We start from the raw sequence: 72,089 nt of genomic DNA on the forward strand, positions 1-72,089 counted from the left end.
TTGCAATAAAAACAACAGGTTATTAATTTCATTAATATACGCCATTCCATATATTATTATTTTTTATCGTTAATTATTATCTTATATATAGATATAATAGATATTCATAATATTTATTTTTATATACCCATAACATAATATGGGTACATTTGTTATACATTTTAAGGTCACATATAATAAGATTGCATTATAGAAAAAAAAATTTCCAATATTGAATAGTTAATATAAAGTTGGATATTGATCATTATTTATTTTACCAAATTTTAAATTGTATAGTTTCCGAAATAAAAAATAATAAAACAGCCAATTTAGTATGGCACAGTAGTAATATACGCATTTCAATATAAGTTAATTTAAGTATTGAAATATATGCTTTAAGAAATAAATTAGACATTTGCAGTTCAAATTTTAATGAAATTGGATACTTAACTAAGAATAACAATTTTAGTTATTTTGTTGCAATTCAAAAAAAAAAGTTGGGATTGAAATTTGTCGTATTATATTTAACTATTCACAATGGCATTTTAAAAATATTTAGATTAATTTTAAGTTATTACTTATTTATAGTTTATACTTACTAATGTCTTACTAAAGGTAAAATAAATTACTATAATAGCAATATCTTTAAATATATGATAATAACTTAATAATAATATAGGCTGACTATCTCCACTCAAAATCGTTTTTTATGTGGAATAATTTATCATTGAATTCAAATTTAACATAAACTCATTACAGTGACCTACTCAATGACAATATACAATACATTCAACTCCTACTATACATCAAAGTGATTACTTTCTTAATCACATTTTTAGAATTTTTAATATATTTGTATATATTTATTTTTTATGGAAACATATTATCGGTTGTATAGTTTATCCGAGCAATGTATCGATAATTTAACGACGCGCATGTTTCTGTATGAAGTGACTATGTATAAAATAGGTATATAAGAAGTGCGAAGTGTGCATGTATAGATAGTTAAAATTATGTTAAAATAACGAAAATTATTTTTTTTAGCCATGGTGCGTTGTTAAGTCGTTGTCGTGCGAGAAAAAGTTTCTATCGTACGGTTACGAATATAATCAGTTTATTAAACATGGTACACATATATAGCGTCAGAGGGCTGACTGAAGGGAATGGCCGCGAGTGATTCGGTTTCAGTTGCCAGAAGCATCCCCAAGTGGTCGGTTTAGATTGTCTGGCTTTGTACTTCGTCTTCGTTCTCGTTCTGTTGTAAACGAACCGCAAATAATACGATCACACATTTTTAAACCATGATTTATTTAAAATCAATTACTATGCAATATCTACATGTTTGGTGGACATAAAAACAATTTTTCTTTCAAAATTGAATAAAGAATTTTTCTATAATTACTGTGAAAAAATAAATCGGATACGGATATGTGGCTTACATTAAGACAGATCATTATGATTGTTGTTCTCTTCAACGTCTCAAGAGCAAATTGGTGGTATGTTTTATTAAAATATATTAAGTTTATATTAAACATAATAATATGTATATATATAATATGTACGCACATGCATTTTTTGTTTTCTGAAACAAACATTTAAAAACTGTATACATATTTTATTTGAATTTAAAATCGCGGTTAAATTAAATGCTATATTTTTTTTTTATATAACAATTTAAAGTATGTCAAACAAATATATTTTAAACCAGTAAATGGACTTCGATGCAAAATCAAAAATAGAAATATTAGAAACGATTTAATAATAAAAAAATAATAATAATACACGTAAACTTATATTTTATAGAAATTTAAATTTAAGTTTGTGTATAAAGAAATAGACAATATTTCTTATTTTTTTTTTTTTAATTATTACCGAACTAAAAATCATAAATGCGATGAACTGAGGAGAAATAAATACAAATTAATATTGCTATCAAAAATGCAAATATAATAAGTAGGTAGTTTATCTATTTAGTTTAAGTTTATTTATTTAATTAATTTAAATATCACAAAAATTAAAATTAGTATTAATTACATTTTATTACTACATAATTACTTAAAAGAAAATTAATGGTTTATAATTATAAATATTGTGAATTGTTTGATTGAATAAATTTTTACCGTAAATAGACCACAGCTATCCTAACTTTTTATTGTCTTTTCATACTGGAAAAATTTGATAAACTTAAGAGTGTATATTTTATTATACTGATGCATATTTAGAATTTTCTTATTTTACTTAAAAAAAATTCACATTTAAATCTTGATATTTGTATAATTTATAACAAATTTAGATTAATCTATATATAATTTAAATGTCCATTTTAACACCAATCTATTGAATTTTAATCATTTTTGATTTAAAGTATTATAAAGTATCTATATGGATACAATTTTTTATCAGTATTTGAATAATCACAATTATATTTATTTTTAAATTTGAATTCAACAAACTATAGAAATATTTAATTTTTTTAATCTATGAATATTTTCAAATATTTTAATTTTTATTCTTCGTGTACCCAAGTAATATGTAGTAGCTAGTATTTTCAATTAAAATTATCTGAATTTTTACATCCAGAAATATAAGATTATCTAGTGAAGTATTAATTTATGAGAGTTTATGATTACACTTAATTCCGTTTAAACTAAAGGTCTTACAAATATTTCAGTTAATTCACTTTAATTGAAATGTTTGTAAATATTATATTTTACTACTTTTATTCTATCGGACGTAAACGAAAAATCATTTATGTAAAATTAATAAAAATCCTAAAAATTGAACAGTAAATAAGACTGGTTAAATAAAAACCAGTCTAATATTCAAAACCAGTAAACATTCTGTGGACATCTCTAAGCCATATGGTTTAGTACGGTTCATAAAATTTACCAATGAATACATTTTTAATTTTCTGGATGAATAACCAAACCGATACACAAAAAGTTAGGTGATGCGTTTTATCCTTCATTGGCTATTAAAGGAAATGGCTTTCTTTAATCCCTTTTATAAAAAATAAAAATAAATAAGCGGCGGTAGTTATGTTTTTTGTAAGTACCAATTATTTTTACTTTGTATAAGATAAGAGTGTTAAAATCATATTATATGCCTCCAGTTATATTTTATACGCACACATGATATTTTTTGTCTAGTTTATTTATACTTTAGAGTTTAGTTGTAACACAAGCCCGGTCCTATACCATATTTAAACAAAATAATCATGCACTTGTAAAATTCGTTGTTAATAAAATTAATACATCGATTAAAATATTTTATTTGAATTTCTATAATTATTTATAATTAAACTGCTAATATATTATATAATACTATTTAATAATATCGATATAATAATATAATTGAGGTAGGGGCAATGTACAATAGTAGTTTGAAATTTAAAATATATTTGTATTTAATAGACGCGTATTATACCTACTGTGTTTTATTAAATGCGTATACTCGAACTTAACATACAAACGCATAGTTTTATAACAGCTATATTATTAAGAACTATTTTAGACAGTAGCATATAGAACTTAAAAGACATATAACTTTTAAACATTTAAATGTTTTATTAATCATACGCACTAAGAAAAGTTCTGTTATATAAATTTTCCTTTAAATTAATAATATGTGATTATAACGTAACTACGTAATTATGCGAGTATACTTCTAATTTGTAAAAAGTAAATATAATTTTGGCATAAAAATGCAAATAAAATTAAAATATGAATTAAAATTACTCTATGATTAAAATAAAAATTTTAATAATTTAATAATATTTAAAATAAAAAGTTGGCTGGGTTATTGACGATATATTTAGTATGGTTAACGTGTATACTGTATACTGTGTGAAGAGAACCATAAATTATACTATACAGATGAAATTATAGTAATAAACTTATCAAAAATGAGTAATATATAGGTAATAATTATAATTTGACACTTTTGACATTGTGTATCAATAATTATCGTGTGGATTAGGTATAGAGAAACTAGATTTAATTCAATTTTAAAACTATAAAAGTATTTTGTTTAGGTATGGAAGGTACCTATAATGATTATACTAAAATAGTAAAATATAGTTAATATAATATTAATTATTATTATTTATTATAATTAAAAGATTTGAACATTCGAAGTAATATTGTGTTAATCACATTACTAATATTATATTACCATTAGGAGGTACCCAATTATCTACATTTTATAATTGTGCATAAATTACTTATTGATTTATTAAAATTAAAAAAAAAAATTTTAAATGACGATACGCTTATTCTTTGTTGAAACAAGAAAATTTACGTTTATACCTACGTTGTATAAAAAACACTACGATTGAATCTAGATATCTGCGTAAATGTTTATATCTATATTGTTGCGCAAAGAGACGTGCAGCCGCGCGAGTTACCGCCACCGGACGTCACGCGGGGTTTTTACGGATTTGCCGTTTATAAACGAAAGTTTCGGGCCGCGCGTGTTTCGGGATAAAGAGGGGAGGCCAGTGGTAATAAAGTCGTTTTTATGTGTCGATCATAAAGTACAAAAGCCGTTTACGAGTGAGAGGGACGCATTTTTCTGGGGGTGCCGTTTTCTGTTTTCAATAAAGATACGAACGGCTGTGGCGGCGGTGTGGGGAGGGGGTCTCGTGGCAGTGTACGGACGCGCATAATATGCAGCTGCACGGTCTTGTATTCGTTTTTTTTTCGCGTTCCGGGGTTCGATGTCGGAGGCGGTGGCAGTGGGAGTTAGGAAGGGGGGGATATAAAATTTATAGGTTGCGAAAACTATAAAATGAGACGATTTCCAGAGTTTTGCCGGTGAAATTAAGTTTCCCCGTCGTCCCCTTTTTTTGTGCTGCCTCTTGCCCCGCCATGGCCGTTTAAATTTTATATCATCCACATACTATAGATATATATATATACACACACACACACAAATAATAATAAAATAATAATAATAATAATAATAGTCATTATCGCACTAGCTGCCGCCGTCCACCGGGCGCATTCAAACAGCACACGCGCATAATAATACTATATATATATAAATATTATATGCGCGGGGATCATATCTATTGCACAAGCACAATATAATGTTTACGATGCGAACGTGTTTCACGCAGGAACCAATAAATTTTGAAATAAATCCTGTCGAGAACTAATACATTTTGGTAAATAGGCAACTAGATTTACGAAAAATTTGTATAATATAGCTATATATTATACATTATAAAAACATATACTTTTACTTTTATACATAACTATGAAAGATTAATGTTTTCTTTTATCATAATATTATATAAACATACTTAATAAATTTTATTAGCAATTTAAAAGCAAAAAACATATAAACTATGTTAAACTGTAAAAATTGTTTTATATATAGGTACATAAGTACTTTTAAATCATGATGCCTACATTTGTAGACATATTATATATAACCTACACTGAACTTTATTATAACGTTTAAACCACTAAGATCTAAACATAAAGAAAAATTACTATTTACTTAAAGTCGATAAATATTTAATGAAACTTTAAATCAACATTACTAAGTAGCCTTTCTTTTGTTCAGTACCTTTTAATGAAGGTTGTAAAAAGTCCTTCCATTATAAACCTTTTATATAGACTTAAAAATACGTAGGTACATCTTTGTCGAGTTAATCCTGAATACTATATTACAAACTCTATACTAAGTATTTAATGTGGTCTTGGCGTTTACTTAGGACATCTTTCTAGTTATATAAATACTGAATTAACTACAAAATACAGCACGAAAAATTGTACAGAATAATTAATAAATATAAATAATAGTTTATATTAAGTCCTGAAACGGGTATTATCCCTCCCCCATCAGTCACGATATATATTATGTAACTATATATAATAAATACATGAAAAATATTAATTATATATTTTTATGTACTAAAGTCAGAACACTTTTAATACTAAGACAAAAAAAAACAAGGAGATTTAGAAAATATATAAATAATTCCCAATTACTAAAAACTATGAATAAAAAATAAATGTAATGACAGAAACGTAACAAAAAATGTATCTTGTCATCCTCAGGGCGAGTATAAATACAAGACAAAACCTTATTATGATATTTTACTCGGTTTCTATTTCCTAGTAAGTATAATTGTTATACCACGACTCACGAGTCGTAATCTATGTTCCATATACTTATAATACTTAACAGAACCAATCATAAAACCATTTTTAATTAATTTTATTAGGGTTATTATTTGTTAGTTGTTTCTTTTTCATTCAGTATCTTAAAGAATTTAAAATATATAAATTGAGTTTATATTGTAATTTGTAATATATTATTATTGTAAATTTGCATGCATTAAAATGAAGACTAATACAACTATGAATTTGGTTAAAATAAAATTCCGGACATAATTTAATGTCTTGTTTATTATCTACTAAAATGGCTGAAAAAACAATATCAGTACCTAATAGTGTAATGTGATTAAAACAAAATTTAGATATTTCGAATCAATATAAAATATAAATATAAATAAATAAATAAATGTAAAGGTATACAATATATTATGAAAGTTTTAAACTAAATTGCAAGAATAGGAACTTATTAAACCTTTAAATAATTATGACTTATTTTGAAAAATCCAGAAAAAAGAATTCAATGCTTTTTTGAGTATTGCAGTATTGTATACTAATACGTTTGTGTCTGGAAATGATCAGTCACAAACATCATTATAACATTATATAGCTAGGTTATTTTAATAATAACTAATAAAGCTACAAGTATTAACCAATGTTTTATTATGTAATAGTATGGCTACACTTAATTATTATTTTTTAACTACTTATCAACTTTACAATTTAAAAGTTATAGCTTACAAAAAAATTACGGATACTGCCTTAAATATGAAAGTTTTCGTCTACAATGCTACATAAGAATGGGAAAAAAATATATTCTCTATTGTATAGCTTATGTTTGGTAAGAAAAATTGAATTCAACTTTAAAATGTATCACATGTAAGTATCAACGTTTCATATTAATCAAGGAATCGTAAAAAAAAACATTTCCGGTTTTCATATTTACTTATACATAATATACTATAAGCTTTGTATGGCTTTTATATTATTGACTTCTGTTTAATGTGTGTATATGTTCTTTTACGATCACAAATACCGCCACATGTTTATGATATAGAATCCGAGTAAACAGTGAATTCTTTTACGTTCTTCAATATTTATTTTGTATATAACTGATTTAGATCTTTACTGGTAAAATTAACAAATCTTGTACAGTTTTAAATTGTTTAAAGGGAGCTTAATTAAATAAGTTGTATATTACTTCAATTTCTAAATAAAATATTCTTCAATCAGAAATGAAAAATGACGTAATTTTGTTTTATAAATATTATTATTATTATTGTTATATTTATAATTTATATTTTATAAAATTATTATTATTATTATTATTTTTAACAATTATTTGTATAATCGCAATGTATCTACTACTAACAAGAAAAATACCTACTCAACAATTTAGAATTTTATGTACAAGTAAATACAAAATATCTAGGTATTTAATAAGTCCATTTTGCATTTATTATACGTCATTTATTTTATATTATTATAAAGTAATATAGAAAATTTGTCAATATTTATATTGTATATTTTTATTAATATATACAGAATGTACGTAAATTGTAAATAGACAATTGTAATGTAATTTAGGTATGATATATATTAATTTATATATATATATATTTAACTATAACTATTGATAATATGTAGTATTTCGTATTTAATATTATAATGATATTGCGATTAAATATAATAATTGAGAATAAAATTGTATAGTTAAAATAAAAAACTAATTTTAGTTCTAAATTATATTGCTGAAATTAGTTGTGATTATATCTATGATCTATTTATTAGGTAATTAAATCCGTATTTATAAAATTGCCATTTTAAATTACCATATAAATAGATTTATTTGGTTTATTGTAAACAATTAGAAAACTGTTAAAAAATTATATGCAAATTAATTGAATAATTAAAAAAGATTCTTTTAACTCACAATGTGTTTAAAGAAAATCATATAAATTTAATCATTTTTTATTATAACTATTTATATAAATTAATGTTTACAAAATGCATAGTGCGTGAACATATACATTTACAATGTATATATTTATTTGTTTATTTAAGTTATTATACTATTAAAATAATTTATCTGTAGCAAACATACATTTTAGGATAAATAGTTCAGTATGTTTAAATTTTGTTTTATTAAAAACATTCTGTATTGTATTTTAACATTTATCAGTATTAGATAATAAATCTTTATATTTATTCTAAAGTTTTTTTACATTGTCCGTACAAAAATGTTTGCAAATAAATTGTCAATTATACGTTTTTTACCTTTTAATGCTGATATACTTGTGTACTATATGTGTGTATTCAAATAAATTAGTAAAATAAAAATGGTACTAATTTAAAAAAAATATATAAGTTGCTCAGATATCCGGTTAATTGTCTGTACTATAATATGTAGGTATATAATATGCAATGCACACCAATGTTATTTGGGTGAAGCAAGGTGGAAGAAACTACAAAACCCATGTACCGCGAGCCTTAAATAGGTTTCGAAAACTCTCATGTTACCTTCCAGCTGTCATGTCATATTACAATCATCCTATTTTTTTTTTATGAGTATGTTGATGAAAATGAGAGCATTATGGATGAATTATGGTTTGACCGTAGGAATTTAGACAAGTACAATGGCATAAAAAAAAATTACAAAACTACTAAATATATTTTTATTATTATATATAATGTTTTATGTATATTGTATATTATAAAACTAACTCTATAGTCTATACTCTAACATTCTATTACTACTTAGACGCAGTTTTATTTGAATTAAATACGAAAAACTATGAACAATTTTATAAATTATAATAACCTACTTGAGTATAAATACCAATATAATGGCGAGATACAACTAATTTAATTAATGTTCACGTTGATTTTTGATTTATACAATTTTATTTTTTTTCCATATAAAATAATCAATTAACAAAAATTTAGAATATTTGGGTTGATACTAAGTGGAAGTCCTTATGATTTCAGTGCAGAAAAGAGATATATTGTGAATTTGTGACATTAAATTAGTATGAAATAATGTCTTCCAAATGTTTTGAAATTTTTCTTTTGTTTAAAAATCACTTTTTACTATAACAATTATCAATTTTCCAGTGTTATTATAAAAATCTTTTGGATTCTGTCATTCTGAGCGGAGCGGGAAATATATTTTTAATATTCTTTACTTAAAAAAGTGTTTTAAAAAAAAAATAGTAAGAATTATCGTAGCATACAACTTATGCTAATCATCACTTTACTCTGCAGGGTTCAAAATATTTATAGTCTTACTAAATTAATAAATACTTAATAGCTAATAGTTCATAAATTAAGTATATTCAAATTAGTATCTATACATATGCATTGGATTTATTTATCTGAGCTGATATCTGTATTAAATACCTATATTAAACCTACCGTCATAAATTATACCTACTCTGTAAAGATGAGGTAAAATTCACAGATTTTGGATTTTATTTCTCAGTTGAATGTCATCGGGGGGCCAAAATGGCCGGTGATTGACAGATAAAGGAAACCAAAAAGGCGGAGCCTTGTCTTCTGAATTCAAGGGGTTACTAGGCAACCATAACATAACAATATGTGCCTGTTCTAGAATAACAATATGCAGGTCTAATAAGGACGTACATGCGTTATGTACGAATAATAACCCTTGTTGAAAGAACGCTACTAGAGGTACTTGGAAATCTAGCGTAGGGGTGATTTCACTGATTTTAGGGGACTAATTAGTATAAGGTTTATTAGACGGCTTATGTCATTCAAACTTGAGTTTTTACAAGTGGCAAATTAATATGTTTATCCCTTTTTAAATATATCCAACAGAATGAAAAGAATTACCTGCAGGGTACCTACATTATGCGTGTAAGAACGCGAAAAAATGCATGTTTTCAACACGAATATAATTATTTTTTTAAATAAATATTAATATGTAAATAGATTCGCAATATATATATTTTCAAACAACCAATCCACTTTTCGTTTAAAAGTTATTATATTATTTATTTATATAATCATGTGCCACATGAATAATTATAAAATAATAATATGTTTGTAATTTCCTTACAAAATAACTACCAGGACGCTGAAATAAGAATTTTTATTTTTTGGACTAAAACTAAAATTATTTTAAATGAATATAATATATTATTCATATAGTTGTTTTATTAGATATTAATTATAAGTTATACTTCACTATATATACATCATATTAATCCTACTAATTCATAAGTTGTTATTAATAATTATACTACATAGTGTCGTTCATAATTAATGTAGAATACATATCTTATAAATTATAGCTAATACTCATCATAAAAAATACTAAATACTGCAGATATATAATACACCTATATTATAATAGATCGTCTTATTAGTTGCCTTGGGCATAAAAAAAATGTAATAAAATTTCAATAGAAAAGTTGTCAGTTATGTTTTATATACCTACACTTTGTGATTTTTTGCCGCCAGTTCAGTGGCCCTGTTTCGGCTTAATAATTACTAGGTTACTTTAATAATTTGACTCAGATAGATCACGCCCCCTGCGTTTAGGTGTTTTTTTGTTTTAAAGTATTAAATTAAATAGCGACGGCTAAATAAAAGTATTTATTGTCAGTAATTATAACACCCATAAGTTATTTCGAATGTTATTCGATAGAATTAAAAGAAAAAAAAACCATTTGGTTATATGATCATTTTTTTTTCATGTTTAAATATTCAAGGAAAAAATATTATAGAATGGAATAACATTAAAGATTAAGTTGTATAGCTGTTTTTTTATAGGTATACACAAGTTGTTTTACTCAACATCTTTTAATTGTAAAATATAGTCTAAACCTGATTTATAACATGTAATACATTTATACGGTCTGTCGGTCTAAATAAATTCATATTTATTGTATTGTGAATATTGAATAGTGAATAGATATAGGTAAATAAATTGGTAAAATATTTTTAGAAAAATTAAAAATTACATTTTGATTTTTAGTAAGAAGAAGAATTTATTGATATTCGTAAGGTGTTTTTTTTTTATGTATTTCGTACATGTATATATTTTGCAACAATCTGAAAGTGTTATCTTAATGTAGTATAACATTTACTAGAATTTTACTCTCGTTTATTTGTATTATATATATATTTATTAAAAATATATGTTAATTATATAACTTTGAAAACATATCTTTATGGTAAAAGGCAATAATAATATATATGTACGTAAGACATTATGTATTTAAAATATTATTTACATTTTTCTAACACAATTCTTATAGGTATTTGGGACTGCAAAATTACCCACCAAGAGAGTTTAACCCATTGCTTAGTCATAAAGAAAATTGTTACCGATATCCATTTTTGAAAAGTAGACAACAACAACTCTGTGATCTCGGAGAAAAAATTATGAGTGTAAGTAAGTGTTCTACACAAGAAAAAAAGAATTTGAAAAATAGTTATTTTATATATTTTGCATGTAGGTTGTGAGCAGTGGAACAAAAATGGCTATTGAAGAATGCCAACATCAATTTAGTACACAGAGGTGGAATTGTACAACATATACAAATAATACGTCTGTGTTTGGCAACGTATTGTCATATAGTAAGTTCAACTGAATCCATAAAAATATGTTAAAACAACAATTATTTGTTTGTACCCTTTTTTAACATACAATGCTAATGTTTACCATAACAAACATTTAGAAAGTAGAGAAAAAGCATACGTGAACGCTATAACATCGGCCGGAGTAGCATATGCGATTACAAAAGCATGCTCAAGAGGTGAACTGAACGAATGTAGTTGTGACAATAAAATTCAAAGAAAACAAGCTAAAAAGAATTGGCAATGGGGAGGATGTTCAGAGGTTATTATACCGAGCTTTATCATGAACAATAGATGAATTGAAAATTAAACTTTTATTTTTATAGGATATACGTTTCGGTGAAAAGTTTAGTCGTGATTTTGTCGATTCCATAGAAGACGTCGATAGTGTTCAAGGGCTAATGAACGTACATAATAATGAAGCTGGTCGAAGGGTAAATAAAAATTATGAAATATTTTTTTACTTTATAGTTGAAATTCTCAAATATACATTTTAAATGTTTTTTTCTGTAAGGTTTATTTTAGTTTTTGCATATAATATTACCTATTGCAGTTTTTTATAAAATTCTTATTGTGCAATATAATAGTATACAGAGTGTCCCACGGAGATCTGACAAATGAAATAATAAAATCACCTTTGTTCTAATCAATATTTTTATAAAATTTCTTTTAAATATAATTCATAGGCACTTGCATTACATTTTTAGTATACATTTTTTATTTTTTAATACCGAAAATAAAAAACTTAAAAATTGATTAAAAAAATTTCCAAAATATTCAAAATAGCCAATTTTTAAATCTGAATAAAAAAAAATTTAGGTGGTAAAAAACATATATTTAAGTCAAATGGCTGTTTTTTACAATTTTTTTAAATATCAATATTCTCGTTAGGTAAATTACGATTTAGTTTCTGTTAGAAATATTAAAATTTCAAAAAATATAATTTTTTTTAAAAATATTATATATGAACATTTTTAAATAGGTGCATATTAAAATCTAACTATTTTTTTTTATTGTTTTACATAAACTAAATCGTGATTTATTTAACGAGAATATTGATATTACAATTTTTTTTAAAAAATCAGCCACTCGATTTTAATAAATGTTTTTACCATCTAAATTTTAAAAAAAAGTAGATTCACAAATTGGCCATTTTGAATATTTTGGAAAATTGTTTATCAATTTTTTAGTTTTTTATTTTCAGTATTAAAAAATAAAAAATGTATACTAAAAATGTAGCACCAGTGTATGAATTATATTTAAAAGATTTTTTTTTTAAATATTTATTTAGAACAAAAGTTATTTCATTTGTCAGATCTCTGTGGGACACCCCGTATATAAAGGTGAAAATATATTCAAATATTTAATTTAAATATATAAATACCTATAGTTACATGTATGTATAATAGGTAACTATTGGTAAATATCTACTACCAGAATATTTTTATAGCAACAACCATTAACGGAAGAACACCTATGTTATTCGTAAATAATTTAATATATGTCATTACATTTACTGATTATACGTAAAAACCAAATATAAATGTACAGATTGTAAAAGAGAAAAATAAACGTTTTTCTATAGAACAAACAAAGATTATTATGTTAAAATATTATTAAATAATTTTAAAAAACTAATTGTATACTAAAAATATAATATTATTTATAAACAATTTTTAATAAAAAAGTTTTGCTACTTAATCAAGTATGATGATTTTATTGCTAAATTGTAAATTGATCTACAATTTTAGATTCTGAGTGGAGCGATGAATAAATTGATTTTACAATGATGTATGTTTTATTTTTTTTTTTTTTCTGTGTAGACGATAAGAAATTGATAAAATGCTTTGATTATCAAAAATGGAAGTGATTTCTGGTAGCAAATTGAATTTAGTTTGTACTTAAAAGAGTTTAAAATAAAAAATCTTTAGTGCTGATTTTTATAATCGGGAAAAACCAACAAAAAAATCAAGGAAAAACAAGAACTTTTTTGTAAATCTAATTTTTGACAAAATTAATTTTGTTTTTTTAGTTACTCAACAATGAACAATAAATATTCTTAAAATTTTCACCAAATGTTAATAATATCAATTTAATTACGATAAAGCGTTCAAAATATTAAGTATGACTCTTTTTGAGCTATTTATAGGCATGAGAAATTTTCAACATTTTTTTGTAAATGCCGATTAAAAATTATTTGCTGGTTAGAAATGTTTAAAGTTTAATACAATGCTTCTCATAAATTCTTAATTTCTCAATGAAAAAACATCGAAAATCTATAGTCATAATATTTTTTATAAGCATTTCAAGTTAAAATTTTTACAAAATTTGTCAAAATATCAGAAATATTCAAATTATTTTGTAGTTAAAATTCATAGAAATTTATTGTTTTTATATCTTTTGCAGTATAATTTGAAAATTGAGTACAAGGTATTTTTAAAATTTAACACGCCCATAATAGTGACACAATCAACATCTAATGTACAGCTGAACGATTCCCACTCACCTAAGTTTTATTTACATTGAAATTTTTATAGTATTATTTTATATTTAAATATTTAATATTATGTTCAACATAAAATTACTAACTTATAATTAAATATTAAAACAATATTATCAACTATTCTTATTATTTATAAAAACCTTCATAACTTCATCACACGTATTCAAATCACATGTGTAAGATACTAAGATGGGTTTTTAATTCCAAATTTCCAAATTTCCAAATTATCTATTAAAAAATACTAATGTTATTTTTATGAACATTTAAATTATGGATTTTTTTTCTTAGTTTAAGAGTAAATATTTACATACACCCTTACATAAACAACAACAAATAAAACAATACAATTTGAATGTTATAATAATTAATTATTAAAACTTTATTTAATTTTCTAGATTATTCGCTCTAGTATGCAAAAAGTATGCAAATGTCATGGTATGTCGGGTTCATGTAGTGTACGTATCTGTTGGATGAAACTTTCATCATTTCGGGATATTGGGGATTCATTGATGGTAAGATATGAAGGTGCTTCACATGTTCGACTTGGTGAAAAGAAAAGAAAGAAAATTAAAAAACTACGACCAATCAGAATAGACAGAAAAACACCAAATAAAACGGAACTCGTATACTTAGATACATCTCCAGATTATTGTGAACGTAATGAATCGTGAGTAATTTTTATTTTAAACGTACAAAAATACAGCCAGTACAGACAGTACAGTTATATTAATTAAATATTGTTTTAATATAGATTGAGCATAATGGGTACTTACGATCGAGTATGTCAAGGATTAGATGGCTGTAGACATCTATGTTGTCATAGAGGATTTCAAATTAGATTAAGGGACGTAGAAGAGAAGTGTAAATGTAAATTTATTTGGTGTTGTAATGTTGCTTGCGAAATTTGTAGGTACAAAAAGGAAGAATATATTTGCAATTAATCACATTTTGTATAATATTGAGAGTTCACGAATAGCTCTAATAACTATGATATTTATTATTTGGTTTGTCCTAAAAAAAAAAAATTAAACAAATAACGATTCTAGTATTCTCATCACTAATTAGGTACTTTGTATTATTTTCTACAAAACGCATAATGAATTTATTTGAGTTTGAAGCCGAAAAAAAATGTCACCGACTTGTTCGAGTCTCAGCTGGACAATATAGAACCTTTATTGGTGTGTTTTTAAAATACAAATTACTATTACATAATAAGTTTAGTCAGTAGAAATTAGGTTTAATAGTTACCTACCTATTAAGAAAATGACTGATGTGTATGAGTGATGAGAATTCTAGGACTCATCGATTGACAACTATATAGATAACTTGATAACGTTTTTAAATGTACCTATCATTTATTTGTCTACTTATTTAAATTGTCTTAAATACATTCACTGTCTAATATGGCATACCTAAAATAACATATTATGGCAATGAGATATTTTGTATTATGATAATAATCTTTATTTTAATAATTTATTTAATATTGAGTGCGCACGTTTACTTCCCACTTCTGTCCTATAGTTTTCTGTTATAATTTATTCAATATTATATTTAGTCATATTAATTATTAATACGCACACGTGTATTTATTAGTTGTTTTCTAGAGTTTACTTTTTTTTATCATAGTATATCAGTTAAGTTTTTTTTTTTTTTTTATATATATTATAAGAAAAATAAATAATCTATTTTATTATTTTTTAATTATTAAATTAATATAATATTTTTGTCATAATTTAAAAAATCTAAAAAGTACATTTTATTCATGAGTTAATTATAATATAGAATTTTAATTTTCAATGATGACATGACATTGTATGTAAGACATGTAACTATAGTAATAAATTAGTTTGAGACATTTATTGTATTGTTTTTGATAATTTTTTACTGAACGAATAGCATATTTAAATACAATGTATAGAATACAATTATATGTGACGGTATATGAGATAGTTATTATATTAAGACACACAATTAAATGTGAGGTTAAAAGTTTCAAATTATTTCCATCTGAAGTTCATTATATAACTATTGTTAAAATGTAGATGTGGGGGAAAGGGAAAATGCTAAAATCATGTACCTAGGCCGTAATTTTTAAATTATGAGGTATAATTGTATAATACAATACATAATATGAACTATTGACTATAGGTCAAACATTTTATTTTTTTTTTATCATTAAACATTACCCAAAAATACCACTTCAATAAAAAAATTCCTATTAAAAATGACTATACAAAATCAGAAGAATTAATAACTAAACCATATTATTATTAAGTATAAAGACAATGTAAGTTCTAATTTTTCTTACCAAATTTTTTCTATATTGTTAAACTGAAAATGTGATTTTCCAAAACAAATGACTATCTATTAAAGATTTAGTGAAACCTATCAACTATCAATGTATTAAAATATCCTGATATTTTTAAACGTTGTATATTATTGTATCTATTCAATATTTCTGTGACATCATCTGAAAACATAGGTAAGCTTAAATTAATATAATATACGTAACTTAACTTCACAGGAATAATTAACAAATATTTCTATTTTAAGAAGGTATTGAAAAATTCCATACATCAAAAATATGTAAGTATATTGATAGTGATATAAATGCATAATATCATAAACAACTGCGTTTTGCTAACTTAAAAGTAATTACAAAACAATTGTACCAACTTATTTTAATATTATTGCCCATTAAATCAGGAATTTTTCTAAAAATTATCCAAAAATTAAATATAGCCAAAAATATATATTTGACTCCAATAATGCCTGTACAAAAATATTTTTTTATTTCAGGCCAAATATTTTAATTGATTTTTTTTATGTATAGATAATCATTTAGAACATTTAGAATGAGATATGAATTAGTTCGATAGTTTCCAGAATGGTTTTGACTTTCTTATACACCTAGGACCTCTGTTTACATAAGTAAAAATATTTAAATTATTTAACAAATATTATAAACAAAATAAGTGCTTAATTATTGAAATGATTACAAATTTAAATCATATATTCATATTCAGTAGGTAATGCAACTAAATATTTATAGGCGAGAGCACGGGCGTAACTTGGGCAATTTTAATGGTGGGGGGCAAATTTTATCTTATGTCGATATATCATATACTTAAAAGTTAAAGATACTTAAAGTCTAGAGACTAAATATACTTAATCAGTGGAAACTGAAAAGCATAACATAATAATATAATTATCTAAGCTAAATTTTTATTGTAGCATGTAAAATTAAATTACATGATGGAAAAAGCTTGATAAGATGATAGTTTATTTAATAAAAACATTCTGAATTTCTATATTCTACCTATTACTTTATTTTCACATATTTATTTCCGAAGATCATAAGTCATAACGTTATAATTGTTATAAATATTATATATAATATACATATACCTAATGTTATAATGTATAGTTATTACTTATTATATATATATCATAATAAATGTAAATATGATGTAAAACTAAACAATTAATTATGATTAGGTAATGATTATACATTTATACCCACCTACTAATAACAATTGAAATCATCTACCTCTTTCTGTTGAATCTGCATCATACTGATCAATAATAGTACTAATAATAAATATAATATTAATAGTATTCATTTTAAAAGTTTTTTTTAATATGTAAATAGCCATGTTGCTAAGTTTTTCTTGGCCAATGGTCTTTCTTGTAAATGTTTTGAGGCGACAAAGAAATTAAAACAAACGTTCACTCGAAGCAGAAGCAGAACTAGAATAGAAAGAAAATTAGACCAGGCGTCTATATGGACGAGGGGATAAGCATATTTTATGTAGACCAGTCATAACATAGTTTTTAAATAATTAGTTGGGAGTAGAACATTTAATCTAATTGGTATTTTATGAAATCAAAAATAAAAAAATCTTAAAAATCAGGAAAAACAAAAAAAAATAAGCAAAGCGGGAAATTTTACGCCAGACCAGTATTTAACAAAATTAAATATTAATTCTTTATTTTGTTATAATCTAAAAACGAATATCCGTAGAAACTTTAAATCTTCACCGTGTGATGTTCATATATTATTACCATGGTATTGATAGTTTTGAAATTAACAATTTTTGAGTTATTTATATATATATTTAATAAAAATATGGGAAATTTTCGACTTTTTTAGTTTTTTTAATTTTAAATGTCAATAAAACTATTTTGCTCGATCAATAAAATTAAAAATTTAAAAATTTAATACGAGATTCCACATAAGTTGTTCCTTTACTGTATGAAAATATTAAAAATACATAAGTACAAGTTTTTTTATATGCATTGGAAGTTCAAATGTTTAAAAATTTGTTAAATCACTAACATTTACCAATTACAAATATCTTGTAATAAAACATTTATAAAATTTTCAATTTTTATAGCTAAGATTTGAAAATGTATTCTTCATAAGTACTTCATACTGGAGTCAAAATATTTAAAAAAATATACAAGCACAATTATTTTTTATAGACATTTTAGTTCTAACTTAGACAAATTTAGATAAATTAATATAATGAATAACAATATTAATTATTTTGTTTTAATTCAAATACATTATTCGCGAGATTTAAAACTTTTAAGCATACTATAAATTTTAATATATGTAATGAAGTTTTTATATAATATTATATAAATTAATTGTAAATTGTAATATATTATTTAATGGCTATTTTTACCAAGAATCTAAATATACTAATTTTCGGTAAGGTGGTTTTACTGGTATTAACTCAAAAGCACGAATAAGATAAATCTTAATTCATGTTCAAAAGTTAATACACGATGTAATATTGTAGTCACGTAGAAGATCTTCTCTACATCGTGGTTAATAATATCAATATGGTATAAATATACATATATTATTATAATAATTAAATATTAATACAAGTAATATAATAATTAATAAATGCAATGTTTTCAGCAAAAATTATATCAATTAACCACATTATTAATAGTAAAATAAATTACGTTAATGTCCACATTACTTTCTTAACTTCATTGGCTTTATATTATTATATACTTTAGACAAAATTAAATTTTTTTTTTTTTTAAATAAAAATTACTCTTCTCAAAATATATGAATACAAAATCCAAATACACCGTTCAAAATGTTGAAATGGTAAAAATAAATTAAAAATTATGTAAGTTTATTACATAAAAAAACAAAATAAATATTTGATACAAATTTGCGCTATATGTGGCCGCATAGTTCGCTACAGTGCCTTAAATCCACCCTTGTGTACGGTATACCACAAGAAACAAGACACGACTGTTTTACAAATCTGTATTAACTGTAAAGTATACAACGTCAGTCATACCCGCACGTGTTGTCTCACTCTTACGAACGTAAGATATAGCAAATTTGTGTTCATCAAATTCAATCGTATGCTGTTTTTTATGCTCGTAACTCGCTTAAAAATTAAAATATCAATAAAAGCTTGTGAGACGCCCTAGATAATATCATTATCTTTAAGTTTGATAATAGGTAAATTGACTCTAATATTAAATCTAACAGCACAAAATTGAATCTGTTGAATACAGATTTGGCAAATCTTACGTTCGTAAGTATGTATTTATAAAATGTAAAATACTATAGTACCTGCAGATCCATAGGTGCCTCGAACAGTGCCTATCGATTTTGTATTTTATACAGCTATATAGTCCATCAGGTTTATCCGGTAAAATACATCGTCCGTTGTTATGTGTTCATATAAAAAACGTCATGAGATTGTAATTTTAAGATTGAAATACGTTGAAATAATATTGTAAATTTGTAATTATTAGGCATACATATAATATGTAATATTATAATTAGTAGGCATAAGCTTTATTAGTTATTACTATTAATTTTTTCTGTGCACTGTGCTTACCTATACTTTGTATTAGATGTTATGATCATAGTTAATTTGTGAGAACATTTGGTAACTGATGAGCCATCTAGATTATTATTGAATCCATAACTCATAACTACAGACCTGTAGATGGCGCTGTAATATAAATTTATTGTCGCAAAATTGATAAGAATGATCAACAAACTTTTTAATATCTTATCATACAATATTATAATATACATAATATTACAATATTACATAGCCTTCATAGGTACGTTAATTGGTAATTAGATTCAATTTTCATTCATATTTCATACGTTAGAACGTATAAAAACAGAAAATCAACCATAGTCGATATATTTCCGAGAGTAGTCATTAAAATTTGAAATTATTAAGTCTTCACTGTCCTCTTACAAGCGACTTCAGCGATAGCCGATAAGTAACGACTTTTTTTGTAAACGAATGTTAAATAACTTCTGTGTTGTAATAAGTAATAATTAGTACCAAAAAATATCCAAATATAAAAAAAAAACTAATTGTGTTCCAGTTTTATTATTGTATCATGTGATACGTTTTTTTATCATTTGAAGTTTATAGTTTTCAAATCTTAACATGGGCGTTACAATGTTAGTATCTTAGATGTTTAATTTTTGTATTTTGAAATTAAGAATAACTGCTAGAATGTGTTTGTATCTATTTGGAAATTTTTTAGTATACAACAGTTTCCAATGAAAGAAAATCGCACAGGCGCTCAGATAATTGAATTTCTTACAAAAAGAGTAAATGCCCTTGGTGCCAAACAATGTGGTACATTTCTTGTTGACTGCGAGACATATGCCTCTATACCTCAATTAGGTGAGTTTTAACAAAATAATATTAATTTTGGTAAAAATTAATTAAGACAAAATTTATGTCTAGGTGTTCAACGAACATTACATGTATTTCATAATTCGGAACAGCCAGCATCAGTGTTTGCAATTCTCGATAATGGTACTGGAAAAACTGTTCCTGTAGTTGCAGATGCCTTATTTGATTTGCTGTTGTTGAAGATGTCGTCTGTGTATCCCTCTAAAAAATCTAAAGTTGAGATTAGAGGTCCAAGATTTGAGCTAAATGATTTTGTTATTAAAATTGGTGCGATAAATATTAATCACAATGTTAAAGGCATTATTGTGGAGGTAATAAATAATATATTTTGTTTCATAACTCATAACTAATAAGTTATTATAATAATAATATTAAAAAATGATTTAATTTCATGCAATATTTAATAAATTTGTATAAATAAATTTAGTGTTTATTTAGGTTTTATTGTAAATATGTAGATTTTATATCTATAATATAATTAAAATAAAATTTAAGTCTTATAATTAATTTTTAAATGGTTTTATGTGTAATATTTGCTATGTTTTAATTTATTAGTATTTAATTTTTATTTCAGGCAGAATATAGGCCTTGTGTTGTATTTGGTTTATGTTGGGATATGTTACGAGAATTTCTTCAAGGATTTTTAGGATCTTGTGTATCAAATATCCCTCCACATTATTTTCAAGTAAGTAAAATACTACCTATTTTCAATGTTATGTAAATTTATTGTAAGCAAAATATAGTTAATATTTATTATAAATAACCAATTTGTATACAATTGAGTTCCATTTTAAAATAATTTTCTTAATTTCAATAGTTTAGTTTATTTTAGTAATAACTCAATCTAGGAGATAGAGCATTATAAAACACAAATTATAAATTGTACCTTATTAATTATTCAAAATAATGTAATACTTCTTACCTTCTGAATGAATAGTTTGATAATTACTTTGCCTTATCTATCAATCATTTACGACCAAAAACAACACAAGAATATAAATATTACCAAATTGAGATGAAGGGTTAAAATTAGATACTGCTTCTACTTTAATAAAAACAAGTTATAAATGTTATATATTATACGGTTTATACTTATAGGCTATAAATAATGTTAAATGTTAGTTATTATTTTTTAATTATATAAATATTAAAAAACGGAACTTATAATCTATATAATTTGATTTTGAAATAAACTACCAAATTTAAAGAATGATCCCACTAATTACAATATTATGAATATAATTTAATATTTATATATTTTAAAGTAAACATGTCTTAAAATTTGAATTTATCAGTTTTTATTATTATTAGCTATTGCTATATATATTATTATTTAATGAATGTTTCAGAATCGTATGAACGATATTTTTCAACCATTGGACACCATTCAACAGTATTTAGATCATATAACTATATATAGAAAAGCCACTGGAATTTTACAACAGTTTAATACTACTAATACTTGAATATAAATATACCAATGAAATATTCTTTTTTTGTGTTCACAAAAGCCAAAATGTTTTAAATATATTTTTATTATCAATAATTAAAAATTATGTTTTTGCTACTTAATATCAATATTATAATGGAAAAATAATGTAATACAATACATACATTTTTGAATAGGCTTAATTATATTTATTTGACTCATTGACATAATTATGCAATATGCATATTAGATAAAATACAAATTTAAATAAATATAAGATTAAATTTAATTTCAAATCATGTAACTAAAATGTTATGATCTGTGGTACAATTGTATAATATAATTAGACTTAAAATTAATTAGAATTATTCAGTTATGAATACATAATTAATTAGGAATATAATAAACATATTAAATGTATAAATTAATATAACAGGTGTAATTGGCACGCACATGCAATTAATATTATTATAAAACTTAAATTAAAATATTAACAAAAAGCTTGATGACATAATGAATTATTGAATGTATTATTTATCTAAAATATTTTTTTTTTATATTAGCATAAGATATTTTAGGAAAATTGAATCTGATAGATAAAAATAAAAATACAATGAATAAAACAAAATAACAATTCACTGGTTGAAAAAAAATTGTTTTACTATTCAATAATAACTTGTGGCTTCATACAACTCAACATCACCTTTATCACTAGTTGAATTTTATTTTTATAAATTCACATGTCAGATCAAACTTGTCAGCCTTTTATGGGTCATAATAAAAAATAAATATTTTATTCGAATATATTTTGATCATTTTTTATAAATGAACACTATAATCAAAGTATACACAATAAAATATACTTTAATGCAATATTATTAAAAAAAAATTTAATATACAAATAATACATTTATCTATGAATATTACAATTTTCTAAAAGCTTATTGATACCTTTCTTATGATTCATATCATTTTTGACTAATAACATAAATTGTAAACACAATATCATAATTTATCACATTAAATTATAAATAAATTAATTATTATTATTAAGTTTAATAATATTCTACAGTAAAACAATTGAAACTATTCAATTTAATATTACTAAAATATTCTGAACCACAAGGAAGCCAAATGTTTAAAATTATTAATTTAGGCATTTATATTAAAATTGTTATTAATTAGAAAATAAATAAATATTTATTTTACAAATGTATACAATAAAATGAAAAAATAAATGAATTCAGTCAAAAAAACTAAAAATATGTAGTAGTGTAAAAAATAATTTTATAATTTAAAGCTAAAACTTATTTTACTGTAATTTAATTTGAAATCTATTTATATAATTAATGAAGTAAACAACAGTGAAAATATTTAAAAAAAATGCATGGTAAAAATGTAAATTAGAAAAATGAGTTGTTTCTTTGTCAAAGAAAATCAATTTCAATAATTGTTTGTGAACATCAAATAGTTTTAATAATTATAAATGTATATAAGAAAAAAATAAAATCAAGATGACTAAAAAAACAATAATATATCACATTTATTATATAGCAGTAAGCAACCAATATTTCTTTAGTTAAAATTTTTATCAATAAAAATAAAAAATTGTATTTTTTTAAGTATCAAAACAAACAAATAACAAAAAAGACTGATGATACATTTGTAATATGGAGAGAAAATAATTAAACTTGTAAAAATAATATAATACTTTTGATAATACATTTTAAAAATAAATAAAATAATATTTGTAATACTTTTTCAAATTTAGGCCGAGTTATTTGATAAGCTCTTAAATCTTAATAAGTAAATTGCACATAAAACTGTTTGTTAAGCGCGCTATAAATGTAAATTAACAATATTATTCTCATTTATCCCAAAATTATATTTAGTGTTATAATGGCAAAGGAACTAGAGATAGGTGATATCAAAGAATTGATTCTCTTTTATTTGATACTCGATACATTTTTTAGATTTATAAAATAATATTAATATTTAATTTCTAAGTATTAAGTAATAATTTAAATTAAAAATTTTATAGAAGGAATTAAAGTCTTAACAATAATTTGAACATATGTCTATTTCTTAGTTAAATTATTTTAGATCAATCATAAGTGCAATTTTAGGTTTACATAAAAAAAAAAAAACATTTATTTAATGATAAAATATCAAATTTGGTACTGTTTGGCTCAATCAATGCATCAAATAAAAGTATTTCGCATCACTAAAAGTAACTCATTAAACAAGTTATTTCTGAAGAAATGAGACATGCAATTAAATTGTATTAAATTGCATAATTTAACTAGGGATTGGAAGTTGTAGGAGTTACATTATTTTATATACATGCCTGCATTAGAGCAGATCAAGTAGGAAGTCCATTCTATATGACATATTAAAAACAAAAAATTTAAAAATATATTTCTTTATTTATATGCATATTAATATTCTTTGTTTTCAAAAGATTTATTTGAATTAACATAAAGTGAATTTATTTACAATTACAAAACTTTATGATAATGCTATATTTTTGTTAAGGTATCAGGTTTGTTATTAATATTTTGCTATGAAAACATATCCTTATTTTTGTTATTTCTACGTTTCATTAATACCAAAGAAGTTTTTAGTATGCAATATATATAAATAAACTATCAATTAATAAATTACCTTCTTTTTAAATTTTGCGTATTTGACATACTTTGTTTGCATACTTATTAATTTACCTCCTATAACTTCCAAACACTAATTATTACTTTGTAAGTATACTAGTTTCATTAATTTATTTTAAAATAATACAAAATTATATATAATTTATTTCTAAATCTTATTCAATCACAAATCACAAATATACAAGAAATTAAAAATTGAATAGTTATAAATATGCAAAATTTGCAAAAGATATTATGTACATTTGTTAACTAGATAAACTTGCCTTTTTCTTAAACTTATACTTTTCATTGATTTTCTTATGAATAAAATAATATAAATAAAAACAATATAATTATGTGATTTAAAAAATGAATAAAATTTTAAATTATGATTTCTACAACCAATTGTCATTTTATTATTCACAAATCATTATACCTTAGGTTTGTATAGCAGTTGTCATTTCCCTATGTATTGCAGCCAATTCTTGTATGCGTACAAATAGGCTATTGTTAAGTGTATCTATAACACGCCGTTGTGATTCTTGTGCTGCTAAAGCTGTTTCCAATTGTGCTTGTGCTAGACTAACTGCAGCTTGAAGTTCAGCATTTTCTTGGCTAAGAACCTAAAAAGGATACAAAATTATAGAATTTAACAATCACTTTTTTTTTTTTTCATTATTTATGTAATTTAATTTTTTTTAATACCTTGCATTTTTCTTCAAGTGGCATTCTATTCATAGTCATCTTTTGGATTTCTTCATTTTTAGTCTTCAACTCACTATCAAGGTTTTCAACTTTCAAGCGTAAATTAGTTAATTCATTCCTTAATTCTGAAGCAACTTCTGATCCTCCTATTGATAATCAGTAAAACATTGTTAAACTTTCAAAATATTATAATAAAATTATTAATTTTTCAGCATCGATTTACCTTTGGCTACTTCAGCATCAAGATATCTAGTTTTCAATCTTTGATTTTCCTCTTTATAAGATTGCAACTGACGTTTCCACTCATCTACATTTGCTGTGCTCTCTTGCAATGCATTGGTTAATCTTAAGTTATTGTTCTTTAGTGTCTGAAGTTCAATTTCCCATTTTTTTGCATTTGCTGAACTGTTCAATAAAAAATAAATAAATATATATTATATTATTTATTATAATTTATTACATTATATATAATAAATTTTGAAAAGAAAATATTTTTTAAATTTTAAATTAGTAATGGTAATTTTACCTATGAGTTAAAGCTAATTTTAATCTTTCATTTTCATATTTTAATTGAGATTCAGGTAACATTATATTTCCACCACTCATACGTCCATCATTGCTTCCTTGGTGTTTTGGACTTTCTGCAGCCTAAATATAAAATACAAATTATATAGTGTAAAATAATTTTATAAAATGTTTAGTATTAATATTCATTACATGATTAGCATTGGAAATCATAGTTTTAGACATTTGGTTAATCATTTGTTCAGTTGAATTAGTATCTTCTGGAGTAGTATTTGGATCAGTTGGTGTCATGTTGGGAGGTTCAATAATACTTTGACCATCAGATGACTGACTAATACGTGTAGTAACAGGACTAGCATTAGCACTTGTAATTGGTGTTGTTGAACTCATAAACGCTTGTTGGATCTGTTGTGGTCCACTTACTGCCGATTGTCTTGTTTTTTCTTTTACTTCTTCAAACTTGTGTATAAACTAATAAAATATTTAGTGTATATTTATTAATTATAGTCGATAAATGAGACACAAATATAAAGATAATGATTTTTTTTTTTAATAAATACTTTATTTAATTCTTGTTCGGAAGAAAACCCAAGACCATACACAGTATTAGCCCTATTGTCAGTCCATTGACCAAATTTTTGTGATGTTTTAGTGAAGGACATATTTGGAGTTATTGTACTGTTTATGACAGCCTAAAATATGTCAACATTAAGAAATATGTTAATAATGGTTTACTTTTAATTTTGTAAATATTAATACATACTTTGCTTCCTTCTACACTAATGATGCGATACAATGCTCGGTGGGAGTCGAAAAAAAATGAAACATTGACAGCCACTGTGGATGCCGATATCCATGATTTTTTTGTCTTGGGATCTATGTGGAATACATGGGCCTTGCATGTAAATATTGGCTGCTCTCTATTGTACAAATTTCAATTCCGTAATAAAACAATGATACACAAACAAATATGATAAAACATATAAATAATAAATACTTACCCCATGGTATCCTTTCCTAGAGTCATAGCCATGAACGAAAAGTGTTGTTTGGAATTCGGAAACCGTGTCAACCGGTTTGGCAGCCGAAGTCAACGAACAACCGTAAAATTTAGGTTTACTAATTGTCGCACTTTTAACGTCTACAAAATTAATTGCGTTGTCTGTACGGTACTGCAATAATTCCGAAATTAAAAAAATGTATAACTGAAGGAACACGACCCGGGACTGGGACGTTTTGCGGGCCGAATATTTGTTTATCAATCAATCTCGACGAATACGCTTTTCTGATAAGAAAACAAATTAACAAGAAAATGCGCGTGCGCATCGTGGACCAACGCCCATTTGCGCGTGCGGTGGTATCTATTTTCTATGGTCTCGTTTATCTCCATAGAAAACCAACATATTATTATTTACTATTTAGCACAGATAACTAGACTGCAAACTGGTGATAACAGACGACGCTAAAAAAGGTAGATATCTTAAATCGTGGGATGTAGCAATAAGTTCATAGACTATAGAGTAATATAATATATATTACTGTATGTCTGTATGTAGCAGTTGTATTTTTATAATATAGTTGTCCGAAAAATGAGAAAAGAAACTCTATATAGACTTGATAAGACCACAGACCTCTATACTACAAAATAAATAATGTAAGCAGTTAGATGTTTAGATGTTTCATTTACAATTAGCGATTGTTCCAGTTTGACACAAGTGGGTTATGCGGGAGAAGATATTGAAAGTATAATTGGGAAACTCTTACAGGCCGCTAATTATGATACTAAAAAAGCTCAAACTGGAATTGTTTTCTTGGACGAAATTGATAAAATTGGTGCCCGATATTAATCAATTGAAGGATGTTGGAGGGGAAGGAGTCCAATTGGGGATGTTGAAAATGTTAGAAGCTACTGTTACTTGTTATTAATGTACCAGGAAAAAATACCAAAAAATTAAAAAAACGAAACGGTACAAGTCGATACTACTAATATCTTATTCGTTGGTTCTGGTGCATTTATTGGACTTGATAGAATTATGAGCCGAAGGACAAACCAAATAACTATTTGTCTAGGATTTGGAGCAGAAATTAATAGTGCATTGGCGAATAGTAGAGATGCTGCTAAAGCCGATTTTGTTGCTTCAACAGTCATAACTTATAATATATGCTGATGTTGAAAAGGAAAATTTTTAACGAGACGAATTATTAAAAAAAGTTGAACCAAGAGATTTAATTCAATTTGGATTGATACCAATTTATAGCAAAGTTTCCAGTTTAGGTCCTATTTCATTTATTAAATTTAAACTTGCTTGTACGAATTCTTACTGAACCAGAAAATAGTACAGTCAATCAATTCAAATTACTATTCAGCTTAGATAAGGTAGAATTAACATTTATAGATGAAGCACTTAAAGCAATTGCATCACAAGCCCTAGAAAAAAAAATAGGTGTTCGAGGGTTACGATTCAATGTTTGAAATACCTAGATCTTTGATCTAATGTATTTAGAAATTAGAATACATTTTAATGAAGATGCAGTCAATAAAAAAAATAAACCATGTTATATTATAAGAGACCATCGTCCGGTTAATGAAGAAGAAGCTAAAATGGACCCAAAAGCAAAAGTTGAATGAATAAACATGGTTTTCAAAATTTTCATATGATCAAAGAATATATATTTACATTTATTAAAAAGTAATTAAAATTTAATTAAAAAGTGTTATAACATAAATTGGAAAGTTAGAACTCGATAAATTGTTTAATGATTCAGAAGTTTGTTTAAAAATTTAAAATGCACCATATAATAAATATATATTAATATTTTTGCAATTATTAAATAATGGTTTTGTGTTGTGTTAATTTAAACAATTATTTAATAGATTTTAAATATTAAAAGAGTTCAGTGATGTAAAATATTTGCATGCAACTATGATATAAACTTCAAAAGTTTTCATTTATTATAATTTTAGTTTAAATAAATTATTCTTGTAGTAAAGTATATTAAGCATTTGTACTGTTAACTAATTTTTTTTATCGTATTTGATTTGTGTAATTGTTTTTTAAATTTGTACTATGGATTATACTAATGAATCGAATATGATACAGACCTACAGTAGGTCAGTAGGTATTGCAATTATTGTATTACGTAGATAGATTTTTATGATGTGCTTCTTGTAATATATAGTATAGGTAATATCATTGATTATAGAATAGAATATTCTATAATCAATGGTAATATGTATATGGTATATATATATTAAGTTTGACTAGTTTGAGTTGGCAATAAAAAAAACTTTTGTAGTTTTGTATTTCATTAACAGTTAGTGCCAGATAGATTAGGACGGCGGCGGAGACACGAATAAGGAAAACCCTGGATTCGACGTATATTATTTATAATATTATATTATATATAGTAATACTCACTGGTCACTGCTCGCATGTATTGTCATACTCGGGTACGTAACGATCGCCCCCTCCCCACAAAGATTGTATTGAATAACTAATAACTAATAATTAATAAAAAAAAACATTTTCTAATCCTCAACTTTTCTGAAAAGGTTAACCCCCCCCCCCCCAAAAAAAAAAAAAATATAAGCACCTATTTACGTACTCGATGGTACTGACGCAACTATAGCGATCTAGTTTATTATTTATCATATAAGTGCTTTTAAGAGGACACCCACACCACGCCCGCACGTGTTGTCTCCCACTTACAAATATACATGGCAAATTTTCATACAATAGAACTATACTTGTATGTGTTTATAACTTAAATATTAGAGTAAAATGACCTATTAGCGAATTATGGGCATTTTTAAATATCCCTCACCAAAAGTTGCTTAAAAATTACAAGCCGTCGAGAGAATACGTACAATGTTCTTACCTGATAATGGGCCATTACATTCTACTATTTAAGCTAAACACACAAAATTGGTTCTGCTGAATGAAAATTGGCCATGTTATACGTTTGTTAGACGGAGACAATTTTGACAACATATACAGGTGTGATGTCTGCGGGGCGCATATTATACAATTCTGCACATCCAATATAACCGTTTATATGATTGATCTATATTCTATACATCTGGAGCGGAAATTTAAATTATTAGCGACTTATTATTAACTTAATATGGTTTAGGACGTTTAGGTACTCGTAATATGATTACACACAATTTGATATTTGATTAGTGATTACATTTCATAGCACAAGAGCATAGTTAAATGGTGATCCTTCCCACTCCCTAGAGTCTTATTTTACTAATATTTTGCAATATTTATAATTTAATATTAATCCCATTCAATGGCGTAGCCAAGGAGAGAGGGCTAAAAGAACTATAGCCCCCCTCTCCATTGGCTGTGTTTTTTATATTGTTTTGAAATATTTAAATTTAAATATGGAAATTGTCTTACAAATTTTAATTATTTAAAATAGTAAATACGTCAACAGCAAATCAATGTGACAATGTTAATATATTATCAGTATTTTTGTTTTGTTGTTGTTTTTGATTTTCAATAAATATAGTTAAAAGTAAATAGCCCCCCCCCCCCTCATGAACCCATAAAAAATTCCAGGCTACGCCTCTGATCCAATTATAATATTATAAATAATAGTGTTCATAATAGAGTTTAAGATTGTTTTTTTTGTCATATATAGAATTTACAGTTTTTGAGCCAAAAAAAAATTGAACAGATAATTCATAGAGTATATAGTTTTTAATCTTTCTTTGTCGAGATCTATGTAAATATCAAATGTATATTAAGAAAAGCATTTGTTAGAGTTAGATAAGTCTTCGAGTCTTCGTGAGTCTCTGCACAAGCATGCTAAGTGCGGTCTATTATTTTGTTCAAATAAATAAATTAATATTAAAGGTACTATAATAATGTCATTTGTCATGGAGTAGATGGTAGATCACTTACGTAGTTACATATATATACAAATATATTCTTGACTCATACGTGTAGTCTGTATAACACTATGTGAATATAATATGTGATACTATACGCTACACCCCGTCATAAACACCTAAAACCTACGGTCTGTAATAACTATTATTGTTCATGTAACTCTATTTGTACAATGTACAAACAAATCTTCTTTTAAGTATAAATAAATATTATTATTTTATTATTTCGTTAATTAAGTAACATAATTTAAGTATTATATCCCTTGCCGACAAGATTCCTTGACAATATAAAAATAAAAAAACAATATTTTTTTGTATAATCCGAGAAATTGTTTTAACATTTTTTACATATAAAAAAAACGTGGCTAATTGACTCACGCAGAAAAATACATTTTAAATTTCAAAATAATTAAATGTATGGAAAAATTCAAGTGGCTCAGTGACGCAAAATTTAGTACAAAAAAAGAACAAAATGTTTTAAGAAAAATTTTGCCAGTAGCTGATACAAATGATACATTTTGATACAAAAGTTGCCAAAAGTAGCTTATTACAAAAAACAAAATTTAGGTATATAAATTAGAAAAAAATTGCTTAAGTATATAGATTTAAGAAAAATAACAAAAAAAAAAACAATAAAAAAAAGTGAGCAAGTGGGTATCGCTTTGCTGTATAGTAGATGGAGAGTAGGTCACTAGTCACTAGTTAAATTTGAATGCAATGACAGGTATCATTGTATACGATAAACGATTCTGAACGGAGATGATTAAATTTGTTAGTCAATGATAATTAGTAGAATATATTATATTATTACCTATATTTAAATTGTAATATATCGTTATTTTACTTGATTTCAAAAACAATTTTCATTTCATATACGCTCATAAAATTTTTTCTATATTGACGCTGGAATTTTTTTTTAGTTACTTGAAGGAAAACTTATGGATATCTTTGTTTTGGGTTTTTAAACTTAGGTATAAATAACATAAATGTTATGAATTTTCAACTTCAAAATTCCTTGCAAATTTTCGCGATTTTGATATATTTCGTATACATTTGAACTTTAAATGCTTATAAACAAAAATTGTGACTAACGATTTTTGATTTTTTTTTACTACGATAAGTACAGCTTATAATAAACCTTGTATTAAATTTTAAAGATTTTTTGGATAGCCAAATTTTTTTTATCGGCATTTTAAGAAAAAAAACTTAAAAAAGTCGAAAATTTCAATTGTCTATAAGTAGCTTAAAAAAGGCCAAAATATTTTGAAAATTTAATCGGAAATAGATAACTATTTTATAAACATTTGGTGAAAATTTCAAGTATTTAAAATGATTCGTTTTTGAGTTACAGCAAAATTAAAAAATTGATTTTGTCGAAAAGTAGTTATGCGTAATAAACAAAAATTGTGACTAGAGATTTTTGATTTTTTTACTACGATAATTACAACTCATAATAAACCTTGTATTACATTTTAAAAAATGTTTAAAAATTTTGGATTGCAAAAAAAAAACAAAAAAATCGAAAATCGAAAATTCCAAATGTTTAAAGCATTAAAGCTTTAAAAAAGGTCAAAATATTTTGAAAATTTAATCGTAAATAGATAACACTTTGATTTTCGCTCCAAAGGTAATGTATAGACCAATCATAGGATCTGGATTCATTCATGGGTTTTATTTCATGTGTAGACTGGTAATAATGTAATATGCGTCGTGAGCAGGTTATAGAGTATTGGGGCGGGTGAAGTGTAAATGTTTATCTTGTTATTTTCATTATCACGACTGATTATCACCACCGATTGAAAACAATAATGTTATCACGATACTTGTACTAATATTCTGATTTCTAACTTAACATTAAGGAATAATGATGAATTTTGCTGTGATTGATGTCTGCCGACTTGCCGTCATAGCCAGTAGTAGTGATGACTGAAGAGTGTTGTCGGCGTTGAACTTTGTGTCATGTATCATTGGAAACGTCATCTGACAGTGCTGCTTGCTATTTGTGTTAAATTATCGCCACTCGTATAAATATTATGTTTTATATGTTGCTTGTGATTGACCAGTTTTGTAAGGATTGAAATTGGTTTTTATTTATGTTTTAAAGTAGAATAGGTACCAAAGTTACCAACAAAATCATTTACCATCGCCCAAATTAGTTTTTTTACTGAATCTAGTTATTTCATTTGTATTAAACCATTAAGCATTTGCACATTTATTGGATTTTAATTACCTAGGTATGACATATAAACTTCAAAATTAGTTTTCTAATAGTCATGTTATGATATAATATGTTCTTCACAATTTTTTTTTTTAGTGAGATTTATAAATATTTTTCTTTTAGGATATGATATGGAGAAAACTCAAGAAACTGACACAACCACACTGATTTCTGATATAAATGATATTACTATACATGATAAAGTAATTAGTAAATCTGTTACTGAAAATGAACCTGTACCAAGTACTTCAGAACAGGGAAGTTCTTATGAGATTTTATTTGATCAACTTAAAGAAAAAAATAAACATATATTTGTTTTAAGTACAGCTGGTAAACCTATATACACACGGTAAATATAATATTATTAGTAAGCAAGAATAGAACAAATGCAGTTTTCTGAGCAGCTTTTCATTTGGTAGTTCAGTGTATTAATAAAACATGAATAAATATATATATATTTATTGTAAATGTTTGGTTTCAATGAATTGCATTTGTATCACAAAAATTAAATTTTTAATAATTTTACTGATATACTTTTTATGTATTGTATAGATTTGGAAATGAGAACCAAATGGCCTCCCTTTTTGGTTTAATGATAGCATTAGTGTCAGTGACTCAAGATTCAAATGACACGTTACAGTCGATTTGTTGCGGTCAGACACGAATAGTGTTTTTAAATAAAGATCCTCTTATACTGGTCGGTGTTTCCCAATCTTCTGAGCCTTATGACCAAATTAAAAAACAACTAACGTAATTTATAATATAATTTAAATAAATTTAAAATTAAATGTTGGATTAATATGTGCTTTGTTCTTTTTGCTTATAGATATGTGTATAACAATATAATTAGTACTTTGACTTTAACCCAATTAAAAAAAATTTTCCACAATAGAACTAATTTTGATTTGCGGCGATTAATGAGCGGATCTGAAAGATTAATAGACAAACTTATAACGTTCACTGAGAATGATCCAGGATTTTTATTAGATTCTATTAGTTGTCTACAAATGCCATCTAGTAGCAGAGATAAAATAACACAAACCATATTGACACAATGTAGTAAAATAAAAGTACAAAAATAATGATATTATATTTTAAATAATTTTATTCAATATTAATAAATGTTTAATATTTTTAGAATTTAGTATTTGGTTTATTGATTGCTCAAAAACATGTTATATCAATTGTACGTATGAAAAAATACTCGCTGCATGTATCTGATATTCACTTGATACTAAACCTAATTAATTCAACAGAATCATTTAAAACAGCAGAAAGTTGGACACCCATTTGTTTACCAACATTTGATTCTAGGTAAAGTATTCCTTAAATATGTTTTAAAAACTTTAAGCCAAAATCTCATGATTTTAATTGTGTTCATAACTTTTTCAGTGGTTACATGCACGCTCATATATCATATCTGGCAGAAGATTGTCAAGCATGTTTAGTTTTGTTAACAATTGATCATAATCTTTTTTTTACACTTTCCGACGCCAAAAGAAAAATCACAGAAGTTAGTTTTATTTACTTAATTTTTCAATACTTCCCTTGTTCCTTTTATAGTAATTTATAACTGTTAGACTGTATCAAAGAATTTCTTTCACATAATAAATAAATATATTATATTTTTTAACAGAAAATGCGTTGCAATGATTGTCTCCATGCAATTAATGAGGCAATTATTCGCCAACCTGTCAGCTTAGCACGGGCAAATATTACAGGATTGCGGCATCTTTTGTACAAAAACAAAAACCGCTCACAACACTGGTGCCCTCCATTTACATCTCCATATAATACCAACGCATTACAACAAAACCTCATGTCTGCATATTGTTCATTAATCAGCCAAATTAATTTCCCAGGGCGTACATTAAAAGTGATTTTTCAACAATTAACAGCTGAAACTATGCTCGCTTGGGTATGCAAATTATGAATAATATGCTTATATTATGTAAAAAAATTATATTAGATTTTAAATTTTAAGAGTAATTTAACATTGTTCTAGGCAACTGAAGATGTTGAATTATATATGAGTTTTGAACCATTAGTTTCTAAAGAATGTGCAACAAATGCAGTAACTAAATTAACACAATGGATGAAAAAAGAAGAGGATTCATTGTTTATATTTAATATTCCCATGTTCTAATATTAGTCATTGCATGAAATTGAATACAGAATTTGTGATAATATTAATATATTAATAAATTATAGGTACCTATCTTAAATTATTCTTAAGAATTTTAAATAATAATTATACTTTTTCAACTTTTTAAGTTCCTCTATATCATTGTTCTTTATTTTAGTTGGAAAATATGTTTATGTGTAAAATTAAAAATAAAGAATTTAATATTATACTATTATTGTATTACATTTTTCAGTTAGACTTTTTCAATATTATTTGTAATTGTATAAACTCAAATTATTTCAACTGTGAAAATATTAATTTGAAATTAATAATTATCATTGATTAAAATATTATCAAAAAGTAAGATCCAAGATAATAATTGTATATAGTTGTAAAATATTCGAATATCATGGTTTATTTTTTATTATTTATTATTCTATTTTGTTATACTATGTAGTATGTACTATGATGCTATTTATACAAAAAAAAATTTAATTGTTTTTTATTTATCCATTTTTTTTATTAATCTCTCCCTTTTTTCTATAACAATTGATAGTGTTATCACTAGTTAGAAATTTTCATAATTTAAAATGTTATTTTCAAAATATTTTGATAATTTATTGTTAGTAAAATATAATATGTAATATATTATATATAAATCATAATTGAGAATATGGATATGGAATGTGAGTAACTATAATTATAATTATTATCATAAAAGATCGCATAATGAGTCGGAACCAACAAATTTATTCAACCTATGTTGTGATTGGTGGAGGTATAGCTGGTATAAGTTGTGTTGAAGCTTTGAAATTATATACAACAGAGCCAGTACTTATAATTTCAGAATCACCAATTGTTAAAGTAGTCACTGATATTAAATTTCACACTAAAATTGCTGCAGGATTTAAAGTCGAAGATAGGAATCTCCAATGCATTGATAATACAGAATACATAATAGATAAAGTAATAGCAATCAACTCAATAGAGCATATAATTTATACTGTAAATCATCAGGAAATCAAATATAAAAAATTGTGCTTATGTACAGGTGCTACTCCAAAATTGTTGGATGACAAAGATTATGTTATTGGATTGCGTGATACACATTCCGTGGAGTATTTTCAATCAATTATTGGTGCTGCTAATAGAGTATTAATTGTTGGTAATGGAGGTATTGCAACTGATTTGGTTTATAAGTTAAATGGTATCGAAATTATTTGGGTTATTAGAGATGAACACATTAGTTCACATTTTCTGGATGCCGGAGCAGCAGAATTTTTTAGTAACTACCTTAACACTCAGCAATCAAGCGACAAAGTAATAAAAAGATTTAGATATTGCGGAGAACGTACCTCTGGAGCTGCTTTAGGTCCTGACTGGCACTGTGGAGCAATGTTTGGAAACCATGTTGGTAAAAATGTAATTATTGAATATAAGACTGAAATCAAAAATATTTCTAAAAAGGATTTAGTTAGGATAGAATTAACAAACGGTAAAGTGTATGAATGTGATTTTGTCATATCTGCTACTGGAGTCATGCCAAATAGTAATTTTAATATAAGAGATGGTAGAAGTGTTGACATTGCTAGTGATGGTGGTATTAAAGTAGATTGGAAAATGGAAACAAATCTGCCTGATATATTTGCAGCCGGTGATGTATGTACTGTAGATTGGAATTCTGAACATTGGTTTCAAATGAGACTATGGACTCAAGCAAGACAAATGGGAATGTATGCTGCCAAATGCATGCATTCTATACATATTAAAGAAACATTATTGCAAGACTTTTGTTTTGAATTATTTACACATGTAACATCATTTTTTGGATTCAAAGTTATTTTATTAGGTTTATATAATGCACAAGGATTGGACAAGCAAGATTGTGAGCTATTGGTTCGTGTAACTAATGGTCAAGAATATATTAAATTAGTATTAAAAAACGGAAGAGTTGTTGGAGCAATGCTTATTGGAGATACTGATCTTGAAGAAATGTGTGAAAATTTAATATTGAACCAAATTGATGTAACTAATTTAATGGAAGATTTGTTAGATCCTAATATTGACATAGAAGATTATTTTGATTGAATTAAAATTATTTATTTGTTAAAAAAAAATATACATGTATACAAATAAAAATGTTGTTTTACTTTCTATAAGGTGATCTAGATCTATGTCTTTTTGTTCGATCTCGATCATGACTTCTACTCCTTCTATGTCGGTCTCTATCTCTTCTATCATTCCTATCACGATCTCTTCGATCTCTATCTCTATTCCTCTTTTCACGCTCTCTGTCTCTTCTTTTTTCTTTTGTCGGAGAGTGTTTACTCCTATTTTCCTTTTCCCTTCTTTTCTCTGTAGGTTCTTCTTCATCTGATGATTCAACACCTTCTTCAATGTCCTCTTCAAGTATGGACACTTTGGGTTCTAATTCATTGTTTTCTTCCAGCACATGTCTGCTTTGTATACGTGGTAATATAACATCACAAACACGTTCATCTCGTAGCAGTGAGTCAATAAATTCATCAATATGTATAAGCTCAAACTGGCCATCTCGATTTTGTCTTCTTAATTTACGACTGTCAGCCAACAATGGTTCCAAATATTTATAACAATCTACTGACGAGCCTGTCAAGCGCATATAAAACGCTCCTAGCGCCCGGACATATTTAAATTCTTCATTTTTTATGAACTCCACAATGATATCTTTTTCAGGTTGTATTTGCAACATCTTTAATGTCAAGCACAAGAAAGGAGTGGGTTTTATATTACCGCCAAATACTCCTCCTATAAATCGCATTGACATTGCCTTGTCTACCAGCAACTCGGCAGACAGAGCAAAGCATTCTTCTTTCCAGAATTTGTTGTCGTAAATACGAGACCGGATGATCTTTTCAATCAAATACTGAGGATTTGTCCCATGAATAGTTTTTGCATCTTTTACCGTACGATTGGCCATCCTTTGTTAAGTAGTTATTACTACTTACTTATTTAATAATTTAAATAATAATAATTGACACGTAATAATATGTCAACAACAAAAATTTGAAAAAACTAAACATTAACTTACAAGGTATCAGCAAAAAAAAATCTAATAAAATTAATCTATTCTGTGGTATCAGTGTCAAACGATGATTTCGAATTTGAGACGGCTCACTCGGATTAATGCCTTAATGAAAACTGTCCCGTGTCCAATGGTGAGTAGTTCAGTACTATTAAATTATAGTGACTACTACTGAGTACTGATTATTTACTATTTTTTTCAGTAAGTAGTAAGTACCGGCCATAGTTAAAAGATTAAATTAATAACCAAATATCAACCGGACGATATACACTAAACAGTATAATTGACAATACGACACTACGACAAGTCGACATTTCGACCATAAAATATATTTTGTATAAATAGAGGTAAAAACACTAAAAACGACAAAACGCCGAGATTACAAAATTACAAACAGATCAAAATACAGTGTTGCCATGACTCATAGACCACAGTACATAATAGTTCCACCCAGCAACTATGTTCTTTAGAGAATTGAAAATTATTTTTTTAACACAATATTCTGTATTCCCAATATTTTCAGATTCCCGTGTAAAATGTGTACATAGTACACGAGGATGGATCATGGAATTCACCACGACAGATAATCTTATTTTTTATGAAATTTACGATCACACTTGGCGCGTAGTTTCCGGTAGAAAATTAGATCTACATGTGGTATTTTCGGGGATGAAAAGTAAACAATTTTCAGTACTTTTTTTAATAATCGGAAATTATTCAAATTATTTAGTTAACTTAGGATCTAGATATTATGTAATTAGTTCATGGTATAAAATTATGAAAAATACATAAACACGTTTATTTTTGTATGCATTTGAATTTTAAAGTTGAAATGTTTATAGCTTAGATTTGAAATTGTATACAATATTCCTCATAAATAATTAATACTGAATCAAAAAATAAACTAATACAATTATTTTTTATAAACATTTTAAGTTTAAATTTAGACACAATTGGATGTTTTAACAATGTTAATTGTTTTGTTATGGTTAAAAAAAACATTATTTGTGGGGACTTAATTTCTACATATATTATGAACTTTTATATACCCAATGACATTTTAAAATACATACGTAGATTAACTTTCTGATATTATCTATTTATAGTTTTATACTACAATCTATTCTTATTGTTTTATGGTAAGGTGATATTCACTCAAAAGTTAATAAAGATAATAATATAATATGGTATAAAAATATATTATTATAATAGTTAAATAGTCATAATATAATAATGCTAATTTGTTAAAAAGGCTTAAATAAACTTAGTGATAAAAGCTGACAGACCCCTATATTCAGAATCATATTTCATTGATTTAAAATATTAAAAAATGTTTTTTAACACAAATATTTAAATATTTGATCCATTAATAATTGATAATCTTTAATATTTTTACAATAAGAAATCTCAATACAATACAAAAAATATGCTTTGATAAGGACAAAAAGCAGTACCAATCATTTATAGGAAATATTTAACAAACATTTTATTAGTTTAATTTAATAGGTATTAAAAACAAAAAATTTAGCTTTAAATTATTTAAATGTTAGGTAAAAGTAATTAAAATAAATTAGCACAACTGTTATTTATTTATTTTCAGCTTGAGCTTGTTGTAATTTCATCTCTAGTACTTCAGTAACAACATTCTGTAGCTTCTGTTTTTCCATACCAATCTGTTGGATGCCTTCCATTCGTTCCACAAGGAAGTTGACACGTCTTTTAAAGTATTGAATTGCGTCTTTAATCTCGAGCTTCAAAAAATATCCAGCACCTATGCACACTGTCACATGCTCAGGATTGGCTAATTGTCCAGCAGCATACATGGATTTGGTCAAAGGAATCATCATAGATGTACCATCAGATCGTCCTTTGGCACTTTCGAGCGCCTCTTGTGAACTAATGTACCTTTTTTGTGCCATCTTCAAAGATTGTAACGAGTCTTGTATTAAACTCACTTCTTTGTATACCTGTTCCTTCATTTTTGCTAATTGCTGCACGTTCAAATTTTTTAGATCGATCATTTTACCTGCCATGGCTTAAGAGGTAAGACTTGAAAACGTATTTAGAATTATTAAACGATTAAATTATTTAAACCGTCAGTAAGTACTCTATACTCAGTAGCCACTAAAGTAGTATAGTATGGTGATGGTCAGATGGTCTAAAACTAATCTTTAAAATTTGTAATCAGTACTCAAGTGTCAGGCGTCAAAAAATGATAAGAACACCGACCGAAAGAGTCGGGACAATTTAAAGATATTATATAATAAAATTATATTTTTGGTTAAAGGGTAACACTGTCTAATTAAATGATAATTATTATATTATTAATTATATGATAATAAATTGTATAATTTTAAATCTACAAAAACCGCAATTTAGAGAAGATATTATATTATATTATTATTATATAATTTGCTATTATATTACCTTCTCTACATAAGCGCAATTGGTGGGGGGGGGCTAAGCCTCCTCAAATCAATCATAGCCCCCCCCCAAAAAAAAAAGAATAGTTTCAATATTCCTTAATGGCTTAATCCTTTCCACCTTTATATATATATATAAAATATATCTCACGGAACATACACACAGTACATACCTACATGCAAATCATAATAGCCCCCCAAAATTTAAACGAAATACGAATTATTATCTATAATCTATATTATATTCCCAATGGGCAATGACCTAATAACAATAAATATAAAATAAATTATGAATTTCGGTGTAATTTATGTGCATTTTTATAACTCCTACAGTCAATCAAATTGATGACCTACTTAGAAAGTTTACAAGTTAGTTACTAATTAGGTACTAACTTATTACAAAAATATGGATTTTTTGATTAGGTTTACCTCACTAGAAAAAATACATGAAGGTATGTAGCTCTGTCAGAGGTTCTTGCATGTCTTTTCATAAATCTGTTAATGTTTTTAAATGTCTATAGTCTTTATAGTTTATATAATCTTACATTTTACATATTTTGCAATAATAATTTGTACCCACTATGGGCATTGGGCACTATGGTACAATAAAACTATACCAAATATAAAGCCTCATGATTAGTTACCTAAAGAGTAGAACTAACTCTTCGATGGGATCGATGACCTTAATATTATTAATTTATAAAAAATTAACATCTATAAATTGGTTATCGGTCAAAATATCCATCACGGACAAAATATCCAAATGTATCCGTTTTCCCGAAAATAAGTACATTATACTTTCATTTCTAATAAAATTAGCTCAAATACTCAAATAATATAAAATAATGTAAATAATGTAAAGTTAAAATTGAAAATAATTTTCAAGAATTTTGACAAAACAAATAAAATTCTATAAGTTGAGCTTTTAATTGTTGTTAATATATATATAATATTAACAAAGTTCGCCAAGTTCAGCTCATAGATCGATGCCCTGTATACATACACGCACCTATGATAAAGGTAAAATGTAATAACTAATAATATATAATAAATACATAGGCGCAACTAGGGGGGTCTTGGCTAAGCCCACCCAGTTTTGTCTGTGGCCCACCTAGTTGTATATGTCTACAATACTAGTGATGTAGGGGCAAAGCCCCCACGGGTTGCTAATATCAATTCTGCCTACCCAGAAATAGAGCTTTAGTTGCGCCTATGAATAAATAATAATAATTGTAGGTATTTCAACCTGGAAATTTCACAAGATGCCATAGTGCCATACCATAATATTACGTATCTTATCGTTTACAATGTTTACATTATCGACAAGACGACAAGTGTGAGTGACTATAGTGAATTTATCGGATTATAATTTATTAGATTTTGTTATATTGTACTTACTACCAAGTACCAGTGCGGCCATACGGACTATATAAGCTGTGGCTCAGACGCTCAGTGATTAATAGGCTAAGTACTAAATTACTACCTATATTTATAGTGTCTGGCTTTCAAACTTAAATAGTATAATTATTTTTTTAGCAAATTATTTAATATTTTATTTTATTGTGTATATTTATAAAAACCAATTATTTTACATTTTTTTTTTTATATTAGATATTTGACTATTTGACTAATATGTGTGCACTGGGATATTTCAAATTCAAACCCTAAACAAAGTATATTAAAAAAATGACCCACTATAAGTGATTAAGAGGTGGTGAATTAAATAGTTTAACCAATAGCAAATTTTGTATAGATTACATTAAAATGGTTAGATTAACGAATATTTAAGTAATTATTGGATTTGGATAGTTTTCAAAATCTGAAAAATATTGAAAATAGCATGATAATATTCGCTTCATCAATAATATTATGCTTTAGTAAATTTTATGTAATCATGGTTTGGGTTTTAAAAGATTACTAATTCCTATTTTGTGATATATTTGAGGTTACGTTTTTATTTTTATTTTTTATTAGAAAAAATAATTTCCCAAACTTTCAAAATTATTTACTGTGTAAGTTATTGCCAAATAAATAACTAACAACATTATGCAATTTTTATTATCCAAATAAAAATATTATTAAATTAGGTACATTTTAAAATAAGTATTTGAATATTTATACTCAAATACTTTATTTCACTGTACCTACATAATATGATATATACAAATTACAAACTATTCAAAATATTACAAATTTACAGTTTACAAATCAAACATAGTATTTACAAATTTATTTCACAGTTTCAAGTAAAAGAAGCTTTTCTTTGTCCAGATGTATGAGTGTATGACTGTCTTAAACTTTTTTGAAAATAATTAAATAAAAAAATATGTTTCTTAACTTTTTTACTAAAACATTAAAATAAATAAAAATATGAAATATTTGTAGTTCTTGTCCATGTGAATCTTATAAAAACCAGAATTATGATATCTTCATTATTTCAGGAGATATCGCAATGGGTAATCATCACGGGACACTATTTCAAATCTGTATAAAATATATTAATATTTGAAACAAAATTACCTATATATTATTTTTATTTTAGAAATCAATCACGTGGAATAGTAAAATCATAGGCGTAAATTGGGGGGGGGAACCTAATTACTATTAGAGAAAATTATAAAATGCAAAACGTAATTCTTAATCAGGATATCCGAAAGGTATGTGTTATGTGAACATGTATGGATTTTGTATTGCAAATTAAATTTGTAATAAAATTAAAATAATTGAGCTTTATACGTTATAATATATAACGTATGTAACGTTATATAATAAAATGTTATGTATTATACGACGTTAAGTAAATAATTTTGAAGATTTTATATACATCTTATATAATAAATGTTAGTATATTACAATAAAATTGTAAAATTTATATGTATGGGTATGTGAGCGAAACCCTCCGCGGGTCTATTCTATGTTTATAATTTTAGCCCCCCCCTTTTAACAAGGCAAATTTACGACTACGAGTAAAATATAATATTATAATGAATGATGCTATTTATTGATATGTATATACTTACATTTAAATTTTCCTTAGTCTGACAAAATTCAATGTAATATACCAGTTATACCACCAATCACTGAAGCACGTAGTATACTATACTGTTACTGTATAGTCATTATTCAGAACTTACTATAGGTGTAGTAATTATACTATAGTTAGTCGTGAAAATCTGTAATACTGTTTGATAAAATCCTATGATTTATTAGTATGACAAATTTCTACTGCTTAAAGTTATTTTTTTTTTAATTATAAATTTTTAAAATTACTATTATAAATTATACAATACAAGTTCAGATGACATTCATTGGGTTCATGGACAAATTAAAAAAAAAAAACTAAAGAATGTTTTTTCAAAGTATGATGTACAAAATTATTGAGGAAGGTCATAATTAACGTTCGTTCTAGTTTTTGAAGCATATTGAAAAATGATAGGCTTAATATTATATTATTATATATTAATATTATATACGTATTAATATATATATTATATTTATGTTCAAAATTTCATATTTTGGCGCCATTTGTAAAAGAATTGCACATTCGTTTTTGTTTAGGTAACCTCAAAACATTTACTACATCTTTGGATTAAGACGTATTGCGCATGCGCTTGTGGCTCGTCGGCAATTTTCCTATTCGCCATTAAGTCTCGATATCTACCTTTTTCAAACCACGTTGGAATCATTGAACGCTTCCCCATTTCTATTTCATTGAAAATAGTTAAGCAGATATTCGGATTGTTTGGCTTTATTTAATTTTCTAACTTTTCCGTCATGGCTGTTGGCAAAAACAAGGGGCTGTCCAAAGGTGGCAAGAAAGGCTTAAAGAAGAAGATGTAAGTACACGGATTTTCGATTACCGTAACCATACATACGTGTTATAAATGATCATATTATCCCAAAATGTTTGACTCAGATTGTTTTTTAATGTATTCTGTTTCGTTTTTTTCAGCATCGACCCGTTCACGCGTAAGGATTGGTACAATGTACGTGCCCCGTGCATGTTCACTAACCGCGATGTTGGAAAAACACTTGTCAATCGTACACAGGGAACAAGTAAGTGTTGATAACTTTTCTATCAACTCCGTTGATTTTATTAAAACGACACTGTGTTTTATATAAACACGCTAAGGCATTGGTGTACGTTTTTTAAGTTTGAGAAAGAAAAACTTAATTTGTCGACTGATTAAATATTATATGTAACCAGTTTTCAATTTTAAAACATTCATCAATAACTTCATACATTATAGTATATTCTTTTTGAATAGTAGAATTGATGGTTTATTAACTTTTAAAATCGTTAAAATTAAATATTTATTGGTATTTAATATATATACTTGATTAAGTACTGTTCTATTACTGTCACTGGATGCCTAACCTAACGTGTCGATACATCCTACTTTCGAGCTTTGAGTAAAAGTATTCTGATCACACATTATGGATGCTCCTTCATTCAAATCTTTATTTTTTTTTATTTTGTTGTGTAAAGATTGTAAATATCATTTACTTAATGGAATAAAACAATTTAATATTAATATATATATATACCTATATAACTTTTTGGTCAAGTATTTTATCGCCAACTTTATTCTGAAAATCAATTATTACCGAGATTATTATGTATTCGAAATACTAATTACATTTTATTATAGACTGTTGGATAGCATAAATTCATATCTTTAAAGAAACTCATGACTATCAACTCATCTTTTTTTTTTTTAATAATTTTTAGCTGTCATATGATAGACTGTCTTTTTCCTATAACCTCCAAATGAATGATTTAATCAATCATCTATATGGCTGATGGTACTAAGTGTTAATACTTACAATACCTAATTTATTGTTTTAATTAGCAAAGTATACATTTTAAATTTTTATGTAGTTTATTCTAATGTTTATAATTCTGTTATAAAAATGTAGTTAAGCCCTTGAATGTTTATTTTACTTTGCATAGACGTAATTTATTTTTCATAACTTTTTTTGTCTTCCATATACTAAATAAATATTTTAGTAGCTAAGTAAAATACAAATCATACTAATAAAATACTTAATTTCTCAAAAATTAATTTTATCGAAATTCTAATAAGTTAATACATTATGTATAACAATATTACTTAAGCATATTTAAATATTTTTTGTTGTACATAATAAGTGATTTTAAGAGAACGTTGCACACACGTGTTGTCTCCATCTTACACGTACGACATAGTACATTTTTGTTTACCAGTTTCAATAGCATACTTTTAGTTTAATATTTATCAAAGCTAAAAGCAAGCTATTGAAACTGGTAAACAAAAATGTACGAAGTCATACGTGTGTAAAACACAAACAACTCATGTGGGTGCAACGTCCTCTTAAAAAAGCATAATTTTATTTTTTATTATTGTTTAATAATAAATCTTATTCTAAATTTTTTAGAAATTGCATCTGAAGGTCTAAAACACCGTGTGTTTGAAGTTTCGCTTGCCGATTTACAAGAAGATGATGGAGCTGAAAGGAGTTTCCGTAAATTCAAATTGATTGCTGAAGATGTTAAGGGTAGAAATGTTCTGACCAACTTCCACGGAATGGACCTTACCACTGATAAATTGCGATCAATGGTAAAGAAATGGCAAACTCTGATTGAAGCTAATGTTGATGTTAAGACCACTGATGGATACTTATTACGTGTATTTTGTATTGGATTTACATCAAAAGATCAATCATCCACAAGGAAAACATGTTATGCTCAACATACTCAGGTAAAAACTTTTAAGTTAACTTATTTTTGTTTTTATACTCTGTTCACTGAGAGTATGCAACTGGGTGGTAATCAAAACTTTTTTATTGTTACATATTCCCATACACTTCACATTTTACACCATAAAATTAACCTCCAGTCACTATGTGATGAGAGAATTTATCTCTAAGAGTGTGATACTGATTCATTTGGATATGTGAACGAACTGCATTATTTTAATGGGCAGAGTATATAAAATAAATTTAATTGAAAAGTGATGGAAAAATTTTTTAAATACAGTATTATTTCAAATTATTTGCTGCTATACATACATTTAGTCATGGACATATGTAAGGGGGGTTGGGTGTTCAAACACCCTCCTCCTCACCGAAATTAAATAAAACAATTGTATTGTTTAATACATACAAATAAATTATTCATAATTTTTTAATATTAATATAGATTTAGATAAAGCCCCCTCCGAAAATATTTCCTACCTACACCCATGCATTCAGTTTAAACTTTTATATATTAATTTATATTATATGTATATTACATATATTTATTATTTCAGGTCAGAGCTATTAGAAAGAAGATGGTAGAAACTATTACTGAAGAAATAGTGAAATCTGACTTAAAAGAAGTAGTGAATAAGCTCCGACCTGACTCAATCGCTAAGGAAATTGAAAAGAAATGCCAAAGCATCTATCCATTACACGATGTTTTTATTCGCAAGGTACTTTCTTCATTTAACTTATTAATAAAATATATTTTCATGTTATGAATATTAATGATATTTATGTTAATATTTATTTTAGGTTAAAGTTTTGAAGAAACCACGTATGGATATTGGTAAATTGATGGAATTCCACAGTGATGAAGGTGTGACTACAGTTGTTGATGAAGAAACGGGTGTCCAAGTAGACAGGCCTGAAGGTTATGAGCCACCAGTCCAAGAATCTGTTTAAACCATGGATTTTTATAAATAAACAATTGAGTTCTATTTTATTGCTTTGTTTATTTTATTTTGTAGAACCTTTTGTTCTTTGTCAAATATCCATGCAGTTTAAAACTGGAAAATAAGTAGGAGCTAAATGAAAAAGGTGTACTTGTTGATTGTCTTCTATATGTCAAGCAAAAAACAAAATATATTTGGACGAAGAAAACCAGTTGAATGAAAACTCCTCAGTAGATGAGTTTTGATTTTTCATTTATTGGATGATAGCTGTTAATTTAGTGTAGTTCTTTCTTAACTAGCAGTTGATCATATATTTTTTTTATTTTTGATCTTATTAGTTAATATAGGTTTGTGTACTTGGATGTATTGATTTTACATTATTTTTGTGTATGTGAGTGTTAACATATTGAGTTAGTAGTTGAAAAAATGCTGTGATTTTCAATACAAAGAATTCTGATAGAAAATTCAATTTAGTTATTGGTACTTATATGTATCAATGATAGAAATTTCCACTATTTTTTATAAATAACTGAAAAAAAAACTACTAAGGAAAATTATTATTGGACAAGTTAATTAATTTAAAATCAACGATGTGTAACTTATAAATAGTTATAATCATTGTATAGAATAATTTTCAAAATGTTTGACATAATTTAAACAGATTTTTCTTTTTTATGTGCCTTATCAATGCTTGAAAAATATTAGAAGGCTTCTCATTAGTTCTTCGTTTACTGGTCAATAAATATAGAAAATACAAATCAATATTTATTTTTTATTCATGTTGAAGTTTAGAATTTTATCAAAATTTGTATATCAAGGAATGTTATCAAATTATTTTCTTAGAATTTGGAAATTTAATACAATTTTTGTATGTTCCTAGTGTAAGTTTTTTAATATCTATGATTAAACAAAAGTTTATAGGAAAATAGCTTTAATTTTTTATGAGCATTTAAAATTCAAATATTTACATAAGATTCGTCTGTAAAATAATAACTTTTTCTCATCGAGCGATTTTGATTGCGTTGATTTGGTTGTAATTTGAGAACAAATTATAATTAGATAATTGATATGTTCGTCAAAATTGTTTATATAATGGTTTCTATACACGCTAAATCTTTTGATTCTTTTGGAGTTCTTTATATATATTTTAAATTTAACCCTCACAGAGACGCCACAATGACTAGGTATATAGCAGAATAAGTTTCCCGATTTTTACAAAAATAATTGATATTTTTTGAACCAACTAAATTCTAAATTTCTGACATTCAAATTCTGTATATAAAATGTATTGTGTTACATTTCATTATCTTTTCGATGTATTTTAATTATAATTGGTTGACAACCAAGAGAAAATGATTACAATTTTTGAAACCAAGAAACAAATAATTTTGTTAATTAAATAAAAACTTCATATACTGAATGACAGTTTATCAGTTGTGACCACAGAAAAATATGTGACTTAAAATACCTACATAGATAGATTTTCCAATGTTTTTATTTATAATTTATCATCCATTCATCCAGCTTACTACTATTTAATATATTCTGTATTATATTCCTATATATTTTAAACTTAATTTAATTTTTATTTACATTTTTTGAAACTATTAAAATAAAAATACAGAAGTATAAATTAAGTGGACTGTATTATATTGTGTTATAGCGAACAAGACATACAGTAAATTTCAGGTTTTACTTAGCCACCTACCTATATTTTATATTTCAAGTTTAGTGAAAAAATTTATAGAGGGATTTGTTTAATGTTTTAAATTTTTAATACATAAATTGTATCGATAAATTTAGTTACCCAGTATTTTTAGTACACACTACATACTATACATAAAAACTACAAATATAAATACATTATAATTAATTTTAATTGTATACCATAAAAATGGTAGATACCTACAACCTACATATATCAATCGACTGATATTTTCATACTTATAATTGATAATAAAGACATTACAGACATAATATTAAATAATTTATATAAAGTTTCCGCAGTTTTTGAAATTCTTCAGAATATGTGTATTTTTACTGTGTTCCTCTGAATGGTCCCCATAATGTGGCCGGTAATGATTTTAATTTTTAAATAGCCTGTGAAAATGCTGGCATCAGCCATCAAGAATAAAAAAATAAACTGAAATGATGCCCCTGACCATTCACAATAAGTAATAATGTCACAAATTACAGATGATCTTTCTTTTTATGCTTATTATATAAATATTATAAATGGTACCTATAGACAATAAGTAGGTTCTACTTACATTTTCGAAAAATTTTATTTTTAACATATTTTCAAGTTCATAATCGTGTAACTTTCATACGAAGTACAATCATATATTGGTAGAGAACTACCAAATCAATAATGACCAATATATCCGAAGGGTTGAATTGTTGCTTCACAGAGTTTTGTGGACATAAGTATCTGAGATCTGACTAAGTATTTGGGAGTTAATCAAGAAAATTAAAATGGAAACTGCTGCGAATGAAGAAAAAATGGCTTCAGAGTTCAGATACTGTAGTAGTTTCAGGTGACAACTACAGAAGCTATGGCAATTGGCAAACTTGTACTAGGTATTTAAATTCATTTAAATATCATCGATGTACAAAAATACAAGTGTGCTAAGTTACGGTATAAGAATTATAGGTATCTATGAATTAAGATTTTTTAATCATATAAATAATGGACTATTAATAGACTTTTAGACCATATTGCTATTAATGCTATTATTATTTTTAAATATTTTATATTTTCTACTATTTAGTTTTTTTTATTTATTAATTATGTATTGACTATAATGTTTTCCTTTTTAACAAATGACTACTGTGAAAGTAGGCGATTAAACAATATTTAGAAATAAACCAATAATTTAACCATTAATTATATACCATAAATATTTTGTAATAAATTGGTTATATTAAATTAATAAACGTTTAGGCCAATTTAAAATAAAAAAAAATTATTTGGTGAAAATGTTTACCAATTGTTTTTGGTTTACCACCAAAATTTAGGTATACAGGGTAATTATTTTATTACGAACCACTCATTATTTCAAAAAGTATTCACGTTTTTGGAAAAATTTTTTTTACATAATTTGAAGTTGTTAAAAAATAACGTTTTTATTAAAAAATTATATTTTTAAATATTTTTTATCCTTATATTTTTTAAGTTTTTACTTTTTTGAATGACAACATAGTTTTAATTTCATATTCCAAAGCAGAATTTTTTTTGATTATTTTGATACATAAAAATCTAATTTAGGGCGAGTAGTTTATGAGTTACACTTATTTAAAGTTTAGACAAGTGGAGTAGTGGATAAACATTTTGCGGAGTTACCCCGTACCACTCCACTCCGCGCATCAAAATTTTAAATACTTATAAGTTATAACTCAAAAACATACTTTTTGAAATAATGAGTGGTTCATGACAAAAAAAAATCACCCTGTATTGTCGATAAAAAAATGAATAAGAAAAAATTTTTAATATTATCACATACTATAGAATAAGCATTTATTTAAATAAATAGTTTTATTTAAATCATTGATATTATTATAAAATTTTTCAAAATATTGTTTTTTATTTAAATAAGTATAATTATATAAAAAATTGTAATTAAGTAATATGATCTGATTTTATTTTTTTTTAATCCTTAAATATTGTTTGTTTTCAACCTAATTATAGTTGAATAACAAATAAGTCTACCAAAATAAATGGATATTTCACCCCTACCTACGATAACGTCACACTTAAAAATACAATTTTGTATACTTAGGTGATCATTGAAATTGTAATTTTGTCATACTCGCCACTCGGTAAGAGTGTGGTAAGACCCAAATTTTGATGTACCTACTTGAAAGTGTTGTGTATATCTTAGATCTAGAAACCAGAAATACAACAACTTAAATGTGTAAAACAGTTTTTATTCGCTCTTTTTACTGTATTGAGTATTGACTGTTGTATTCACTATTCTTCGTTCTATTATTTTAACAATGTATATCTAAGTATGCTACTTAATTTATTTTAATTATTGACTAAAATTGATCCATTTTATATGGTGTTACTGATTATAGTGATTACTATTTACTAATCATAATAATAAATATCATACTAAATCATCACTTGCCTTCTTCTTATTATTTTATAATTTCGTCAATTAGGTAGGTACAAAAACAATCTACATTTATTTACAGGCAAAGAAACAATGATATTCCGCATGAAAATATTTTAATATTTAATAATTTTTTTTAACTCCCCACCTTATAATCGTGATCCGTTTATTATAAATTTTATTTACTGTTTATTATCGTAACAGATAGGTTATAATTATAACCGTTGTAGGTAGCGTAAACTATTATGTTAGTTGATTTGTATCCTATAAAATACTATATATAATATATTATATTTATTATATTGTAATTTGTAGGTATGGTTCCTATATAGTGGTATACCTATGGTGATTGTTGTTAAGGTTATTATTTATTTGTTATAATTTGATTTCACATTTCCGTAGTCCGCGATAAAAACTTTTTAGTTAAAATAATTGATGGTAGGAAAAAATGTCTCGGGGGAGAAAAAAGTACAAATTAGAATATTTTAAATAAAACAATTAAAACTTATATAATCACTCTGTATAATATGTTAGTTCGGTGTAAAAAACCAAAAAAAAATGATAAAATCTACTATTCACTTCATATTATACACTTATAGTTTATACCTAATATACGTTAGGTTGCTGTGGAAAGCCGTAGATAAATTGATGATAAAGTTAATAAAAACGATAATTTTTGGTTTTTAGTTTTTACCTATATGAGATCGGCAGTAGATTATACACACATATTTACATATATAGATTATAGGCGGTTAGAGTGTGATATTATAAAGTAAAATAAGGTGATCTCTTGTATAGTATAATATTAATATAATATAAAGCAGTAGGTCACTTGAAGATATTTTAAAAGCTATAGCTCAAAATATTAAGTTAAACTAGTTAAAGCTTAAAGTTGTATTTAAAATATTTCAATTTGTACTTTTTTTCCCGAGACTTTTTTTCTGTTCCCCAAAATAATTGTTAACTACTAACAACCTTAACTAAAATATTAAACTATGGAGATTTCAGTCAGTATAGTAAGTACTGTATTACTTTGCAGTTTTGCATAGTATCATACTATTATGACGAAGTGTCGAAGTATTTTGGGGGTACTGGTTTTTGGGATACCTATATCTTAATAATTATCTGTTTTTTACAATAAGTTATGAGTGATTTTATTGACGTTTAATTGTAATTATAGGCACGCGCACATGGGACAGGGTTGCTGGATGTCATAAGCACCTTTGAGATTTTTTAATTGGAAAATTAAAATCCTAGAGCAAAGAGTAAGGAGTTCATTTTAAAACTGATTTTACTAAAATAAAAAGTTAATTTTTCTAAAATAATTGGTAGATTTTAAAATTTTTAAAATGTAGTTAAAAAACGTATTATGATATAACAGCTAGATGTTAAACAAAATTAAAAATCATTAATAAAAATTGAGACTATCTTAGAAATATATATATTAAATTCAAGGGTAAATATTAATAAGAATAAGGCCTAGAAAATAGAAATAATGTAAGCACCACCTGATATTCAAGTCTGCGCACTTCTGCCACTTCTATATGACTATATGTCTATATAATTTGATTATAATTTAAATATGAATGTTTCACATTGTGGTTTATATTTTATTCTATTATAGTGTGTTACTAAAGTGCAAAATAATATTATTATATTATTATAGTTTGCAATGTTTGCACTTTTACAAGTAAATAATTATTTATTGTGTCAACATTTGATTTATTGAATAGTTGAATTATTCACGGTTTTGGTCAGTGAAACAGTGAAATAAAAATACCACTGCTTTTAAATCAAAATTTATCTTAATATTTATAAAGTTACGAAAATATTTTAATATTGAATTAAGTCTATAGTATAGACTACCTATATTATCTATATGTCTTATTAATCTCTGAGTACTGACCATTGTACTTTTACAGTTTACATTGGCTCATTGGCATATATAACAATACAAGGGGCTACCTATCTAAATCTAATATTTATATAGTATAAACAAATAGTAAATATTTAATATTCATCACTCTTGTAAGTCATTTAATGTCATAATATTATATAATATAATATCTATAAAATGTATATTTCTGATTTCAAATCTATAATATTTAATATATTATAAAATTATAATTAAGAACGTAAATCTACTATAATGATTATTAACTACGCTCGTATAAAGGTAATACTATGCAAGAAAATATCCCATTTAATTATTTTAGTTGTACCTCTAAGTTTTAAATGTATATTAGAGATTAAAACAAATATATATAAGGCAAACATCATATTCATACCTACAAAATGTTGTAATGCTTATTGCTTGTTACTTGTTAGAAAAAAAAGTTACAATAGTATAGTTATGTACACTTATTCAACAAAATGTATTATTAATTAAAAACATTTTAAGTTATTAAAGTATATAAGTATATTCCATATGACCACACATAGGCGCAATTAGAGTAAAAAATTTGAGGGGCTTCAGCCCCTCCCATATATTTTTCAATCACTGCCTCTCAGAAATATCCTCTCTGGGAGAATATTTTATTTATTGATAATGATAAACAACTATGGCGCGCTATAATAAGCACGGTCTATACTCTAGACGTAATAGACGTATCTAAGACCGTGATCATAATATTGTTACTAAAAATAAATAACAAAAATGTATTTTATTCATTTTTTCAGTAGTAATCACATATATTTTTTTTATTTATCAATATAATAATATAAAGTTCTGCATGGTTTTTGAGGGGGCTTAGCCCCTCCAGCCCCCCTAATTGCGTCTATGTGATCATATTACTTCTGTATAATTGTATCGACGAAAAAAAATATACAATAACCATTTAGGTGTATTTATATTGAAACTAGGAAGAAATCCATATTAATATATTGTGTGTGCTGAGTGCTGACCGCCGAGTCGTATAGTGAGGTACATCTGTGCTTCTGGTTCTGGCCATTTAACATATTTCCGTTCTTGTAAATTTTTAATCCTTCTATCACACACAAACACACATGAAATTTTTTACTTGGTTTCAAATAAGATGTAGATGTTTGAATGATAATTATTTAATTATTGTTTTTTAAATGTGTCAACGACCTAATGTTTTGATTTTATTTGAATTTAAATTTGATCAACAAAATATAAAAACTAACAAAAGGTAGTACTTTTTAAATAAAGGTTATTTCTCAAATGCCTACTAATTACTTTCATTTAGGTAATTAATTTTTATATATATATATATATGTATATATATATATATATATATATATATTATATAGTTATTTTAAACCTATAAGGCTATAAATTATAATTTATATTAATACAAATTAATTAATTTAATTTTGTATAGTGACAATAATAAACAGTTCACCGTAGAATTTATTCTAGAACTTCCTTTCGTGAACTTATAAAATAAAAATGATTAAATATTAAAATATGATTAATATTAATATATTAACGGAAACAGAATTATGAATACTATGTTTAACTTTAACATGTTTCTTACATATATAATAATAAAAATACAAATCAATTTTCATAAATCGTAAATAGGTAGGTATATTACTTTCCACATTGTAATATTATAACATTATATATATTTTATATCATAAGTATTTTGTAATATTTGTATAGGCGCAATTTGGGGGAGGGGGGTGTGCTTAGCAAGTTTTTGTGTAAATAGGCCTCTGCCACTCTTACTCTATTATTTTGAATGCATTTGTAGAAACTTTATTTTTTTTAAGTTTTATAAATGTAAAATTACTAAATTAATTTTTACCATAAACATTGCATTTAAAAATGCCATTGTATGTACAAAACGTAAAAAAATAAGTTAAGTTATAAGTACACACGAAAAATACAAATGATAAAATTACAAAAATCGTAATTCTTTGTTTAAATATATCAAATGTCATAACACTCATAAATATTAATCTAACATGTCATTAAACTTTTTTTTTTATTATAGGTACAAAACTTTATGAGAAATATTCTATTTAATATTAATAATAATTATTGTACAAAATATAATTTTCAAATTTTTGCAATTATAACGAATCTTGTCAAAATTATAACTTCAAAAACTTATAAAAATATACTATGGTTGTAATTTCAATATTTTAAAAATTAATATAAAACAATATCGACATTTATAGAAAACCTAGAAAAAAATCGAAAATATTACATTTTTATACAGTGTCAAAAGTGTATAACTCAAAAAGCGTCAAAATATTTTGAAAATTTTATCACATACAAAAAATGCTAATATTAACGTTTGGTGAAAATTTCAAGTATTTATAGTATCTATGATTATTTTTTACCGTATATTTTTAGACAAAAATTTCAGTTTTCCTCGATTTTTTTTTGTATTTCCTGAATAATTCCTTGACAAAATAAATTTTAATATTGATCTCTTAAAATTACAAACTACATAGATGCAATTTCCTATCAATTAACTAAAAAAACTAAAATTTTTTATGTTTATTATCACTTTTTGTGTACACTGTAAACACAAAAAAAAATACACACATTACATAATAATTACAAAAATTAATTTTTAGCATTTTGATACAATAAAAACTGCTTTGCGCGGGACAACTCTACGAGGCCAATATTTATAGGAGGTTTACGAAATTTTCAAAATAAATAAAAGAAAACTTTATCTGTGTCGTAGCGTTTATATTTTTGTGATATCAATACTCATTCATTATTTATAAATTATAAGCAAATGAAAAAACCAAAATTAATGAATCTTTCTGAATGAATAATTTGGATTGTGTTTAAGTTATCAAAAAAGTAAAAAACGCTACGACATTGATAAAGTTCTCTTTTATTTATTCTGAAAATTTGGTAAATCTACTATGAATATTGTCTTCGTAGAGTTGTCCCGCTTTAAACCATTTTTACGATCAAATTATGGCTGGTGTAGCGTCTCACCAGTCTCAAACCAAATCATTCATGCTTATTGCAGTTCAAAAGAAACGCATCCAAGTAATTGGCCTTTTATTAAACCATTACAATATCTAAACAGTTACAGTGAATTTAATAAAAACATAAATAATTTATACACAAAAAAAAAAATTAGACGATAAGCAAATTCTTCTGTCAACATTTTTATATTAATTGATCTTTATATTATATGCAATCATTATAATCTTAGCTATAACATTGTACTAAATTAAACGAATGTTTACTTAACTATTATTTAAGAAATTTGTTTTTGTATTGTTTTTTTTTTAAAATTGTGTTGTAATAGTTTAAGTGTAAAATGCGTAGCACAAAGATACTATCGTAGTGACGTAGTCCGTTGGTAAATTGATACATCATGATACCTATATGGCTATATGCCTATAAAACACAAAAGTATCATGAAAACCACATTATATATTTAAATATCAATTATAAAATCATTTATGTTTCATTTTCATTAATTATTAAAAAATGAAATAAAATATTATTATCATTTATAATTATTTATTTTCTATTGGCGTAAACAGCATTGGTTCGAAGTCGTTAGGCGGAATGCGTGAGAGCCCGACCTCCGACGCCGCCGTCGGTGGTAAAACGGTCTGAATTCCGAGCGAGACAGCGAGTGCGTTGTGTCTGGAAATCGTTATAAAGAACAAAAAAACCAAAGTGATAAAATGCAATTGCATCCAATTTCTTTTATTTTATGGGGACAGACGTGTAAATTTAATATTATCATAAGCATAATTAACGTATTATATATCGTACGCCAATAATAAAAACCACAATAGACACGACAGTTTAATAATATTATACTAATAATTGATTTGCGATATCGTTGTCACTGTATATCACAATATCACATATTATTTATAATCATCGTATAATTATCCCAACGGTTTTCGGGTGACACTCGTCTCGCACGACGGTTAACTAACATACAAAGACTGAATGACGGTTTATAATACGCGTATAATCGTGTATTTGTATATCTGTGTATACATTTATTTTACACTACATTACACATATTCGTAGGTCGCTGTAGGATTATAAACGACGAGACATGAGCGCCATGAGCTTGATGAGGCGGTGGTAGCGGTGGGCGGCGGAGGCTTTGCGTTATATTATACTCATATACATATGTGTTCAATGACTATAATAATAATGTTATATTATTCAAAACCAGCAAGGTTTAATAACCCTCCAAAGGAGACGCCATGTTTTTTGGTCTAAGCAGTGTGGCCGTTATGACAAACGACGCATTACCGTACGCCGCCGCCGCCGCCGCCGCCTAACTGAATCTATCCCGTCCCTCACGTTATAATATTATGTCTATAGGTTCGGCGTCATAGCAGGTACTAGATATATGCTATATTATGGGAAACTAACGATAGTTTTTGTTCCAAGTTTTTCCTTTTTTTTGAATATCTCACGGGTATTTAAGTATTTTTGAAACGGGCAATTATTTTAACTTCAGTTCTAGAAGACGACAACGACGACGACGAATCCAATTCCAAACGTTTCGGATTCGGAAGGCAATCACGATTCGGCGGGGAATAATAACGTGCATGTGAGTTCAAATATATGTGTTGAGGTGGACAATATACGTAGAAAAAAAAAGAGACTATAATTCAAATACCGTCCATGGAGTAGAAAAACATGTAATTTTCTAAATCCCATATTTTATAATACGACGATGTGTTTGTTCACTAGTAAAATTCTGTATTTTTATTTAATATTCAATTTCCCAGTAATTTAACAAATACACTAGCTGCTCGTAATTATCCGTTACGTTCAGTTTCGCTCATGTTTTGTCTTTTGTATAGCTCGAGTAGCCAATTTTGCACCCACTTGCTGTAGTATGCATTAGTATTTTTCAAAGGAAGTATGGCTAACGATAATTTGGAAGATTTGAAAAACGGCAAACGACCAGCACCGCCTGCAAATGCTGAAAGTCCGGAATCTAAAAACGAACTCATACAAGAAAACGGTAAGCATTGTGTGATAGATGTCCGAAAACGTCGATACATTTAAACAGTCAGATATATATTTTTGAATAAATTGACGAAAGCGTCTTTAAAATTTGAACGAGTTTGATTATAATTCGATTTTTAACAGTCAATAAAACACAAATGCATGTGTTAATCTCAAAAATTACCTCATGTATTTAGCTAATATTCATACTATAATAACATATGTCTTGGTCTAGACGTCTAATTGTTGTTATATGTACTTTGTTTCCTGTTAAAGTAGTGTTCTGAAAAGGTCAAGGCGCCACAAAATTATTGAGTCCTGCTTCATGTTTCTCTACTTTTTATTGTTGTTTTTAATAGTTATTGTATTTAAAATGTTTTGATTTTTATTATTTTTTATTAGCTGAAAAAATCAGAGTGGGACGTGATTACCAGGCTGTCATTCCAAAACTATTGGTACTTCCAAGTACGTTTTGTTATGAACTTTATCGATAAGAATTGATTAATGATTTTACTATTTACAGAAAATAGACGTGAACGACTGAACAAAAAAGCACTATTAGTTTGGTCTCCAACTGAAACTATTTCAGAAATTAAATGTATAAACTTTAAACTATTTATTTCTTAAATTTTTATTTTTAAAAATCATTTATTATATATTTTTTTATAGTAAATGAATACATTTTATTATCAAAAGAAAAATATGGTTACAATAGTGAACAAGCGTTGGGCATGCTATACTGGCATCACCACGACATGGAAAAAGCTCTTAGTGATCTATCAAATTTTGCACCTTTACCAGATGATTGGTCGACTGATGATAAGGTTACGTTTGAATCAGCGTTTAATAGTATTGGAAAAAATTTTTTACGCATTAAACAAATGGTAATTAAAATATTTAAATATATTTTTACATTTTTCAAATGTTACTTAATTGTTGTTTAAGATGCCTGATAAACCAATAGCATCGTTAGTCAAATATTATTATCTATGGAAAAATAAGAGAAAGAAGAGCAGTGTTATAGATCGACAAGCTAAAAGATTAGCAAATGTCCGTACAAATGAGAATCAAAACGGGAGTAGAGAAGGATCAAGTTCAGCAGAGTCTGAACCTGATGACAAGGTAAAAAAAAAAAATAATTTTTAATCTACAAAGACCATACCATACGAAGCAATTTTAAACATGTATTTGTAGGATGAGACACTATACTAAAAAAAATACCTTATCATATTACTATTGAACTGAATACAACATAAAATAAAAATAAGTAAGTGATTCATTGCAATATACATATTTTATTGGTATAGGGTAAACAATTAATATATACAAAATAAAATATATTTATTATATATAATTGTTAGACTTTGTTGTTATTTAATTCATGTGATTATCAAATATTTAATTTAATTGTAAAAATAAATAGTTTGATAGGATATTGCAAAATGTCCTTATCACAAACTTCAGTCTCGCACATCTTATAATATGTATAGTATAACATTTACATTTAGGCATGATGTACAAAATAACAAATTACTATAATCATTTTATTTTATATAATTTATTCTATAAAAATGGCATAGTTATGTAAATATATTAAAACTAAGCATGCTTAATGAGGTATATGGAAAACACTCCTTTGAATTCTGGAAAAAAATAGCGGCAGTGTCAGCATAGTTTACTTAGTCTTGTGTTAGAAACAGGTTTTACTTCATCAACAGGCTTACGCGACTAGTAAGTCGACTTGACTTAACATGATGCAAAAACATGGTGGATGGGTATCAATCATTGGACGTATGTCAATAGTAAACTTGATAGTATAAGTTTTAAAAAATATTAAAAATATTAGTAAAAAAATTATCATGAGATAATGCCACAATGATGTTAACTATTCTAGACTAATATAAATAGTCCTGTTATGAATTTCTTTATACTTTGTTTTAACTAAGCTTAATTATAATTACTTATATTATCAAATTGAAAGAGTATTTTATTGCCATAATTCAATTATTTTTTAATACTTACATTTTTAAAGCAAAATAATCTATACATCAAGTCTACAAAATATTAATTCTAATACTTGCTTTTAATTTAAAGTATTGAAAATAACACTGTACAATCCCATATTAAATTATATTATCCTCTTTCAAATGTATAAGTGATTTTACTTATAATTTCAATTTAAAATCCACAGACAATAATTTATGGTTCATTTTTTATATTATGTCAGATTGTAAATGTCACTGTAGTGTCTCTTTTATTAAATTTTTTTTATGTTATCATAAGTAATTTTTTTTTTTTAGAAGGACCCTGGGGAAGGAAGTTCGAAACAGATTTGTTCAGTTTGTGGAGTTTTGGTTACTATGCTTTATACTACCACAAAAGGACCAATGTGTGGTACATGCCAATCACATTTCAAGTATGAAATTAAACATGAATAGTATAAATGAATACATATATTAAATAAATTAATTAATATTGACAAAAAATATATTATTTCTAAATTATGGTGTATTTTATGATAAATGTAATTAATATTATAATAATTAAAATTTTTTTACTCTTACAGTAGGACTAATGGTGGTATTAGACCAACATTAGGACCGCCACGTCCAAATAATCGCCATTTGAATGTTGCTCGTAATAAACGTTTACCACCACGAGGCATGTATGTTAATCATGATGATCTTCAGTCTATTGCATCTGGATCCAATGGACAAGGAGATACTATCCTATTGACAATGGACGATGAGGTTGTATCATTAAAATGCAAAGTATGTGTTGTATTACTCAATTTTTATAAATTTTTTTTTTTCGAATTGTGATTTTTAATGACTCAGATACAGTCTAACAAACAAGATATTGGACATGTGCATAAGAAACTTAAACTAGATGTTTCTGAATATCGAGAAAGTTCACCCACAGCAAGCCAAATTTCATCTCGTTGGAGCAATGCAGAAGTTATGCTTGCTATTCAAGGTAAAATTTAGGAAATTACAATTTTACCAAAACACATTCTTAAGTATTGTTAAAAACACAAAGAAAGACTAAAATTGTATCGTGATAATACATTTTAACGTTAGGTCCATGGATCAGATAATTTTGTCTACAATCTTATGTCTTTCCTTTGTATCATATTCTAAATCCTTTTTAAGCAATTTAGAATCTAGACAAATGTCCATTTCTTTCCATTTGAAAACTTGTCTTGATTACTTTATGTACAAATGTAACACAAGAAACTAGAGACCAATTTCAAAACTTTTGGTCTTATTGCAAAATAGTGAAAATAATTTATTCAAATCATTAGTTTGGCTCAATACTCAGTCTTGAGTATATTTTAATTTAATTGACAAATAATTTTTGGAATTAGTCTGCTTTAATAAACCAAATTATTCTTAATCATTTTATTTTAGAGATCTTTAAAAACAAATCTTAGATTAATATAAATATAATTTTAACAGACCTTATCAAAGATTTTGTTCATGTCGACCACAAAATTCTCATAGAATTATTAAATAAATGTGGTTTTTGCCAAATCCATTTTCACCTCTAGTATTCCCCTAAGCTATCCCTTCTTTACACTGTTCATTAATGTTTTCAAGCTAATTTTACCAAATTGCAACCTCCTCAACAATTGCAGTGCAATGTATTGTTAGTTTAATTCCTTACTACCATTAGAGTTCTATAACTTTATCATTTTATTTAAATTCTATTCTATTTAACTTGTTATAACAATTATGTAGTTAAATGCCAGTCTATGTTATTCTTTGAACTATGCTCACTACTCATAATCTCATAATCATTCAATAAATGGTTCTAATATACTACCGATTCTTAGTAAAAAAAGACTGGTGTTTTTCTAATTAAGGATCTTAATCAGCCTAAGACTATGCTTTTAATGCTTTTTAAAAATATAAAATATGCATACATTTGAACATTTAAAACAGTATAAATTTGCTTCATTTGTTTTTATTTAAATCATAAAAATTTTATTAAACTATTAACAGTTAAAAATCAGACTTAATATTTTTAGGAAAGTTAAATTAATATGAAGTGACTTTATAGTTATACTCATAAAATTACATAAATTATAAAATAATTGCATATGCTCGCAGCAATTATAAATTTGTTTATAACTATGTATTAGCTTTTTTTTAATTGAGTAATAAATGCAATTTTATCTTTTGGTCTTCTACTAAATTATAAATTTTGAGTTATTTCATTGTTAATAGTTAAATATTTAATTAATAAACTATATCTACATATTTGGAATATTTTAAAGGTTGATATTTATTTATTTTTATATTATATAGCGGAAATAGATCTAATTAAATTTATCTTATAGTATTTAATTTATTGATATGATAGGGATAAGAAATAAAATGTTGTAGACTTGTAGGTATATATTCTAAAAGTATTCAGTTTTGCCTCAATGATTCGCATATCACCGTGGTTTTTTTGTTTTTGTGTAATTGAAAATTATTGTTAATTTTATTTTAAAATATCATTGTATCTGGTTATTGATTGGTGATTAAATCTTGGCATATAGTTTTTCTACTAATAATACTAAAAATAGTATATTTCATAAATGGATACAAAATTATACACCTAATTATTAATGATTGTACCCGAGTCTTAAAGTATTGACTTAATTGTTGAATAATTTTCCAATACTGTAATACTGTAAATTTTTGGTAATACATCTATATAGCAGCCAACAAGTGTTGCATTAGTATTATGTTTTTTCTACAGAGAACGTTGAAATAGCATGGTCACTGTAACTGTGTCTGAGTGCTGCAGTAAAAACTTACCTCAACATTTTTACATACTGTATTTTAATTGATGAAATACTTTTAGAATTTTTTTATACAATAAAAAAAAATATTTTATAGTCAACTATATTAAGATAAAATATTAGATGAAAAAAAAAATGATGTTACTACTTTTCAATAATTTAAAAAATGTTATGAAATAACTGATTTAATTCATAATTAATATATGAACAGTAATTTTAATAATTATATTAATTTGGTGAAATCTTTTTTAGGAATGCGCACGTATGGAAAAGATTTTAAAGCCATTGCTGAAACAATGGGAACAAAGACCCATACCCATTTGAAATCATTTTATACCCATTATCGTAAGCGTTATAAATTAGATTTAATTCTTGAAAAGTTTGACGCTGAGCAAAATGCGATAATTGAGGTTAGCGATGATGAGGATGAACCGGTTAGTTATAATAATTTTTTTTCTATTTTTTATAAATAATATAATAAGAATGATTGGCATTTATCTCTTATTGTTTTTTTTATACAAGTCAGTTTTATAATACTATTTTAATTATTATAATCTTAAAATAATTATATAAATTGCAATTGAACAACCATTTTGTTTATTTACTCAAAGTAGGTTTATATTTTTTTCTTAGTTTATTTTATCAACTAAGAAACTAAATTTAATTTTACATAATTAAAATTAAATTTTATTTTCAATAAAATCAGTAAAAAGCTTTGTTCTATTTAGTTCTCAAAAAATATAAAAGTGTTAATCACTTAAACTGATACATGTAATTAATAATAACAGTTGCGTAAAATAACTAAAGTTAATTTTTTTGTTTTATTGCTCATAATGTTATCATAGTATGTTCATTTTATATTAGTTGGTAAACTCAGTTTTAGAATCAATTTTGATGTATATTGACAATTTGTTTCTTATAAAAGTAAACTTTGGCAGCTTACTTCTATGCACGACTATGGCAATAGGTATCGCTAACATTTGTTGAGTGTCGTAGTCTTGTTAACATCACTTAATTATTTCAACTATTACTTAAGCTTGTATTTTGCTAAGCTTAATGTGGAAAAGTAGCTATTTGGCTTTAGCATGTTAAAAATAAGGTTGAGGAATGACTACTTAAGTCAGCAAGAACTAATTTAATTGAAGATTGAAGTTTGACTGAACTAGATCAAATCACCACTCTTATATTAGACAGAATTTATAATAGTTAATGACTTTGAGGCATTTTTATAAAAATTAAGAATAATTCCAACTATCATTTTAAAACGGTATAATATATTATATTATACCGTTATAGTATATTATATATAATTTATTATTTTTATTTTTAACGTTTTTTTTTTTTTTAGGTCATCAGTAAAGATGAGTCTTCGTCTTCAATAACAAGACAGAGTACTCCATCTGCTTTAGCTTCTGGAAGTCGACTAATTAGTAACCTTTCATTGAATTCTAAAGCACATCAAACGGCTGCTGCTGCAAAGTGATACTCATATAATCATGACGTATAGGCTTCTATTATTTCTCACTGCCTTTTATTTTCCATATTATTTTCCCTACTTATCGAATAAATAATATCAAGTGTATTACAAATGATGTATAAACCATTATATTATATTCTTTTAAATTTAAAATTAACGGATTTATTTTATAACCAAATTTTACCCTGTAATTGGAATTTTTTGTAAGTATTTAAAAAAATATATTAATGATAGTCTACAAAAACTATTTTGTTAGATTTTATTTTTTCATAAACATTTTTTAAACTAATAAATTACAACTTTGTGTTAAATTTGTATGTTAAAAATTAGTATTTTTAATATTTTAGAATAAGTTTAATTGTACAGTTTAATTGTAAATATTGAAACAATTAAAGTAATTAATATTGTTGATGTATAATTTTTGAGAGTAGTAAAATACACAGTAAAAATATTAATCTAAAATAAAAATAAATTGTTATAAGAAATGAACAAATATAATTAATCTAATGTTGGTATGAATTGGAAACTATAGTATTACAATTTATCCTTGTATTCTTACAAAACAATAACAATAATAATAACTAATAAGTAAACATTGTTATTTGTTAATAACTTAAAAATTTAGGTTTTTAAACGGTGGCGGAATGGAAGAAAAAACAGCCTAGGAAAATCATAATTTTAGCGACTCTCAGTACACTAACGGCCCTTTATTATATATATAATTATTTGAATTATTATATACTTTTGTAAACACAATTTAGCTTTTAAATTTTTTAATATTTTAATTAATTGATATAAGACAAAATAAAATGAATAACTAATTGAGATTCTATTTTTAAACTTGTTACAATAAGTTGTCAACAAGCACAAACTAGCTGAATGGTGTTAGGTGAATTGCGTCCCATTTCCATAAAATTAGGTGAATTGTGTCCCTGTTGTAATTTAATACTAGGTGAATTGTGTCCCTGTTATATTTTAATACCAGGTGAATTGCGTCCCATTTTTCAACGCCCAGAAGACCTAACTTATCCTCCTCGTAGGTTAGCCGTATAGTATTTTAAAAATTTGGTTTTATTTTTAATTTTTAGTTAAATTTGTAGGTCAATTATTTATGTAAAAATTAGTAAAATTATTTTAAAAGTATATTAAACTGGTAAAAATTTAAATGAAACGGCTTTGGCGTATTCAAATCTGGTCAATAATTTATTATTATATTCAATCATTTTTATCTCGAATATAATTTTCTTTTTCGATAATTTGACGCGATTTTCTTTGTTCGTTACTACGTATTTTTATGTATGTTTTGGATTGAATATCTTTTATAACAGCAATAAAATTGTAAATATTTGGATGACTAAAGATAAATAAATTATTTAATTTAGAGTGGAATGCCTCATAACTGTTGGTTGTTCGATTTGTTGTTGGTGCAAATTCAGCCCAGAGACTTGGTGGAAAACTTGCATCTTTTGTAATGTAAGTTTTAAATATGTAATCTATGAATTTATTAATTCGTTCGTCTTCAATAGTTAAAGTGGATTGCAAATCATTTTGAAAGCATTCTTCTACCTCATCTGAATGTAAGAAAGGCAACCCAAATAAATGCTTAAAAAATTGACTTTTTTCAGAATTATAATCTTTAAAAACTTTTGTCAAACCAAGAGACTGTATTTTTCTCCACCAACTTTGCCCTAGATGAAAACGGCATCCCTTAATTTGAGCTGTAGGTAATACATGTCTTACAGCAGAATGTATTGCAGATTCGAAATCTATGTGGACATATGTAGGAGAAAACAGGAACCATTTGTATCACAATGATGTAATACGTGTTTAAATAATTGCACATACGTTTCAGTGTGTTAGTTTTGTAGTAAAAAATATATAAGAGGCACGTAATTATCATTATAGAGTCCATGAATTATAAAAATTTTGGACACAATTTAAATGTACCATCAATATAAATATGTTGTACTTTGCATAATACCTCTAAATTTGATATCGTTGCAAAACTAACTATGCCATTTGGTTTGTCATTCACCAATAAAAATTTTTCCAGTTTATTAGTTTTTACTTTTTATTTCTTATATACATAAAGAATCGTGTAGTTCGAAAAGGCTATTTGGTAGTTTTGAGTGAACAGATGTACGTGCATACTGCATAACGAATATTTCTTTTGATTAGTGCCACATCGCTAGTTTTTATTGTTTCTACGTCATTATTTTTTAATTCTACTTGTAAAAGTTTCGATGGTTTTGACGAAATATCATCTATAGCTTTTCTTTTAAGAGAATTACTAATATTTTGCCGATTTAATAATTTTTTTTCTTGTTTTGGGTGATTATGCTCTTTAGATTGTTCTATTATATATTTTTTTTTTTTTATTTTTAAGCTAGAAAATTGTACAATCTGTAAAATAATTATTTACAATAAGCACAAGTGATTAAAGTTAACATAGAAAAGACAAAATAACATAATATAAAGTAACAAAGTTACAAATCGTATTAAGTTAAGTCAGTTCTATTATATTAAAATTATTTTCACATTTAAAAAAACATTTACACGATTTTATACTACACCAACGTTGTATGTCATTTTTTAATAGTTTTTGGAATCGAAATTTAAAATCTTCAATTATAGGTAACTATTTTTTTATTTTTTTCACTTATTGAAAACTCCATTTAAAATTATAATAAATAAATTACACTGACGAATGACGATTGACGACTGCGAACAGTGCAAACTGACGGACGACTGCTTGTCAACTGTATACTGTATATATATTATATTGGGAAATTTGAAATCACAAATATGTTATCGCAATTATTGTCGCGAACGATCGAATATAAATGTAAAAATATACTCAGTCCGATATTAAACACGCGTATTGTCGGATACTCGCTCTATATATTTATTACAATAAAGGAAAAGACGTGAATACGTGATACTGAAACGGTCATGTGAGATAAAATATTATTTAATTCTTGGATATTCCGATAAATGATATAAATACAAATAAAATAAAATATAGGTACTGTAGTTTTATTATATTACCTATATTATATCACTTAGAATGAAATATTTTGTGTGTAACATTTCAAAAAGTATCGGGGACGCCATCACCTACACAGAAAAAATATTGGGGACGCAATTCACCTATCTGTGTATTAACATTTTTTTTTTTGGGACGCAATTCACCGAACCCGAGCTGAACACAAGCCGGTCCGGCATTTTAAAATAATCAGAAATCTGTCTTTTTATGTTTAATAATATTGCATAAGTACTTATTACTTTACTTATTAGGTAATATTTTAATTTATAATTTCAGAATAATAATAATAATAATAAATATATATTTTATACAAGCAGAGGCCCACCGGAAAATTTCCTGGTCGTCCAGTTTTTAAATGTCCAATGCATAGTGATTAAAAAGTTAGTAGTTTTCATTTAATTGCCACTTTCTTTGATAATATAATAATGTAATATGATATATAGACACAAATAGCCCAATTTTTTTTTTTTTGGTGGGAGAGGGTGTAAAGTTATAATATCGATTTAAAATAACGTGGGCCTAATCTAATATATAAAGGTACACATTTAAACTATGATAATCATAGTACAAATTTATAAATTAATCTTCATAAAAATTACATTTTTTAAAATTCTGAATGGAGTAAGGAATGTATTGATTTTTGTGTTTGTCATCACGTCTTGGAGAAGAAATAATGCTTTAATTTTTGACTTCAGCCTCTCTTTGAAAAGGAAAACGAATCTAGTTGGTTCTAAATAATTTCCAGTAGTTTTCAAAAGCGTCGGGAAAAACGCTAAAAAAAGTAACGGAAAAACGGGAATTTTTACGCATAATTAATTTTCGACAAAATCGATTTTTTTGTTTTGCTGTAACTCAATACTCAAAAACGAATCATTGTAAATACATGAAATTTTCACCAAATGTTTATATTAGCGTTTTTTATTTACGAATAAATTTTTAAAATATTTTGACTTTTTTAAAGCTATAGACTATTGAAATTTTCGATTTTCTTGTTTTTTTTTGTAATTCAAAATTTTTAAACATTTTTTAAAATCTAATACAAGGTTTATTATAAGTTGTAATTACTAATTATCATAGTAAAAAAAATCAAAAATCTCTAGGCACAATTTTTGTTTATAAGCATTTAAAGTTCAAATGTTTACGAATTATGTCAAAATCGCGAAAATTTGCAAGGAATTTTGAAGTTGAAAATTCATAACATTTTTGTGATTTATACCTAAGGTTACAAATTTCAATACAAGGTTCCCCATAACTTTTTCTTCAAATAACTGAAAAAATATTTAAGCGTCAATATAGAAAAAAATTTATGAGCGTATGAAATTTAATTTTTTACGAATTCACGTAAAATAACGATATATTACAATTTAAATATAGTTAATAATATAATATATTCTACTAATTATCATTTACTGACAAATCATCTCCGTTCAGAATCGTTTTTCGTATACAATGATACCTGTCATTGCATTCAAATTTAACAAATCCATTATAGTTACCTACTCTCCATCACTTTACTATAGTAGAGCGATACCCTTGTCAACCTTTTTTTTTAAATAATGTAAATACTTTTTTATTAATAAAAAAGTCAAAAGCTATAACATTTTTATATAATAAATTAAGTATACAAATTAACAAATAGGTACCTACTTGTAAATTCATTAAATTTAAAATGAGCATTATTTATTAACAGGGCCGGATTATGATCATAATATAAGGATTAAGGGAGTTATTACTTTTGTTGAGGCGCTTTTACTTTTGCTGATATAAATTTAGCCTACCCAGAAATAGAGGTCTAGTTGTGCCTAGGTATGTATATACTATATACCTAATTGTCCTAATTTAATTTCTAAATATCTATATATAATAAATGTGTAATGATTTAATTTGAGTTATAAAAATATAACAAAATTATTTTCAAATAAGATGATTTATCTTAGTTAGCAATCATATTATCCGAAATCACATTATTTTTCTTTTTAATCGAGTTCTACTTAAATTTTTACATACTAGTATCTAAGAAAAATTAAAATTTTCACCATGGATTTTGGACTAAAAACATAGACCTTATACCGTTATTTTATTCTGTGCTTCTATTCAGACCCAAGGTTCAGGGTATAACGTTTACGCTCATCAGTCATCAGTAATCATACGTTCATCCAACACCATTGACTATAGCCGGCCGGCAACACACATATCTGATATTATACACATTACCCGTTTTTGTAGCTTAATAGAGAAAATCGTATTTTTATTCCTAGGTTTCCTTATTGAAATAAATTATATAGTATTATTAATATCTACATAGTTTAAGTTGTTGTATATTTTTTTATTATTTGAATGCATTCATATGATCAGTGGCGTATTTAGGAATTTTAGGATAAGGGCAACACATATTTTGCCGCCTCTCCCCCAGTAAAAAAAAACTAAAAACTTTTACGCCGCGCAATGGTGAAACTGTTAATAGCATAGAACACCATGTTATATAAATACTATAATATTCTATGCCTCTATGGCACACATTTGTTGTGAAAAATATTAATGATTGACGTCACTACGTCAGTACTCAGTATGTAAAGTACGAAATAAAAATTTGCCGTTCTGGGCAACGGGACCCAAAGCCCCTACCTAATACGCCCCTGCATATGATGCGTTCTCGCTTACGATGTGGATTAGGCCTACTGGGGACACCACAATAAAAAAACGCGCCTCGTGTAATACCTCATAAAGTTATTAAACGATACGGACAATGTTATTGTACGTCGTTTAATAATAAAGGTGGTGTGGAAAATTACCTAACACTGTTATTTTGTTACAATTATTGTTGTGTGGTTATATAGTAATTAATACAGGGGCGTATTTAGAAATGTCTTAAGGGGGGGGGGGCACAAACAAAAAGTTCAAATTTGCGTACATGGGGCATAGAATTGTAAAATTTCTCATATAATAAAAATTAGTATAAAATACGGTGAATGGGGGAGGCACGGGCCCCATGTGCCCCTCCCTTAAATACGCCCATGCTTACAAGCTCCAGTCAATTATAAACAAATCTAGATGTTCAATGTTACTTATCAATGAGTAGGCAAGTGTGTACTTGTCACATGCAAAACATTTGTAATCAATTAGAAATTATTCCTAATTCATATATAAGATTCTGAATACAATGTGTTGTGTTGAATTAAATACCTGCAAGTATTCAAATTATATGTGATATGCCACTTACATATTGATTTTATGGACTACAATATTTTACTTATTTTAATTTGGATATATCTAGTTAGAAATATTATCATAAATGTGACCAATTATATTTTAATAATATTATTTAGTCGACACATTAATTGATGTTGCTTTTGGAAGTAATACTTATTTGAATACACTTGTTACATTACACTTGTTTTTAGTCTTAAAAATAAAACATTTTTAAATTACAAATTTACCATAAAATATGTTTTGGAAAGTTAGAAACATTAGTCAAGTAGGGTAAGGTATAATTGTTATTAATGCACTGTCGCCTATTTAACATGGTTCAAGTTCAAAACATGATTGTATCAAACACTTAAAGTAGAAGACTAAAAAATCAATTGGTTATTAAATATCTTTATGCGATAAGTACTTATAATTATTATAGGTATTTTTAAAAAAGTATTCATTTGAACTTTTCTCAAATTAACTTTTTACTCAATATAAGAAAACAAAATAATTATTCAAACTTCATAAATGGATAACTTCACTGTATCATAGTTTTTAAAACATTTAAATATAAAGTACCTACCTTGGTTATTTAATTTTAAAAAAATCATTAAATGTTATACTTTGGTGATAAAGATAACTACTTACCATTTTTAGATTTATTAGGTATGATTGCTAATAATTGAAATAATACCTAAATCTCATAATTTTTTTTTTACAATTTTTCAGTAATTTTATATGTTAACCATCAACCAATGACAAGTTTAATACTTTGTAGTATGAATTAATTTAATATTTTATTTTATAATTTCCATTACACAGTTTGTCATGACGATTAATTAAAATATATAAAACTATTCTTGTTTATTTGTTCAATATTGAATATTCATAGATTATATTT

At 25.7% G+C, this 72,089-nt stretch overlaps 9 protein-coding genes and 1 pseudogene across 12 annotated transcripts; 7 read left to right on the forward strand and 3 right to left on the reverse strand.

Annotated features, from left to right (window-relative positions):
- Positions 1-1,146: 1,146 nt before the first annotated feature.
- LOC132917821 (protein Wnt-1-like) lies at positions 1,147-16,071 on the forward strand. The gene is made up of 7 exons (XM_060978756.1): positions 1,147-1,475; positions 11,387-11,519; positions 11,588-11,708; positions 11,810-11,970; positions 12,035-12,142; positions 14,607-14,878; positions 14,963-16,071. Exons 1-7 carry the CDS (start codon positions 1,408-1,410, stop codon positions 15,150-15,152), a joined length of 1,053 nt encoding a protein of 350 aa, XP_060834739.1. The 5' UTR covers positions 1,147-1,407; the 3' UTR covers positions 15,153-16,071.
- A 4,224-nt stretch (positions 16,072-20,295) lies between these two features.
- LOC132931757 (mediator of RNA polymerase II transcription subunit 20) lies at positions 20,296-22,496 on the forward strand. Its single transcript, XM_060997736.1, has 5 exons — positions 20,296-20,683; positions 20,770-20,912; positions 20,976-21,235; positions 21,499-21,609; positions 22,274-22,496. The coding sequence occupies exons 1-5, from the start codon at positions 20,670-20,672 to the stop codon at positions 22,388-22,390; spliced, it is 645 nt and encodes a 214-aa protein (XP_060853719.1). The 5' UTR covers positions 20,296-20,669; the 3' UTR covers positions 22,391-22,496.
- A 39-nt stretch (positions 22,497-22,535) lies between these two features.
- On the reverse strand, positions 22,536-27,581 carry LOC132931756 (homer protein homolog 2). Its single transcript, XM_060997735.1, has 8 exons — positions 27,230-27,581; positions 26,992-27,148; positions 26,789-26,920; positions 26,421-26,699; positions 26,230-26,351; positions 25,927-26,108; positions 25,704-25,849; positions 22,536-25,621 (listed from the first exon to the last, which is right to left on the reverse strand). The coding sequence occupies exons 1-8, from the start codon at positions 27,259-27,261 to the stop codon at positions 25,436-25,438; spliced, it is 1,236 nt and encodes a 411-aa protein (XP_060853718.1). The 5' UTR covers positions 27,262-27,581; the 3' UTR covers positions 22,536-25,435.
- Positions 27,260-28,857, forward strand: LOC132931662 (ATP-dependent Clp protease ATP-binding subunit clpX-like, mitochondrial; annotated as a pseudogene).
- A 4,067-nt stretch (positions 28,858-32,924) lies between these two features.
- Positions 32,925-35,976, forward strand: LOC132917503 (protein SAND). The gene is made up of 8 exons (XM_060978268.1): positions 32,925-33,362; positions 33,470-33,695; positions 33,899-34,096; positions 34,173-34,416; positions 34,485-34,660; positions 34,739-34,859; positions 34,983-35,264; positions 35,352-35,976. Exons 2-8 carry the CDS (start codon positions 33,478-33,480, stop codon positions 35,490-35,492), a joined length of 1,380 nt encoding a protein of 459 aa, XP_060834251.1. The 5' UTR covers positions 32,925-33,362; positions 33,470-33,477; the 3' UTR covers positions 35,493-35,976.
- Positions 35,977-36,048: 72 nt separating this feature from the next.
- Positions 36,049-37,588, forward strand: LOC132931668 (pyridine nucleotide-disulfide oxidoreductase domain-containing protein 1). Its single transcript, XM_060997578.1, has one exon. The coding sequence runs from the start codon at positions 36,201-36,203 to the stop codon at positions 37,557-37,559; it is 1,359 nt and encodes a 452-aa protein (XP_060853561.1). The 5' UTR covers positions 36,049-36,200; the 3' UTR covers positions 37,560-37,588.
- Positions 37,547-38,910, reverse strand: LOC132931669 (pre-mRNA-splicing factor 38). The gene has a single exon (XM_060997579.1). The coding sequence runs from the start codon at positions 38,428-38,430 to the stop codon at positions 37,618-37,620; it is 813 nt and encodes a 270-aa protein (XP_060853562.1). The 5' UTR covers positions 38,431-38,910; the 3' UTR covers positions 37,547-37,617.
- Positions 38,911-39,995: 1,085 nt separating this feature from the next.
- On the reverse strand, positions 39,996-40,720 carry LOC132931671 (prefoldin subunit 5). Its single transcript, XM_060997580.1, has one exon. The coding sequence runs from the start codon at positions 40,566-40,568 to the stop codon at positions 40,122-40,124; it is 447 nt and encodes a 148-aa protein (XP_060853563.1). The 5' UTR covers positions 40,569-40,720; the 3' UTR covers positions 39,996-40,121.
- Positions 40,721-44,593: 3,873 nt separating this feature from the next.
- Positions 44,594-47,685, forward strand: LOC132917020 (small ribosomal subunit protein eS1). Its single transcript, XM_060977526.1, has 5 exons — positions 44,594-44,794; positions 44,911-45,014; positions 46,377-46,699; positions 47,252-47,413; positions 47,496-47,685. The coding sequence occupies exons 1-5, from the start codon at positions 44,733-44,735 to the stop codon at positions 47,643-47,645; spliced, it is 801 nt and encodes a 266-aa protein (XP_060833509.1). The 5' UTR covers positions 44,594-44,732; the 3' UTR covers positions 47,646-47,685.
- Positions 47,686-58,047: 10,362 nt separating this feature from the next.
- LOC132931870 (REST corepressor 1-like) lies at positions 58,048-65,479 on the forward strand. 4 transcript variants are annotated; one of them, XM_060997927.1, is made up of 11 exons: positions 58,048-58,280; positions 58,537-58,700; positions 59,087-59,149; positions 59,208-59,282; positions 59,354-59,568; positions 59,630-59,806; positions 60,985-61,100; positions 61,251-61,455; positions 61,522-61,660; positions 63,729-63,910; positions 64,825-65,479. In XM_060997927.1, exons 2-11 carry the CDS (start codon positions 58,598-58,600, stop codon positions 64,957-64,959), a joined length of 1,410 nt encoding a protein of 469 aa, XP_060853910.1. In that variant the 5' UTR covers positions 58,048-58,280; positions 58,537-58,597; the 3' UTR covers positions 64,960-65,479. The 4 variants fall into 4 exon arrangements, with proteins under 4 accessions (XP_060853910.1, XP_060853911.1, XP_060853913.1 ...); XM_060997928.1 differs by lacking the exon at positions 58,048-58,280 and adding an exon at positions 58,353-58,371; XM_060997929.1 differs by lacking the exon at positions 58,048-58,280 and having other exon boundaries at positions 58,382-58,700; positions 61,251-61,434.
- Positions 65,480-72,089: the final 6,610 nt, after the last annotated feature.

The sequence above is a fragment of the Rhopalosiphum padi genome, chromosome 1 (assembly GCF_020882245.1).
Source record: "Rhopalosiphum padi isolate XX-2018 chromosome 1, ASM2088224v1, whole genome shotgun sequence".
NCBI classification, from domain to species: Eukaryota; Metazoa; Arthropoda; class Insecta; order Hemiptera; family Aphididae; genus Rhopalosiphum; species Rhopalosiphum padi.

Bases quoted from the DNA above. Each gene is read 5' to 3' on its own strand.
- LOC132917821 (XM_060978756.1), top strand. From the start codon at position 1,408: ATGTGGCTTACATTAAGACAGATCATTATGATTGTTGTTCTCTTCAAC. The intron at 11,520-11,587 runs GTAAGTAAGTGT...TTTTGCATGTAG, and splicing joins TCGGAGAAAAAATTATGAGT to GTTGTGAGCAGTGGAACAAA. The intron at 11,971-12,034 runs GTTATTATACCG...TTATTTTTATAG, and splicing joins AATGGGGAGGATGTTCAGAG to GATATACGTTTCGGTGAAAA.
- LOC132931757 (XM_060997736.1), top strand. The intron at 20,913-20,975 runs GTGAGTTTTAAC...ATTTATGTCTAG, and splicing joins TGCCTCTATACCTCAATTAG to GTGTTCAACGAACATTACAT. The intron at 21,610-22,273 runs GTAAGTAAAATA...TGAATGTTTCAG, and splicing joins TCCCTCCACATTATTTTCAA to AATCGTATGAACGATATTTT.
- LOC132931756 (XM_060997735.1), bottom strand. From the start codon at position 27,261: ATGGCTATGACTCTAGGAAAGGATACCATGGG. The intron at 26,700-26,788 runs GTATTTATTAAA...ATATTTTATTAG, and splicing joins CCGAACAAGAATTAAATAAA to TTTATACACAAGTTTGAAGA. The intron at 26,109-26,229 runs GTAAAATTACCA...TTTATTGAACAG, and splicing joins AAATTAGCTTTAACTCATAG to TTCAGCAAATGCAAAAAAAT.
- LOC132917503 (XM_060978268.1), top strand. From the start codon at position 33,478: ATGGAGAAAACTCAAGAAACTGACACAACCACACTGATTTCTGATATA. The intron at 34,417-34,484 runs GTACAAAAATAA...TAATATTTTTAG, and splicing joins CACAATGTAGTAAAATAAAA to AATTTAGTATTTGGTTTATT. The intron at 34,661-34,738 runs GTAAAGTATTCC...TAACTTTTTCAG, and splicing joins TTACCAACATTTGATTCTAG to TGGTTACATGCACGCTCATA.
- LOC132931668 (XM_060997578.1), top strand. From the start codon at position 36,201: ATGAGTCGGAACCAACAAATTTATTCAACCTATGTTGTGATTGGTGGA.
- LOC132931669 (XM_060997579.1), bottom strand. From the start codon at position 38,430: ATGGCCAATCGTACGGTAAAAGATGCAAAAACTATTCATGGGACAAAT.
- LOC132931671 (XM_060997580.1), bottom strand. From the start codon at position 40,568: ATGGCAGGTAAAATGATCGATCTAAAAAATTTGAACGTGCAGCAATTA.
- LOC132917020 (XM_060977526.1), top strand. From the start codon at position 44,733: ATGGCTGTTGGCAAAAACAAGGGGCTGTCCAAAGGTGGCAAGAAAGGC. The intron at 44,795-44,910 runs GTAAGTACACGG...CGTTTTTTTCAG, and splicing joins AAAGGCTTAAAGAAGAAGAT to CATCGACCCGTTCACGCGTA. The intron at 45,015-46,376 runs GTAAGTGTTGAT...TAAATTTTTTAG, and splicing joins CAATCGTACACAGGGAACAA to AAATTGCATCTGAAGGTCTA.
- LOC132931870 (XM_060997927.1), top strand. From the start codon at position 58,598: ATGGCTAACGATAATTTGGAAGATTTGAAAAACGGCAAACGACCAGCA. The intron at 58,701-59,086 runs GTAAGCATTGTG...ATTTTTTATTAG, and splicing joins CGAACTCATACAAGAAAACG to CTGAAAAAATCAGAGTGGGA. The intron at 59,569-59,629 runs GTAATTAAAATA...TTGTTGTTTAAG, and splicing joins TTTTACGCATTAAACAAATG to ATGCCTGATAAACCAATAGC.